This window comes from Miscanthus floridulus, chromosome 9 (genome assembly GCF_019320115.1).
Source record: "Miscanthus floridulus cultivar M001 chromosome 9, ASM1932011v1, whole genome shotgun sequence".
Taxonomy (NCBI): Eukaryota; Viridiplantae; Streptophyta; class Magnoliopsida; order Poales; family Poaceae; genus Miscanthus; species Miscanthus floridulus.
This window is the reverse complement of record NC_089588.1, coordinates 129,991,092-130,063,180: the sequence shown is the minus strand read 5'-3', so window position 1 is coordinate 130,063,180 and position 72,089 is coordinate 129,991,092. Positions and strand designations below refer to the sequence as shown.

General features: G+C 44.9%; 2 protein-coding genes across 3 annotated transcripts; one reads left to right on the top strand and one right to left on the bottom strand.

The window, feature by feature from the left end:
- Positions 1–8,006: 8,006 nt before the first annotated feature.
- Positions 8,007–10,311, top strand: LOC136484278 (probable E3 ubiquitin-protein ligase ARI7). The gene has a single exon (XM_066481518.1). It carries the CDS (start codon positions 8,096–8,098, stop codon positions 9,893–9,895), a length of 1,800 nt encoding a protein of 599 aa, XP_066337615.1. The 5' UTR covers positions 8,007–8,095; the 3' UTR covers positions 9,896–10,311.
- A 49,917-nt stretch (positions 10,312–60,228) lies between these two features.
- LOC136484276 (uncharacterized) lies at positions 60,229–71,328 on the bottom strand. Of its 2 annotated transcripts, XM_066481516.1 has the most exons (28): positions 71,147–71,328; positions 70,927–71,050; positions 70,722–70,837; positions 69,584–69,700; positions 69,340–69,480; positions 68,757–69,201; positions 68,510–68,663; positions 68,050–68,171; positions 67,480–67,571; positions 67,110–67,365; positions 66,976–67,027; positions 65,483–65,631; positions 65,327–65,397; positions 65,069–65,242; positions 64,730–64,798; positions 64,475–64,579; positions 64,311–64,400; positions 63,541–63,616; positions 63,359–63,461; positions 63,200–63,269; positions 62,937–63,116; positions 62,224–62,346; positions 62,067–62,150; positions 61,808–61,992; positions 61,306–61,444; positions 61,175–61,234; positions 60,930–61,034; positions 60,229–60,789 (listed from the first exon to the last, which is right to left on the bottom strand). In XM_066481516.1, exons 1-28 carry the CDS (start codon positions 71,243–71,245, stop codon positions 60,676–60,678), a joined length of 3,615 nt encoding a protein of 1,204 aa, XP_066337613.1. In that variant the 5' UTR covers positions 71,246–71,328; the 3' UTR covers positions 60,229–60,675. The 2 variants fall into 2 exon arrangements, with proteins under 2 accessions (XP_066337613.1, XP_066337612.1); XM_066481515.1 differs by having other exon boundaries at positions 68,510–69,201.
- Between the last annotated feature and the right edge of the window lie 761 nt (positions 71,329–72,089).

Here is a 72,089-nt window from a genome sequence, read left to right as displayed (position 1 = left end):
CTTATGACAACTTTTTATTTTCAAGGAGCTCTTTGCCAAACTGTTGGAGGACACACTTTTCCTTTTTTTTTTTCTTAAAAATCAAAATAGGGAGTTGTTTTACAAAACTCCTAGAAATGGTCTAAGTCACTATAGTTACTTTCTATTTGTATAAGTCGCATCAACAAATATTAGGTTTGGTGTGGCAATAAAAGATTATATTTTTAATTTCGCACTATCTCTATCTATAATCAATTTCTAACTATATCTAATATTAAAGAGAGAAACTACTATTTTGTCCTTTTTTAACTTTCAATAATGGGCTCACGTCCCTTGTCCCACGTGTGACTCAGACTCAAAGCACGTGCTCTTCCAACAACGTTACGAAGTTTGATTCCAAGACGCGTCAAGTGACAGTATGGAGTTTGATTTCAAAATGCACTAGAAAGCCACGGCGCGGCGTTGCCGCCCCATCTTTGAGCTGAGCTGTAGTAGTTTTGCCAGAGTTCCATTAGGTCATCTTTGTAGCACTTTAGGGAATGTGATTTTATAAAAGAAAATTAAATGCTTGTAGTCAAAGTTTTGAATTGGCTTTTCAAATGGTCATCCCGAGAGAAGTTTTTGTGCAATGCATTTATATATCTAATATTCTGCAAAGGGAAGAACAAAGTGATCTTTGAATGGATAAAATGTTATTTGGCCTGGTGATTTGACATTTTATTTAACTGTAAGTGCGTGGGTAAACAGTATGCATCTCCAATCATAAGACGAATGATGCAGTACATCAATGTGACAATGTCTAAACATGTAGATATGAAGAACACGTTTCAACCCCTGCAATATGTAAGGTGTTCTTCTAAAGAATAATTTCAATTTTTGCAAAAAGAAGTTGATCTAGGACTTTTTCTAGAATGTTATCAAAATTAAATGTAGAAACTCCATCATGCTCTAGATTTTCAAATTCCAAATAATGGTCTATCATTGTGATGACTTGTAGCTAGTTTCTTGACTCGCCTCGAGTAACTGGTAAGCTGGTAAGCTGCAGTTGGTTACATATTGCCACCTAATTGAGACATACTGAAAACCTGAACCTAGAAAAGAATTAGTTGCTCTTTTGAAGAAACATCCGATATAACAGGGACAGTACAAAACTGAAAAGGAAAGAAAAAAACATGCTTAGTGTGGAGATGATAGCGATAAGCCTGATAGTAATAAAAAGAAGGGATACATGCCTGATAATAGCATGCCATGTTATTTTCTGACAAATACACTTAACCAGCCGCAATCTTCTTGGATCTAAACTTGGATATCCAGGTCATGTGTGCGAGATAATTCAGTTGTGGTGGTGCTACTGCAAATTAGCAAACAAAGAAAAGAAGTCTGAATGTAACTTTGCCTTCAGGGATTGGGCCGTATGTGGAGGTGGCGTTCTACCATAAGTCTTCACGGACACTACTGGTGACCGATGCTGTCATCTTTGTTCCTCAACAGCCGCCGGAGTGTATCAGCAAAGAATCTCTGTTGGCATCTGCGAAGAATGGACTGGCAGTGAAGCTATTGAGCAAAGGGAAGGAGGTTCCTGACGAACCAGTAGTTGACAATAAGCTAAACCGGTTGCGTGCTAGGAGCAAATAGGCTATTAAATAGTAGTAGTAGTAGTAGTATCCAAAGTCTAAATTAGGATATGGGGGATGCAATCCATGTGGTAAAAACTAAGGTAGAATCAACCAACTGGACTCCACAGAACATCTGAATCTCCAATGCATTTTCGTGATGCCCTGTTCCTGCTACCTTGCGTAAGTAACCACAAAGGTATAAAAGGAAGATCGAAGTAAGGAAGCACCAGGGTTTAATTTAAAATCAAAATTATAACAAAATAGAGTGCATTAACATATCAAACATATAGGTGTTTAAAAGCAGAGCAGCTTATATTTGTTTTTTTTTTCAGGGGAAGGCATGGAGTGCCGTTTTGTGTTAGTAAGATAAAGATATATATTAGGTATTTTATGACTCATCACGGTAGCATAGGTGACTGTTAGCCTGTGCATGTGGCACTTCGATGGTACTATCAGATTAAATTGACTTCATTATTTTTGCTGGTTAAAAAAATGAGACATGGAAGTAAGATTAATTACCAATCACATATAAACAAAAGTTATCTATGTTTCCATGTTTTTAGACTGCACCTAGAATGATTAATTAATAGTGCTAAATTGAAGAAGAAATGTTATTAGCAGATGCCAATGTCAGTTCCACACTGCTATCACAAGTTTTTACAGATGTATTGATCAAAGCCTTGCTAACCCGTTTAAGTTCCTGTAGTTGAAGATTATAAAAAAATCAACATACCATCGGATCCCAAATTATAAAAATCCATATTAAATTTGCATGTCTACTTGAATCCAAAAACCTGTGACGAGAGGAAGTAGATATCATATATGCACAATAAACTATTTTAGACTAGTGTAAATATTGTACATTGATCAGTAACACTGAGTATTACTTTTTCATCAGAGGTTTGTCTCTGAGGTTTAAGTAAATCATTATTGGTAATTTGCATAATTACTCGGCTTATCTTTGAGGTTTAAGTAAATCAATCTTTGGTGATTTGCATAATTACTTGGCAGATATTTCCGGTGATAAGTGAACTAAATAGAACACTGCATCACAGACATAGCACAGAAATCTAATCATGGTGCTCCTAATCGTCAAAGCTGCATACATGCACATTTTATCAAACACCATGGCTGCAGTGCAGCAATTAGAAAAGAGGAGAAAAAACATACCAACAAGGATTGTAATCGTTGCTTTTGCACACCGTTGAGGAGGACGGAGTTGCCCGCTGCTTGCGCTCCCAGCCGTTTCTCGTCTCGTACCTATGCTGGTCGGTGTATGAGCTCCTCGCGGATTCAATGCCATGGGCCATCGCCGTTATTGAAGATGAGCTGCTTGGGCCGTAGCGCTGCGCGTGCTCCCGGCCTGTGCTCGGCCACTCCAGCGTGCGAGGGCCGCGGGCATGGCGGCTCCGGCCACCCGGCGTGTGCGGTAACCCGGCGGGTGACGGCCCCCTCCCACGGCAACCCCGGCGCGGGAGCGCTTGGCCATTGGTGACTACTCGCAGGGGTCGCGAAGGCAGCAAAGGGCAGAGGGAGCCAGGGAGGCAGCGTGGCCTGGCGACTGCAGCGAGGAGAGGAGTTGCTTGCGAATCACAGGCTCGAGACAAACAAGGCTCTTGTGCCATGCTCCCGGCCGGTGGTTGCTCTGCGCCGGGCTTGCGCGGCTGAGTGCTCGCGCGTGCGGGTGCGGGCGCGGGCTCCGGTGAGTGGCGCAGGGAGGCCCGCGATCTGCCTAGACAGTTCCGGGGCTGGCCGTCGCCGGAGCTGCCGGCAGTGGCTCAAGTGGCGGCGCCATGGGCAGGATTTGGGAGACCTCGATTTCGAAGTCCACGCATACGCGCAGCGGTGCGAGCGAGCGGGCGTGGGCGCAGCCGTCCGGCGACCCTGGGTCGGCGGCCCCGGCCACTCTTGCGCGGTTGGGTGTGCGAGCTGCGGGGGCTGCAGACGTGGCGCCCCCGTCCAACCCGGAGCCGCATCAGGGGCCCCTGCGCTGGCGGCACCGCGGGAGCGCACGGGCGTGGCGGCCCCGGCTGGCCTGGCGCAGACGAGGGCCCTAGCCACCCCGGCGCAGGGGGGAGGCGGGGTACCGGCGCGGCGGCTCCGGCCGCAGGCGGCGCGCGGAGGCGGCAGCGTTTTGGGCCTCCCGCTTCGCCGCCACGTCGTGAGAGAGGGAGAGAGAGGAAGGGGCGCGAGGGCGGCAACGGCGGCGGGGACAGGCGGCGCGAGGCCGTGGCGAGCTCAGGGCGAGGAAGCTGGATTTGGGCCGGAGGAAGGGGGCGATGCCGGACGAGGAGAGGCTACGCCGCTGCAGGAGGAGAAGGTTCGTAAGCTGAGAGGAGGCGTGCATGGAGGGTTGATTTCGGTAGAGTTCAAGGCTTTAAAAAAAACTGAGGAGACGTCCGGACTGCGGGTTGATTTGACTAAAGCTTTAGATTTTTTTTTTTAAAAAAAAGACCATGGCTCACCTGATCTGGCCCGTCTGCGCGCCCGATCCAACGGCTTCGAAAAGCACGTGACGTGGCACGCTGGCTGGCCAGCTTTTGGAGGCAGAATTCATATAAGAAGATTAGAACAATGCACAAGTTGTATGTTCTATTACAACGCACATACATATTTTTTAGTCTATATTTGTATATATACTTATTATTAAAATGAAAAAAAGTTATTTTTCTGATCCAACCATCTTTTTTTTTTACTTTTCACAATTCCTTTACGCTTCTCCCTATCTCGTAATAGCTAGTGGGGTTATGTAGATGTTTTTTTCTAGTGGGCTAATTAACCCTTGACATGCTAGGGGGCTTATAAGTCATGATTGGAAGTACTGTTGACTGGTTTTGTGTGAGAGAAAATTATTATTTGTTGACTGATAAGCCATGGCTTATAAGCTAAATACGACCGAACACGTACATGCATATGTATGTTGAACGATGGTGATGGTGATGTTGTGATAGCGCTATGGCCGTGTACAAGCGGCCTATATATAACTAGAAAAGGAATTCCTAGGAATCCAGTTCCCCACATATATATAGATTGGTAAAAGGGGTTTCTACGGAATCGAATTCCAAAGAGGAAACTTTTAATAACTAATATATAATCAAATATCGTCTACTATGTACTACTCCTACCTTGGTCGACAAAGGAAGATACGAGTCTCTTTTTCTGGAAGTCAGTTAAGTTATTTTAATCATATATATATATATATATATATATATATAAAATACATATTTATAGTACCAAATAAGAGGAGTACCCAAGACAGTCTCTCAATTCAGGAATTTTGCAAGATTGAAAAAAACTCACCTCCAACAACGTCCAAATCCACCTACCAATCTTTTGACACTTGGAAAAAACCACCCCGATGCGCGTAAAGTTACGCGTGCGTATCGTCGCGGCAATTTGGAGGTGGAAGGATGTGGGGAAGAAAAAAAAAGTAGAATAGGGTTCCTGATATAAATGTACAAGAGAGAAATACAGTATAAAGGTGGTTAGTGTGATTTAAAATTGTTTAGGATTCCTGATGTAAAATTACATTTTTATCTTTTTATGCGTGTGATTTTGGAAACTGTTGGAGTTTGTATCTTTTTTATGTCTCCCAATATATTTTGGAAAGGTTGGAAAACCTATTTTTGGGAGTATTTTTTTTATACCATTGGAGATGCTCCAAGTACCATTACATTTATCATAAAATAACAGTATATGGGAACGGCTCCTAGTTTAGATGGAGACGAAGTCCGGCTCCCACCCTGCTGACCTGGGTTCCAACCCCCTCGGCGGCGATCTCAGGGTCGGAGATTTAAAAAAAATCCCCTCGCCTATTCCGCGTTTCCAAAGCACAGGTAAAATGATTGGTCCACTCATTGGGTAACCAGCCCGTGTGTGCAGGCGGGACATGGGTGCTGAAGTGAGAGTCCTCTACCTCAAGCTAAAAAAAGCTCGGGGTGTGTCTGCCCCCGCAGCCTGAGTTTTTTTTTATAAATGCTAATATATTTTTCTATAATAAATTTAGTTAAACTTAAGTACGTTTCTAACCTAGAATTATTATATATATCATTTTGGGACGAAATAACAGTACTAACGTTTACGACGTTCTGGTAAATCCTATGATTCGTATAGACTCGAAGCGTGCCATGTCATGCGTAGGATATCTTGGTTTGGTCGTAGGATCTAAAGTTGGCTACGGGTAGAAAATACCTGTAAACCCACGGATATGAAACTCGATGGGCACAGATACGGGTCTAAGTATGTGCCCGCAGGCACGGGAGTGGGCATGACCCTAAACCTAACGGATATTTGCTCACGGGCGTGAAAAAATGATATCCGCACACACAAAACTGTCAGACCCGCTCCGATACCTGATATGCGGCCCCAACTGTTAATGTGTGTAGGACTGTTAATGTTATTGTGTGTAAGACTTATTTATTTGCTTGCTTAGAACTTTATCTAATGATTTTTTCTCTCTTGCCTCATGGTTCTTTAACGTGGTGAAAAACTAGAATTAAGAGTTCTATACTTGTATTTATATGTTGCCTGTATGTTGTATAATGCTATGCGGGTACATGGGTATGCCTGCGGGCATGCGCTATCTGCGGATAGCAGGCGCGGGCGCGGTTTTCTGCCCGTGGCGGATAGCGGGTGCGGGCGCGGACGTGGATTTTAGCTCGCAGATATAGATATCTAGACCTCGTATCCACACGGATTTTATCCGTTGCTATCTTTAGCTCAGCTTTGATGATAGTGACTAGTGAATCATCTTCAGCCTGTTCGCTTATTGGTTTTAGCCAGCCTAAACCAGCCAGCCAACAGTGTTTTCATCTCACAACAAACCAGCATCAGCCAGCTCAAACCAGCCCAGAAACCAACCAGCGAACAGGCCGCTTGTTTCATCCGTCAACAACAACGACCGTATCCATACAAGATACGATTGACGACTATTAGTAGAGTCAAGTGCTGATAACGGCGTCAACAGCTTTTTCTCTTCTCCATCTGTGAGATCACTATTAGTAAAAAATTGTAGAGTAGTACTTCCTTCGTAAAAAAAACCCCGCAGTTGTCACGCTTCGAGAATAAAATGCTTTTTTCATATTTGACCAAAGTTTTAAGAAAATATTAATATTTATAATATAAAATATTATTAGATGAACTATAAATATATTTTCGTAATAAATTGATTTAGAGACATAAATATGAATATTATTTATTTTAAACTTAGTCAACTTAAACTATTTTAACAGACACGGATATCATATATGTATTTTTCAGGGACGGAGGAGTACTTCCTTTATTTTTAAAAAAATTATAATGAAACATCGTAGCATTTCCAAAAGATTTTGTACTACTTCCGTTACAGTTACAGATATGATCTATAAAATTATCACTCTTTTCATATCTCGGATATCTGATTTTTTTAATTGCTATTTAAGCAACATACAATTTTATCATAGTTTAGTTTTAAAAATTATAAACTATATATATTGTACATTATTCTTTTACTTGTACTAGTTATCTATATAAATTTGTTACATAAAAATATAAATATTGAGGCTCCTCGAATATAGCATCTCTCTAAAATTAATGGGTATTAAAAAGGGATGTGAACGAACGGCTGTCTCGTGGACGCGGGCACGAACCGCAACAGCGTGTGCGGCCAGCGGCCAGCTGTTTTAATACCGTTCGTTTGAGCTTATAAGCTAAAATTAGTCATATTTTTTTAAGTCGTAGAATATTATTTTTCTCTCACGTTAAATTAGCCTTATAAATCAACCGTAACAGCAATAAATTCTGTCGAACAGAGCCCTCGATGAATGCGGCATTTTTTACTTAAGAGCTAAGTTTTGATATTTTCTTTACATACATGGAAATTCCATTTCATCGAATTGTATTGTATGCTCCCTCCATCATAGAATAAAAGTCGTCTAAAAAATCAATATTTTTAACTTTGTATAATTACATATAAAAGATATTAATATTTATAATATATAATTAAATATACTTTCGTAATAAATTTATTTTAAAATATAAATGTCGCGCGTTTTTTTACGAACCAAACGACTTTGCACGAAGACGGAGAGAGTACCTACGGGAGTAGGACAGACATCAAATCCTAGTAGCAAGTGATTGTTTAGTACTTAAAAAGTGTTAGTAGCCATTACATCAAATCTTACGATACGTGTATGGAGCATTAAATATAGACAAAAAAAAATTAATTGCACAGTTTGGTTAAAAATTACGAGACGAACGTTTTGAGCCTAATTAATCTATGATTAGACACTAATTACCAAATAAAAACGAAAGTGTTATAGTAGCCAAATTCCCAAAATTCACGAACTAAACGAGCGCTAACTCGTTAGGATATATTTTTTTTATATTATAAAACCAATTCCTAGGAAAGCCAATGCGCGTCCGAAAAAAAACCTGAGGAACTACTACGATACCGCTACATGCCAACGGAACGCGGTTAGTCCAAAAGCCCCCACCAAGAAATCTCCGCCCGGCGGCGCGGCATGGGCAGCGACCGCCACGGCGGCGGCGGCTGCAACAAGAGGTCCCGAAACGCCAGCATCTTCGCGGACGACGATGACGACGACAAGGGCGAGACGATCCGCCACGGAAAGATATTCGAAGGCGCCCCTAGCTCCGGCCGCCGCCGCGACGGAGAGAGCGGCGACGGCACCGGCGCCGCCGAGGAGGATTACATGTACGAGTACGACGACGGCCCCGGCGAGGAGGATTACATCTACAAGTACGACGACGGCGAAGAAGGAGCCGAGCAGGCACAGGACGACGCCGCGGCGGCGTGCGCCACGGAGCAGAGGTACGTCGTTCTAACCGAGGAGGACATCCGCGCGCGGCAAGAAGCGGACACGGCCAAGGTCGCCGAGGTGCTGTCCATCCCGCCGGGCTTCGCGGCCGTCCTGCTGCGCCACTTCAAGTGGCGCGTCGGGCGGGTCCAGGAGGAGTGGTTCACGGACGACACGCGCGTGCGCGGCGCCGTCGGCCTGCCCCCGGACCAGCTCGTCCCCGCGGCGCGCCGCGCGGGGCCGGGCGTCTGCGGCATCTGCTTCGACGAGCACCCCTCGGGGCGGACGGCGTCGGCGGGGTGCTCCCACTACTACTGCGACGGGTGCTGGCGCGGGTACGTCCGCGCCGCGGTGGGCGACGGCCCGCGGTGCCTGTCGCTGCGGTGCCCGGACCCGTCCTGCTCTGCTCCTGTCGTCCGGGACCTCGTCGACGACGTGCTGGCGACGGAGTCGGCGGGGAGCGCGGACGATGGGGCCCGGTACGCGCGGTTTTGGCTCCGGTCGTACGTGGAGGAGAGCGGCGGGAAGGTGCGGTGGTGCGGCGGCCCCGGGTGTGCCCGCGCCCTGGAGTTCCTCTGCGGCGACGCGGCGGCGGACGTGTTCTGCGACTGCGGGCACGGGGTCTGCTGGGCGTGCGGCGAGGAGGCACACCGGCCGGTGTCGTGCGGCACGGTGCGCGCGTGGCTAGTCAAGAACAGCTCCGACTCAGCGGAGACGTCCAACTGGGTGGTGGCGCACACCAAGGCGTGCCCCAAGTGCGCGCGGCCCATCGAGAAGAACCAGGGCTGCAACCACATGCGCTGCTCGCCGCCCTGCGGCCACCACTTCTGCTGGCTCTGCCTGCAGCCGGCGGGAGGGGAGAACCACTACGCCTGCAACGACAGCCGCCCGCGGCGCTCCGGCGCCGACGCCGACGACGACATGGCCGCGGCGGCGGCGAGCACCGCCACCGCCGAGGAGGAGCGGTTGAAGCGGCGGCGCGCCAGGGCATCGCTGGAGCGGTACCTGTACCACTACGAGCGGTGGGCGTCGAACCGGGCGGCGCTGGAGAGCGTGGCGCGGGACACGGCGGCGCTGGAGCGCGGGGAGCTGGAGCGGATGGCGAAGGCGGCGGACGTCCCGGCCACGGAGCTCGGGTTCGTGGCCGAGGCGTACCGGCAGGTGGCCGACGGGCGGCGCGTCCTGCGGTGGGCGCACGCGTACGGCTATTTCCTGGACCCGGAGCGCGACGCGGCCAAGCGCGGGCTGTTCGACGACCTGCAGAACCAGGCCAACCGGTGGCTCGAGTGCCTGCACGCCGCCGCCGAGCTCGAGAGAAAGGACCTCTTCGGCACCGGCGGCGGCAAGCAGGAGGCCGCGGCCGTTGTTGCCGCCGAGGCGTTCAGGGCGTACAGGCAGAAGGTGGCCAACCTCACCGGAGTCACCCGCAAGTTCTTGGGCAACCTCGTGAGGGCGTTCGAGACCGACCTGCCGGAAGTGGTGGTGGTCAATCCGGCGAAGTAAGTACGTAGTAGCTAGGTAGCTGGAGGATGTACGGATTCCCCATCCGTGTTCGTGTTCCTTTGCATTGATCCGAAGAACGTTGAATTGAATCGGTCGCCTATGGAGGTGCTCGCTGAACTTGCTTGTGGCATCCATGTCCATGTAACCCATGTTCCTTGCATATTGATCAGAAGAACATCGCCCTGGGCCAGCCATGAAAACGAAGGTGCTCGCTGCGCTGCTAGCGGCCGAGCGGCGACGCGCTCACAGACTGAGTCAGTCACCGCAGCGGACGGGCGCACTTTCCCGTAAGACTACGCTACGAGGTGCACGTGGCACATAGGTGGGCCCCAAATCTCCCAACAATTATGCTCCGTTTGGATTCTCTACGCCACAGCCCAATGGCCTCCACGTTGCGCAAATGACAAACGTCTCGGAGCATGCAGGTTGGTCAAAGCGAAAGCCCTCAACGGTGGCTAGTGAGCGGTGAGCCGGTGACCACTAGAGTCCAAGCATGCCAGCCTAGTCGCTGCTGATAGGATCTCTCTTTCATGGCATCTGTAAAAGTGCAGTTTTCCACAGTCCACTTAGGGGGGAGGCAGTTTTGCTGCCGTTGATGTTGGTTCTTGAGATTTGTGCGACCTGGGGGTGGGTATACTATACAGGGCCGCACTGCCGGCCGCATGCGCACACTCTCGGCCTGTTCGCTGGTTGGTTTTTAGGCTGGTTTGGGCTGGCTGGTGCTGGTTTATTGTGAGAGGAAAACACGGTTGGCTGGCTGGTTTGGGCTGGCTGAAACCAACAAGCGAACAGGCTGTCTATCTCCCTTGTCCTATTCTTCTTCCCCACCCCGCCTCCTCCCCAACCTCCGGCGCCGCCTCCCCGCCTACGGTGTGGCCTCCACCGCCGCCTGGCACCAGATTCGGCGACGTTGCCCCACGCCCTCGCCCCCGCCTCCACCATCTCCCACCGACCCGTCGCCGGCGACCTCCTTCTTTCGTCCCCCCGTGTCCCCTCCCACATGCAGCCATGGCGAACTCCACCGAAGTCTGGCCATGGCACCCCCGCCCTGACCTGGCCCGACCGCCACTGCCGCCGCCAGCTCCCCTAAACCGCTCGCCAACCATCCCCACCGTCTGGTCGGCCTACCTCCCCCGGCCGGCCCCTTCTATACTCGCCGGAGTTAGAGAAGAAGGGGCGCCGGACCTCGCCGGAACCCTTGCCGCTGGCGGAATTGGAGAAGGCACGGGCGAGGGAGAAGCAATAGCGAGCAGGCGCGGGAGAAGCAGCAGCGTATTTCTCTTGTGAAATGCAAGAATTATTTTTTTTCCTGTATTTAAGGTACAAATCTGGAAACATATCCTATGGCTGAAAAGATGGCTTCCCCCGAAGTTGCATTCGGCAAACGGTTTCCCATCTGTAAAGTGGCTAAGAAGAGAATTCATGAAAATCGAGCTCCTACCTTGACTCTTTTTTATTTACTTTTATCCCATATAAAATAAAAAATACATATCGTATTTCATAGGTTGTTGATATGTATATTTCAATCATATACATACTAAGTTTAATTTTTCAATCGTCTCCCTTCATTCCGAAATAACTATATTTCTTGTTTTTCTTTCAAAAAGACCATTTTCTAAAATTTAACTAGATTTATAACAGTACTATCAATACTTACATCTTCTAATATAATTATTTTAAAATATGTTTTATAGTTATTCTAATAATACACGTCATAAATATAAATATATTTTTAAATTTAAGAAAAGACTTCGAAAAAATAATTATTTTGAGACTGAGTGAACAGTGCACCTCAGCTGCTCTTGGATTGGAGCTGCTCACCGTGTTTTCGAGATTCGAGGCAACCGTCCCATGCTGCCAGATTTCCCACTGGTACCAGGTCTCGCCTGCACGTGGCGGATCCAACGTGCACGCGTGTCACTAGAGCTGAGGCAGTCTGGTGTGGGTCTGTGCCTCTGCGTCCCTGGGCCAAATGGAGGTACGCGCGCTGGAAGATCGACCCCTGCCACTCGGCAAAGTCCTCTATCCGGTAGTGACTGTTTCTCTCTCCGCTGAAACTGAAAAAAAAATTAAGGCCCTATTTTAGTTGCACCAAGTTTGCATCTCCAAAATTTGCACAGTATAAGATTCTCCATCACATCACATCACATCAAATTTTTAGACACATGTATGGAGTATTAAATGTTGACGAAATCAAAAACTAATTACACAGTTTGGTTGTACTTTACAATACGAACGTTTTGAGCCTAATTAGTCAACGATTGAACAATTATTACCAAATAAAAACAAAACGACACTGTTTCTCTCTTCCATGATGTTTAAAAGCAGTAGTGATCGAGAGAAAGAATGAATCGAACCATACTTTTCCATTGATCGATCTCACAATTTATACAGGTTGAAGCGACGCCACGGGAGTTGTCAGACGCCCGTTCGGGGACGCGGATACGCGGCTTCCCAACGGGTAGCGCTCCCGGTGATGTCGGTTCCGAAAGATGGAGTAGTCCGTACGAAACTACAGTGATTACAGGGAGAGATTACACTGATGGTTGGATTTAGATCTAAGGCTAAGGTTGATCCATGTCACTAATCTGGTTGGATGGGATCTCTGTAATCCTATTGGTTCTTCTTCTTGATGAACGGATTGCTTCGTAACACTCCCCCTGATCGCATCCAGTCTTGAGATCAAATAATATCTTCAGGGCCTCTAAAAACCTTGTAGGAAAAATATGAGGTGCTATATTGTTGATATGTCATTAAACTCCTCAAAAACCCAGTGGGGAAAAATCAGGAGAAATGATATGACATATTTTTAGATTATTGTCCATTGTAAACTTATACGGAAAAAAACTTTATAGGAAAAATCCATAATTTAGTTTAGAACAATATAATGGTCTATGGGCAATGTCCTCCTCCAAAACCACGTGGGAAAATATGAGGAAGAGAATGCCTTTGATATTCCCCTTAAAAACCTCTTGTGAGAAAATAGGAAATATGACATATTATATATTAGATATTGCCTCATTAAAAACCTTTTATGAGAAAGTTTTTTGTAAAAACTCATAATAGGAAAAGAGTGCAATATAATATTTAACACAAATGATTATTTTCAGAGATTATCTCCCCCTGAAACTTGCAAGTCTTTAAGTCGTCGCATACCAATACTATGAACAAAATTTTGGAACATGGGACCTGGTAATGACTTAGTGAATAAATCTGCAAGATTATCACAAGACTTTGTTTGCAAGATTTTTATTTCTCCATTCTTTTGTAATTCATGAGGATAAAATAATTTGGGAGAAATATGTTTAGTTATATTGCTTTTGATATAACCTGTTTCCATTTGTGTAATACAAGCAGCATTATCTTCATAGATAATTGTGGGTGATTCAATGGGACCAATCCCACTAGATTGCTGTATGTGATTAATCATTCTGCGGAGCCATACACACTCCCGTGATGCTTCATATAGTGCAACAATTTCACAATGATTTGTGGAAGTTGTTACTAAAGTCTGTTTAGATGACTTCCATGATATAGCTGTTCCTCCATATAGGAATACAAAGCCTGTCTGGGATAGGCCATTATAGGGATCAGATAAATAGCCAACATCAGTGTATCCAATTACAGTTGGATCTTGGTTTCTTTGGAAAAATAATCCAAGATCTTTGGTGCCATTGAGATATCGCAAGATTTGTTTGGCTCCCGTCCAATGACGTTTAGTTGGAGTAGCACTATATCTAGCCAGTAAATTTACTGCAAATGCAATGTCAGGTCTAGTTTGATTTGCAAGATACATTAGTGCTCCAATGACACTGAGATATGGGACCTCGGGCCCCAGTACCTCTTCATCTTTGTTCTTTGGTCTAAATGGATCTTTCTCCATGTCTAGAGTCCGAATAACCATGGGAGTTTTGGATGGATATGATTTATGCATATTAAATTTCTCTAGTGTTTTCTGGATATAGGCAGATTGATGCACTAATATTCCTGAGTGAAGGTGCTCGATTTGTAAACCCAAGCAAAATTTAGTTTGACCTAAATCCTTCATCTCAAATTCCGTCTTTACGAGATTGCGTGCTTCATTGATATCATGTGGGTTGCCAATGATATTTAAATCATCCACATATACGGATATAATACAGAACCCTGTTTGGGATTTCTTTATGAAGACACATGGACAATCATCGTTATTGGTGTATCCCTTTTGTAATAGGAATTCACTCAGTCGGTTGTACCACATCCGTCCTGACTGTTTTAAGCCATATAGTGACTTATTAAGTTTCACACAATATGTGGCGCGACTTGCTTTAGGATTCAGAATAGGAATTCCATCGGGAACCTTCATGTAAATGTCCGAATCAAGTGACCCATATAAATATGCTGTCACTACATCCATCAACTGCATAGATAGATGATTTTGAACTGCCAATGCTATTAAATATCGGAAAGTTATTCCACTCATAACTGGAGAGTATGTTTCATTGAAATCAATGCCAGGTCTCTGCGTGAACCCTTGTGCTACAAGTCTCGCTTTGTATCTCACCACCTCATTATTTTCATTCCGTTTTCGGACGAAAACCCATTTAAATCCCACAGGGAAGATTTGTGAAGGTGTAGGTATTGCTGATGAGAATACCTTTCTTTTTGTGAGCGAGGCTAACTCTGCTTGAATTGCTTCTTTCCATTTGTTCCAGTCCGAGCGCTTTATGCACTCTGCCATGGTCTTGGGATCTGGATCAGTTTGGATAATTTCGACAATTGTTTTGGCAAAGTATATGTCGACAATTGTAGTCTTTCGGTCATATGATTCTCCAGAATCAATGTAGTTTATGGAAATTTCTTGTACCCCTCGTGACGGTTCGTTATTTCCCAATACGATAGCGTCAGGGTGTTCCGATGTCCCAACATCAGGTATTGAGTGCACTGTTGATGTGGGATGTGAATTTTGTTTATTCACTTGGTGTCCCACAACTTGTTGTTGTGTCACATTTACTGATTTAGAATTTTTGTTATCCTGTTTCCTTTGGCGTTTAGGAGCCACATCCTGATTGATAGCCTTACTTCTCCCCCTCTTACCTAGAACCGGTTTCGAAGGTGGGAGTTGAATAGTTTTATTTGGTACCTCTATTCTTTCAGGCACATTCCTAGCAGGATGATAGGATTTAGTGACACCTTTATAATCAGTAAATGCATCTGGTAGATTATTTGCTATGTTTTGCAAATTTATGATTTTCTGAACTTGAAGTTCAGATTCTTGTGTACGTGGATCATGAGTGGAGATGTCTTGTGCATCCCAATTTATTTCCGGGCATTAATTTTGGTACTTGTAATCTCCCCCTAATGCCGGGAAATGATCCTCATTGAAGATACAGTCAGCGTATCGGGCCGTGAATAGGTCCCCTGTAAGGGGCTCTAGGTATTTAATGATCGACGGAGATTGATACCCGACATAGATCCCTAATTTCCTGTGTGGACCCATAGATGTACGCTTTGGTGGTGAAATCGGTACATATACAGCGCAACCGTATTTCCGCAGATGGGAAATACTCGGTGGATTTCCACGTACTAATTGTAGTGGGGAAGCAGTATGATATGCAGTTGATCGCAATTGTAGTAAGTCAGCAGCGTGTAAGACTGCATGACCCCAACATGAAGTCGGTAGATTACAATTCTACAATAGTGGTCTTGCTATTAGCTTAACTCTTTTGATAAGAGCTTCTGCTAAACCGTTTTGAGTATGGACATATGGAACTGAGTGCTGAATTTGAATTCCTAGAGCCATGCAATAGTCATTGAAAGCTTTTGAGGAAAATTCAGCAGCATTGTCCATTCTAATAGATTTTATCTGATGTTCAGGATGATTTGCTCTAAGTCTAATAACTTGAGCTATTATTTTGGCAAAAACATGGTTGCGTGTGGATAATAAGCACACGTGATTCCATCGTGTAGATGCATCTATTAGAACCATGAAATATTTGAATGACCCAGATGATGGAGTAATAGGACCACAAATATCTCCTTGAATTCTTTCAAGAAATTTAAGTGGTTCAGCTTTGATCTTAAGATAAGATGGTCTTAAAATCAATTTCCCAGTTGCACATGCGGTGCATGTAAAATCAGAAGATTCTGGGAACTTAGAATTAGCTAAGTTGTGACCATGGGAATTGTTTATAATTTTTCGCATCATCCCTATGCCAGGGTGACCAAGGCGATCATGCCAAGTTTGGAATGCATTAACATTCTGAAAAATTATTTTATAGGCAACATGTGGTACGGGTCTGATGTATGTATAATATATTCCAGATGGTAAAGAGGGAATTTTCTCAAGAAGTTGTTTGCCATGTTCGGTATCTTTAATTAAGAGGAGAAATTCCTCTTTATGTTCTTCATGTGTTTCCACGTGAAATCCGTTTTTATGGATATCTCTATAGCTAAGTAAGGTACGAGTTGAATCGGGATACAATAATGCATCCTCAATTGTTATTTGAGTACCCATGGGGAGCGTAATAGTAGCGCAACCAGAGCCTACTATCGTCGCATCGCGTCCAGCGATTGTTATGACATTTCCTTGTCTCTTAGTTAGAGTTAGGAAATATTTGGTGTCCCTTAGTATAGAATTTGTAGTACCACTATCTACAAGGCACATTTCCTCCTCCATTGGATTTGTCCCGTAGAAATCTATATATATGAAAGAGAATTAAAAATCTGAGAATGACATATATATATAATTATACATACTTTATTGATTTTCGATTGTGCTTGGTACATATATGTGCTATATATAGGATATAGCATACAAGCCACAAATATTTACAAGACTGCTATATTTAGCAATAATTTACAACACTTTGTCGGGACATAATGAGTACATAGTACTAATTAGGGACCATGGGAGTCTAATTGAGATCTCCAAACATGTCAGTAGAGGCAAACTCTACAAGCATCTTGTCCGTGTCCATTAAGTCGTCTTCCGCAGGTGGTGGAGTCTTGTGGTTGCTCAGTGTATCGGGGACACTTTTGGAGCAACTAGCTTCTACCATGTTAATGTCATTAGTGAAGTTGTACGGAGCAACATCTTGCATCGTAACATCATTCTGGAAGTTGAAATGAGCTTCGTACTTGCGTCCTTGATTTGGGCGATCACGACCAACGGACTTTAAGTACAAGTCAACCAAGTGACGGGGGGTACGACATTTCTTAGTGATGTGGCTGTAACAACCACATTTTTGACAAAGTTGGGATTTGTCAAAATTCTTTTTAGGAATGTCCTTACCCTTGTTAAAATCATGCGGTTTTTGCTCTCTTTTGCGCTTGTTATTGTTACCTTGTCCTTTACCTTTACCTTTGTTTTTGAATTTCCTGAATGGTTTCCTGTTGGCACCATTCTGTTTGTTTGTGTTCTGAGTGGTTGTGTGTACTTCAGGTAATGGGGCAGCACCCAATGGGCGTTTATTTGAGTTCCAAAGAAGGATCTCATTATGCCGTTCGGCCTGAAGTAGAGTATTAATTAACTCAGAATAAACTTGGAAATTTCGCTCACGGTATTGTTGGTGAAGGATTCTATCTGCAGGCATCATAGTAGACAAAGTCTTCTCTATTTTGTCCGCATCAGAAGGCTCTTTCTCACAAAATTTGAGTTTTGCACAAAGTTTGTGAATTGCATGATTGTATTCTCCAACAGTCTTAAAATCCTGTAGACGGAGATGGTTCCATTCATGCAAAGCTTCAGGTAAGACAATTGCCTTTTGCTGTTCATAGCGTTGTTTGAGAGCATTCCACAAAGTGCGTGGATCTTCTTCCATCAAATATTCAGACTTGAGGTCTGGATGTATATGAGCCCTTATGATGTATAAGGCACTATATTTAGTTTTGTCATCAGGTGCCGAAGTACCCTCTTTTGGTGGAAGAATGGCATGATAAAATCCCCGTAAAGAGAGGCTAACTTTGAGATCCATTGACCATGTTGGAAAATTATGTCCATCAAGTGCGAGTTGGTCAAATTCTTTGTCTTTTAATTTGCCAACAACTTCGGACATTTTGCCTACATTTGTATAAATGTTTTAATGTAAGGCAATTGATGTGTTGTAAGATATATGTAAAATATATTTAAGTAAAAATTTAAAACTTAAATGTGAACCGTAAAATGGCACATTAAATTTGAATCAAGAATGATTTATTTAATGTGAAATTTAAATATTGGAAACATTTTATAGGTAATGATTATGTGATGACATAATATATAGACCATATAAAAAAAATTATTTATTTGCAAAGGCAAATAAATTTAAAATATCCAATATTATTTCTTTAAGGTACACGTGAAGTGATTGTGACATTTATTTAAGTATTCAACTTTTGCATAGTTAAAGTAGACTTAAAAATTGTGTCGTATTGCAAAAAATACAAATATAAATAATTGCAATAAAATAGTAACAGGAACAAATGCTATTGGATTTATCACACGAACAAATACTTTGAACATTTAACCGAGTCCTGACACAATGTGCAGCGCTAATTACATGATAAAACCCCCGAAGGATTTGAAGTGAATGGCTGCTGATAATATTAACTGTAGTCACTAGTACTAAACTTAGTCACAAATCACAAATTAGAATATACTACAAAACAAGTCACATGCGCCACAAGCAAGAGGCAGCTTTATTAGGATGAGCACACAATGTCGACATTTTCTGTACGACACGTGAAAGCAGGACGACGCAAATAAATTATTAGCGGGGATAAGGTTGAGAACTCATCCAGCCACTCCGACTCGCTGCTCGGTCGTTCCGTCGTCTGCCATTGCTGCCTCCGCCTCCTTCCAGTCCTGCTTCGTCGCTTAGTTGGGCGAGTAGCCCCCCTCGCCGGAGGGGCCAGCCTCGCCATTGGAGCGGTTGGGGAGGACTCCATTGGAGAGCCTCTGGAAGGTCGCAGTCCAGGAGCCGCGGCGGAGGCCGGGGCTGTACTCCTCGGGTTCGGTGGTCAGGCGGCGGCGGACGCGACGCGCCCACACCGACGGAGGAGTTGCTGGAGCCAGGCCCGCCGGGGTTGCCGCCGGGACGGTTGCTGGAGCCGTGACGGCGCTGGACTGGCCGGCCTGCTGGAATGCGTACGGCGCTGGGCCATCCCTTGGTCCGGCCACCAGGGTGAAGGACCCTGGGGTCGGCGACGGCAGACGAAGAGGAGTTGCAGGCGCGGCCGGCGGTGGTGGCGGTGGAGTCGCGACCGGCGCTGGTGGTGCCGGCGCCGCTCCTGAAGCCTGGGCGCCGTTGTTGGCGATGAGGCGCTGGGCGCGGTTGCCGCGGCTACGGCGAGGGCGGCGACGGTTGTCGCGGCCACGGCGAGTGCGACGGCGGCTGCGGCGGCCGCGGCGACGGCGACGGCCGAAGACGCGACGGTGCTGGGCGCGGCTCTCCGCCAGGCGTGCGGCGTCGAGGAGCAGAGGAGCGCGGCGGGTGAGGGGAACTCCGAAGAGAATGGCGGTCATGATCGACGGTGAGGTTTCGGGATCCATCTCACCTTTCTCGACGAAACTTCTCTCGATTCTCAGAGCGTGCTGATAACGTGTTTAAAAGCAGTAGTGATCGAGAGAAAGAATGAATCGAACCATACTTTTCCATTGATCGATCTCACAATTTATACAGGTTAAAGCGACGCCACGTGAGTTGTCAGACGCCCGTTCGGGGACGCGGATACGCGGCTTCCCAACGGGTAGCGCTCCCGGTGATGTCGGTTCCGAAAGATGGAGTAGTCCGTACGAAACTACAGTGATTACAGGGAGAGATTACACTGATGGTTGGATTTAGATCTAAGGCTAAGGTTGATCCATGTCACTAATCTGGTTGGATGGGATCTCTGTAATCCTATTGGTTCTTCTTCTTGATGAACGGATTGCTTCGTAACACATGACTTTGCTCCTGCTTCAAGTTGCACTCCCATCTTCATTTACCACAACTCCCTCCTCTCCTTGTCCATCATGTTACTAATTTTCATCACCCTCTTCAATCACATCACTACTAAAAAAGTCCACTTCTAAGACGATTCACTTTTGTCATAGTAAAGGCCAATAACGTCATGGAAACATATCTGTGACGAAGTTATGATGAAATTCTCTTCGTCACCTTTGTCGCGTCACATTTGTTGCACAGTGATGATTTGGCGTATTTTGTCACAGATAAAGTTACAAACATGACGATTTTGCCCCATCACTGAACTATTTCAGCCGGCGTTCCAGCGAACACGTGTATGATGGAGAGGTCGACACGTGTATGATGGAGAGGTTTACACATGGCGTTCTCATGTGGATGGACGTGGCAGCTGTTACATAATGATGTTTGTTTTTCATCATAGAAATTTGACAAATTTGATATAATGCATAGGCAATACCATTCGTGCCCGGCCTGAGCACTCATTCCAGAAACAGAACTTAATGTTCACACATCTAGCACAAGTTCATACATCAAGCACAAACGTAGGTTCATACATCACAAACTCAATGTTCATACAGCTAAAGTTCCCAAACACACGGGAACGACAAGTTCACATACATCATAGGTTCACATCATAGGACCACAAGTTCACAAAGGTACCAAATCACAGACCAAGTTCATCGGCGACATAACTGATAGACCAAGTTCAGTAACTTATTATGAGGACCAGCAGTACCCACACTGCTTCTCAGCACAACTCCATGGCACTGCAGAGGAACCCAGCCAGCACAGGAACAAGCTAAGTAGCTCTATTACCTGAGTTGAGGTTCAAGATATGCTGAAGGAGCAGATCATTAGCTTCTTGTTTCTTCTTGAACTCCTCCATCTCTTGTTGGGTCCTGAGCACAACTTCTTGGGTCATGGCCATTGATTCTTCTGTTTCTTCAGCTTTCTTCTTCAGGATGTCAACTTCTTCTTGAAGTAGATCACCCCGTTGCTTCTCCGCCTGTAGCTGTTCCCGAAGTTGTGCTTCTCTTGCAACTGATGCAGCAGATTTGCTTCCTGGTGTTTCAATACCAGCATTCTTGAGGAACATAGAAGCTGCACTGGTCTGTGAGAGAATACCTTGGAAACAATTTCAGTACTAGATCTTGGTGTTTCTAAACCTTGAGCAGGCTAGGCCAAAATATTTTCCATGGCACTCTACAACAAATAGGTGCAAAAAGGATAAGTTAATTATACAGAATCCATTTCACAAGCAAAGATATGAAAATCATCACAAAACATATTGATGTATATATGTTTAAGTACACGAACATAGTTTACAATAACTTGCCATGTCACATCAGAGATATGGACATCCTATCCATTAAGTTTTCATTTCACAAGCACAGATAGGACCATGCACACACAACATATGATTGCATAAATAGGTGTAAACATATGAACATCTTTTCTATGTACTAGTCCCATCCAGCAAGCATATAGGAACAACTTTCCATTTCATAAGCACAGATAGAACCATCCACACACAACATTTAAGCATATGAACATCCTTTCCATGTACTAATCCCATCTTGCAACTGTATATGAGCATAAATTGACATATACACTCATCCCATCCAGCAATCATATGTAGGCACTTACAACTATTTCTTTGACCTCATCGGTCATGCCCTTCTTCTTGCTAGTATGGCATTCTTTGAACATCTCCACTGCATTCACTTCTCTGTCCTTGTTTCTCTCCCTCTGTATTTAATTTTAGCGTTAAATGCAGGAAAATTAGCTTTTGTATCTACACTAATTTATAGGAAATGTATGTTTTCATAAGATACAATATGCACATGGATTCAAATATGGTAACAGACAACAATGTATTGTACAAGAGTTGTAGCACTTACATATGCGTACAAGTGTGAGATGTAGCTGCGAGATCCCATCGCTTAATGGTGACTGACCTTAGCATGGCTGCGCTTGTTCTTCTCAGATACTTCCTATAAGGCAAACATGTAAGTTGCAGACAACATAGATAGATCAGAAAAGTTGTTGTCTTTTAGAACATCATCATACCTTCCCTTTTGCACTAGACCACTTCAGCACGAGTTCAAGCCACTACTCGTTAGTAAGACTCGAAACAGGGGAAGTTGTTCTAACTTCATTAGTCGGTATACCATTGAAGTAGTTCTTCAACAAATATCTACTCTAGCGTACACCAGTTTGGAGTAGATTATTGTAGACTTCCACTGTTGGCTTATGCTTGTCATCCACTGCCAACCTAGTCTACAAAAGTCAATCACCCATCAGATTTAGCTCTTAGCATTTGATACAATGACTTATTGAAGGTACCAAATAGATATGGAAGGTATCAATTTACTTACAGATAACTTGTCCATGAATTCTTCCAATTGCGTTTTATCATTCTTGTAATGTTTCTAGTGAGTTAGGATAGGCATGTTCTTCCTAATGATAAGTCCAGCCTCTGAAGGCAGCTTAGCAGCTTGTACAGGCTTCTCTGGCCTTCTCTTCCCTGCAGCAATTTCAATTGGCAACCTTCTTCCTATAGCTTTTGTCATATTGTCTAGCAGTGTGCCTTTTGTTGGCGGTCTTGGTTTTCTTGGAGCGCGTTGTTTACCTACAAATGTGGCACTTATAGTGTTAGAGCAGCCCAAGTAAAGCAAAGAATGTGAGGAAGCATGGTCTGTTACTTGCCTTCAGGAACAACCTCTAACTGTTCTGAGACCTCATCTTCATTTGCATTACTTGGGTCATCAAAAACAGACCAATCCAGAACAGGGCTTGGGGGATGTTCTTCTTCACCTTGTCCCACAGTGGTTGTGCCATTGTTCTCTGGTTGCGGATTTAACTATTCCTCAGCCCTATCTTCTTGGTGGTTGGTGGTGTACTTTTTTCTAGACCTTGTTGAAACTCCAGGAGCTGTCTCGCTCTCTAGAGTTGCCCTCACTCTTTTTGTTCCACCTAGAGGCATTTTGATCTTCTTCTTCTGATGCTCTAGCCCGCTAATATGTTATTAGAACTTGCATGAAAATAAGTCATAGAATATATATCGGACAATGTAATGTAAAGACCCCAACCAAGATTGAGAAGTGACCTTTCCTAAGCTAGTATTAACACATTCATGTTTGTCTTCCTAGCCCTCTTCAGCTCCAAGAAGATATTTGAATGAATCTGACCCCTCACCATGATCATTCTTGTTTGTTTGCTTGTTTGCCTTCTGAGAACTTGCATTTGGCCATGGTACTACGAAGAGAAGAGGCCTAAGGTAGGGATATCCAAGGCTACCATCTTTCTGTTGTTCTCCTCAATTTGAAAGTCCCGCATAGTCTTTCATAGTACCCGATTTGTAAACAAATTTTAGTCCAATTAAACCCTAAACCCTATCTAGTAGAAGACCTACCTAGACAACTAGAAGTACGTTTTAGCGCTACATAGGGGAAGCAATTATGAAGAACAAAACCCTAAACCCTAAAAGGGGAAGCATTCAGCAGAACCTGGGCTTGGGGGGTAGAGGCAGTGTTGCGGGCTTGTTTAGGCATCGTCGATGGGTTGTGTCTCCGGTGGGGTGGACGTTATGGTCGTCATCGTGTCTATGGTGGGTTGGACCAAGCTCAACATAGTGGTGCCCTCCTCTAGTCTCCGGGTCATAGGTCATGGCTCCTTCGTCTTCGTCTCCATTGACTGTCGCGCTTCTAGTGTTATGGGGAGTGGATCTGGGTGGTGGTAGAGTGGATCTAGGCGGCGGCGCAGTGGCTGTATGATGGTGGTGGCGGAGTGGCTCTAGGAGGGCAGCGACATAGTGGATCTAGGAGGATAGCGATGGAGTGGATCTAGGAGGACGGCAGCGGAGTGGGTCTAGAGCGGGCGGAGTGAAATGAGAGGCTACGACAAGGTTTCGGCCCGATGGGAGTGGATTCATGAATATATAGTTTGTAGTGAAGTTACTATTTTGTCCCTGGTCTAGTGGATGAGGAGCCGTCATGCTTGAGGGCAGTAGGGGGTTTTCGCAGCTACCAAATTTTAGGCGGGGGGTGCGGGCGAGATGCGCGCCAACGGCCAGAGTGTTAGGCGGGAGCTAGAAAAGTATTTTCTTTTTTTTCTTAGAATAAAATAAAATGGTTTTTTCTTTTTTTTGGTACTACTATTGTTGATGTAAAATGATATTTGTTTCTATGAATTTGACATCAATTTCCATATGTTTGGGATTCAAATTATTTATGTTTATAATGATGTTTTATAATGCTATAGTAATCCACAATGATGTTTTATAGTACTTGTAACCTTCTTTGATACATCACAAGTACAAATTATATACTCATTATATGTGAAAGATGAAAACCTTCTTTGATTTACACAGTAAATGTGAAAGATGATAATATGTGAGCTCTCAAATTGTAGGGAGATATACATGTGCCCTTATTTGTTGTTATACACTATATGTGTGCACTATACATTATACTTATATAATGTGTGCATTAATGAATTTAAACACTTAATAAGATCATAACAACACACATATACAACAACTTAGTATATATAATGTGTGCATGAATGAATTTAAGCACTTCATAAGATCATATACATCCATGTATGTGTGCTTGGTTAACTTCATAAGATCTTATGCATGCATGCTTTGTTATAACAACACACATAGGTAGGCACTACATAACATCATATACAAGCTTGGTTACATCAACACACATAGCTATGCACTTCATTCATAAAACATCGTATGCACTTCATATACATGCTTTGTATACTTATACACTTGATATGCACTGTATGATGACCATTAGAGTATGAGTTCTATAATTATTGTACTTTAATGTAGCACTTTAACATTGAATTGAAAATTCGGTTGAAATTTGATTCGAAATGAACTGAAATCATGGATTTGACCACCATTTGACCATCATGGACCCACCTGTCAGCCTCACCCCAAGCTGAATCGAGTCCATCCAATTGAAGAGCTGACCGGGTGGGCCTACCCCGTCAGCCTCAGAAGGCAACGGTCTCAAACACTCCCCCCCCCCCCCCCCCCCCGCATCCCCAATCCCCCAAATCAACCAGGCTCCACCGCTATTCTTCGACGTGCCGCCTCCATGCATTGGCTACTGTTGACATTTCATAGCATCACTACTAGAATTATAGTTCTTAGCAATGACACTAGAAATGCTTGATGGTATATAATAGTGAAAATAAGAAAATAAGAGTTCTGCAAGCGCAAAGATATACCATTGTAGCACTTCACCGGAAGTATTCCAGGTATCGTTATTTATATTTTACCACTGGGAGGAATGATGGCTAGAAGGAGATTGATAAACTTATACTTATGATGATATCAATGAACAAAACACTTACATCTAGACTAGGGGTGAACCAAAAGATATGTATAAATATGATAAGCATAACACTCAGGAGAGACTCCAAATAGCAATAGTAAGTCAAGTAGAATAAAATAAAGATAAATTCCTAAGTTGTCTTAATCACAAGTCAAAGCATACAAGTCATTGTATATACTAGCAATAGCTAAAGATTAACTCTACACTTATGCAAAGGGGACATCATTCTAAGGAGGAGTATAGTAATACTTTCTCCATTAGACGACACATGTCCTGCTAGTCCTACAAAGGGGGTATGGAATATAGAGGATCTAAAAGGCTGTCACCCAAATAGATCTACCACACCTAGGAATGCTGGGGTGCATCCACAGGCAAAACAATGTATAAGCACCACGCTTACACAAGGTTCGGCTACTCAACCAGTTCGAACACTTAATCAAGCGCTCTGTGATCCTATGCATAGATATAGTGATAACTCCAACTATACTAAGCATATACTCAAAGTAAACTAACAACATGATAACCAAGAACATGATATAGATGAAGATTGAAGTCATAATAAGTAAATAAATATAAAGGATACAAGGGCTATACCAAGCCTCCAGATGACTAGATCCAAAATCCGAGGAGCAGCCTGACTCTACTTTGATCTAACTCAACTAAACTATGCTATGAATCTATATTTGTGGAGCTTTTCTCTCTTGAGGTGGTTCTCTGATCTGGATGAGCTTTTCTCTCAACCCGATTCCCTTTCTAGAGAGGGCATGGAGGTCCTTTTATAGGGGGATTGAGTAGGGGGCAAGCAATCACCGCATCATCGATCCACGCCATGCCTTCAATCTTGTCCTTCTACGCAAATCAACTTGAATTTGTGGTGGGAGATTCATCCCATAAGTCGGTGGAGCAATCCCGCGCTGGCATGTGGGACCCACCAGGGTCGGTCGACCTATAGGTGGGGTTGATCGACCCCACCCTGGCCCACCTGCCAGCAGGGATCTGGCCCCCCGATAGGTGTGAAGGTTTGTGGCCCATTTGAGTTGGTTTCGTGATGAGTGGACCTGATTCTTTGACAATAGTTGGCCCGCTTTGTCCTATTTTCTGATAAAATCCTCCTGCACTTATAAAATCACCAAAACATGTGGAAATAGTTATTTTAAACCTCTAAACCTATGTTGGTGATTGATTTAAATGATGAAAGTATATCATATTGATGGTTTATAGTTGACGTTATCGACCGTCAACAGCCACCATGCGTCGGCGCCGCGCACCCACGCCAACGGCCAACATGCCACGTAGCCGCGCACCCACTCCACCGGCAAGCACCCGCCACTGTCATGCAACCACTCCATTGGCCCCTACGCACTGCCGCACCTCGTTCCCCGGTTAGGGTTAGAGCTCCATGGCAACCACCGCTGGCTCAAGCTCGTCGCGGAGCTCCATGGAGCAGGTCCAGGGGAGCAGTCCCCGAACTCCTCTCCAATTCCCTATCACGTGCCCCGCTACGCGTACACACCGAATGTCAACTGCTACTGCAAGTCAGAAGGCTCCTAGGTGGATCTCATGGAGTAATGGGAATCTAGGATGGAGGTACCATTCATGCTACAAATATCGGGTGAGTTCAATTTACATTGAGTTCGATTGTTGTGATGGCATGATTTGAATCCTAGGAAATAGTCTGTCTGACAAATTGTTAATTTGTTGTGGATGCAAGGATGGTGGATGCAGTTTTTGGGTGTGGTTGGATCTCAAGCCAATAGATCATTAGATCGAAATCCTTGTTGATTTGTGAGATGCAGTTAAGGCCCTGCATAACAAGAACCAATCTCTAGAGGTGGAGAAGAATGAACTAAGTTTTTTGCTGCATGAAGCACAAGTGAAGCATACCGAACTGGTGAAGGAGAAGGAGGAGGCCAGGGCACTTGTCAAGGAGCTTGAGGCTAAGGCACTTGATAAGGAGCAGGAGGCTAAGGCACTTGCCAAGGAGCTATAGACCAAACCACTTCTAACTGCAGTGACTAGGTGTTGTGGTTCATTGATCCTTGTTGCTGTGTTTTTGGCACTCCTGGTGGCCAAGTTCCTGTAAAGGTGCCGAGCCCCTGAAGCTATAGCTGCAGTGAATGAGTCTGAATTATCTTAGTAATCTGAATTAGGTTAGTGAATTAGCGTAGTGAATTAGCATAGTATGAATTATTAGTTGTTGAATGTATGAATTAACTGTATGAACTGAGTTAGCTCCTGGTATCAATGTATGAAATCCTTGTATGAATGAGTTAGCTCCTAGTATGAATCTATGAATGAGTTGTTGAAATAAGAAAATGTTGGTCCATCATCCCAAAAAAAGACAGTGAACTGCCAAAAAAGATAGTTAAAATACTCTATCATTCAGCATTATTTTGCTCCATCAACATCCAAAAAAACAGTTACAAATGATAGTTAACCTAATTCATCATCATCACATTCCATGGGATCCCTATCATTCTCACTAAAATACTTCTAAGGACAGTGTCATCTTCAGAACCTTCAGAGTCACTATTATTAGCCATGTCTTCTTCCCTTCTATTGATAAGAACTTGTAAGTTACCTGGCAACTGTAGATTTTTCACCATCTACACGTCGGTACACTGGTGCAGGCTCATGTAAGCCATCATCATCTTCATCTTGCACCCCAAGTTCATTATCAGAACCAGCCTCATCTTGGTGCACAGTGCGCAATTCTGTTTCATTAACATCGTACATGCTCCTATGCTCAAATTTTTGGACAACATGCCAATTTTGGCTAAACAGTGTGTCCTCCACGTAGAAGACATTTCTTTGATTGAGTTGCTAATATAAATGGATCTGACTTGTACCAAAACCTCTCAATATTGATGGATCTAAAATGGCCATCATCTCTAATGGTTCTAGCTTTGCCATCTTGGCTGAACCACTCACACAGAAAAAAGTACCATAGTTCGATGGAATTCCAATTTGGAGTTGTAGTTCAACTGAACTATCTCTTTGAGCTGACCATAAAATTCAGTCGACACTGCATTATGATGATCCATCCACTAGCACACCACTATTTTGTGTCTGCCTTTGTCTTTCACGGTCGATAGTGTTGTACCAAACACCATCAACACTGCATGATGCCCATAATTTCACTCTAAGGCCAGGGCTGACATGATAATGCATATAGCCCTTCACTAACCTCATCACAGATTATCGTTCCACAGCATCTTGATCTAATAAGACAACAAAATAAGTGAAAAATTGAAATATATGAAAAGAATAATTCAGGATGACATGTGATATCTGATATCACATGAGGAGATGTCCTGGTTTGTAAGCATCGTACGTGATAACGTGCACCAAACCTTCTCAAATTTTTATCACATCCTCCACATACGATATCATGACATCTCAACAAGATTCATGATTTTTGGACTTTGTTTGCATTTTACAGAATTTAAAAACAATTCGTCCGCAAGTTCGTGATCATGTTTCGTGAACAAGATGTTCAAAATTTCGGGTCCGTTCCTGGATACGGCCTCACACTACACTCAATACCATGAATATAATTTTTTGAATCATTAAATTCCATTATTCGATGCATGTGCAGTTCAAATTTGCATTTTCCCAAAAAATTCAATTAAATAAAATAAATTAACTAAATATAGCAAACAGTTCGAGAAATGTACCAAATTTTGACATGGAGTACCAAGTATTGTAAGAGGACTACAGAAAAAGTTTAGAGGTCAAAATACAAAAAAAAATTGGTTTGCCGAGTGTCATCTTTTGACACTCGGCAAACATGCTCTTTGCCGAGTGCCAGATGCCAGGCACTCGGCAAAGTGTTCCCTTTGCCGAGTGTCCGTGGGGACACTCGGCAAAGAGCGTGCCATTTTTTTTTAAAAATGTTTGTCGAGTGCCTCTCCGCCCGGCACTCGGCAAAGTGGTATTTTTTTAAAAAAATACGATGCAGTGCGGTTTAGGGTTTAGATTTCAAAAAAAAGGAAACATGTTTGTCGAGTGCCCCGATATGGCACTCGGCAAACCGGTAGCCCTAGTCCTTTGCTGAGTGCCAGATCGAGGCACTCGGCAAACATCCCATCCACACTCAAACCGGCCAACCGTTACCTCCCTCCCTCCCACACACGCGCGCCGCCGTCCCACCCCGCCCCGCGCCGGCCGGCCCACCGTCCTGCCCCGCCCCGCGCCGCGCCGCGCCGGCCGGCCCGCCATCTCGCCCTACCCCGCGCATGCCCCACCCGCGCACGGTAGCACGCCCTCGCCGGCGTGCCCCCACCGCCTTTGCCTGCCCCGCCCGCCGACGCGCCCCCGACCGCCCACCCCGCCGATGTGCCCCCACCGCCTTCGCCCGCCGGCCCACCCACACCGACGCGCCTCCGTTGGCCACCCTAGACACCGTGGCCCATCGGCGCCCGCCACCCCACGCCCACCGCTCCAACCCCACGGCCCACGGTAGCACCACCCCGGCCCTCTCGGCGTGACCCCGGCCATCCTCGGCGCGCCCCTGACCATCGCGGTCATCCTCTCCCCATCCCCGGCGTGCCTCGGCCGACCCCGACGCCCCGACGCCCTCCCAGCCCCCGACACCATAGGTGAGTAGTAGAGTAGCAGTGGTAGTATGTTTTAGTAGAAGTAGAGTTCGGTAGAGTAGTAGTAGTAGGTGGTTGTGGTGGTGGTAGTAGTAGTACAGTAGGTGGTTGTGGTGGTAGTAGTAGTAATAGGTGGTGGTGGTTGTAGTAGTAGAAGAGTAGAGTGGTGGCGGCGGCGGCGGTGGTGGTGGATGAATGTGACTTGGCAATGATATGTTGAATTGAATGCATATGTATATGTGGTTGTCGGCCATCGTGCCGTATGTTTTTTTGCAGGTTTTGGATACCTCACCGTGTAGGGGAGGTTCTTCCAAAATTTTGAACTGAGATAGTATTTTGTTCTTTTTTTGCAGAGAAGAGCCGTCGTAGCCGTGGTGATTGAACAAAGATGGCGGGCGACTGTCATAGGTCCGTGAACTCGATTTACCAAAGACCACGCCGGCTGTAGGAGGAGGCGGAGGGGGCGGCGGAGGGATCAGCCAGGAGGAGGAGGAGGACCGCCAACCGTAGGAGGGGGTCGTCTCCTCCCACGCCACGTGAGGAGGAGCTGGAGGAGGAGGTGGCGCCCGTGGACGAGTCGGATGAGGAGCTGGTTCGGCAGACGGATGAGGAGGAGGGCCCGCACGAGGACGAGTCTCCTCCCACTCCGTGGACGCGGCAGGCACGGGTTCCGCTTCCTCCGACTCCTCTTCAAGTGTCTACTTGCAAGGTCCCATGAGCCTCCCACAGGTTTCGCTTCCTCACCAACACCTAGTGATTCGCCCCGAAGGGCAAAAGTAAGTAACTTTATGTGTTATCACCACTACTTCATATGATATGATGAAAAAACTAATATTTTTTTCTTAATCACTTGTGCAGGAATTGGGTGGTTGTGTCGGGTGGTAGCGCACGGCTAGTCAACGGCATCCTGGGTCTTCTGTGCTGGCAACACTTCCCCGGCATTGTCATGTACGCATCGAAGATGGAGCCAGCCTACTCGTTTGATCACTACGCCGTCGCCCCGGTGCGGAGTACCCCAATAAGGCGGCGCGGGTGAAGGCAGAGTTTTGGGTTAGTCTCCCTCGCACAACATTGCTCAATACGTCGCATTCATTGGACTTTTCTTGAAATAATGAATGGATACATCGCTTTTGTATGCAGACTTATTACAAATGAGAGGAGGGATTTGAGGCCAGGGCAGAATAGGTGACTACCAAAGCCTGTAAAAAACTCATCACCGACATGCATCATGAGGTGCGCATCCAGGCCATCGTAACCTACTACGAGTCGAAGCTTGGAGAGAGGAAAACTAAGAAAGACGCAAGAGAGATGTAGCGGACCTGGGAGCAGTACCTTGAGGTAAATGCAGAATATCAATATTGATTCGTTTTGAGATTAAGTTGGTTTAATTTGATCTTCTTATATGTCCAATACTTGATGACGTGTAGATGATTCCCTGGTGGTGCCAAGCGTATCCCGAGTGTTGGGCGATGATGGTGGAGAGGTGGTTCATGGAGGAGTACCTCAAGATGCACATGGATGCCTAGGACCGTTGTTTGCAGATGCAAGGTCCAGCACACCATCAAGGCAGCCGCAGCCTCACCGGATGCAAACAAGCATGGGTACGTTAATTCATTTATCTATTGTGACGCTCAGTTCTGCCTGATTTCTAATCATCGTGCTGTCTTTCTCGCAGTCGGCGTCACATAGTGGCCAGGCTTGCTCGGACTTCCAGGCATGGTGTATGGCCCACAAGGGCAAGGCAACGTCCGATGTCTCCTTCAACCTGGAGGACCCACCCGAGGCATACACGAACCTGAGCGTCCACTCCCACATCAGTGAGTACACTGAGGTGGCGAGGTCGCTCCATGGGCCAGACCATGATCCGAGCACCCAGGACTTCGATGGAGAGGCTGTCATGAGGTCGGGGCAAGGCAAGAAGCATGGGCGGTTCTGGCTTGGTGACGGCATCATCGACACGGCCTCTACTCCCTCTCTCTCCTAGATCCGAGCATGGAGCACGAGCGAGAGCCCGGCCATTCGCACACGGCCGACCGCTGCATAGCACCGGGTCGACGCACTCGAGGTTATTCCTGTTTTACTCGTCATACATTGATCTTTACACACCTTAATTAGCTTTGCATTATTGAAACATTGGAGTGAAATATTGCAGGCCCGGCTAGAACAAGAAATGAGGCAACGTCAGGAGCTGGAGGCCGGGCAGCAGAGGATGGCGGCCCAACTGGAGGCCGAGCGGGCCGAGCGGTAGGCCCAGGCGCAGAAGCTGACGGACATTACGGAGTTCCTACAAGGGCTTGGGCAACGTGTGGGCTTCTCTCTGCTAGCTGGGCTGTTGGTTCCACCTCCGCCTCGTCGTCCTACAGCTGCAGCTACTCCTGTGAGTATGAAAGTTTTTTACTTTCGCTTGTGCTTTGCTTGTATGGCATCTACCTTCCTAGATTAGCTATCCAAATAATCTTGTCTCACATGCAATCTTTTCTCCTTTGTGCAGTCTCCATCTGACGGTAGTTCGAATAATCCACCTCATGCACCTCCGAATGATGGAGCTGGGCCTTCACCACAGTTGCAGTGGCCGAGATGAGTGCACGTTGTATTTTTTTCATTTGTTGTTCACTTGGTGATGGACTTGTGATATACTTGTGATGCACTTGTGGACTTTGATGGACTTGTGAATTTATTTGGATGGACTTGAGCACTTATTATTATATATGTGATATATATTGTGATGGATGTGATATGTGCGGATGGATGTGTCGATGGATGAGATATATATGTGATGAATGAGATATATATGTGATATATGTTTGTATGAATTTATTTGTCATGATGGAATGTAAAAAAAATTGTCGTTTTGGGTCACTTTGCCGAGTGTTGCACTCGGCAAAGGACCCCGTTGCCGAGTGCCATGGTCACAGCACTCGGCAAAGCTGGAAAAATGGGCGCCTGAAAAACCATTTTTCTAGCTTTGCCGAGTGCCATGACCATGGTACTCGACAAAGAATTTTTTTAAAAAAAAAATTAAACTTTGCCGAGTGCCGGCCAGAGGACACTCGGCAAAGAATTTTTTAAAAAAAAATCAAACTTTGCCGAGCGCCGGCCAGGGGGCACTCGGCAAATAATTTTTAGAAAAAAAAATAAAACATCTTTGCCAAGGGCCGGATAGAGGGCACTCGGCAAAGAAATTTAAAAATAAAAATAAAAAATATTTGCCGAGTGCCTGCAGGGTTGGCACTCGGCAAAGCGATCATCAACGGGGCCGGCGCGGTGACGGTCGCTTTTCTTTGCCGAGTGCCCCCGAGGCTCTCGGCAAAGCCTTTGTCGAGTGCCCGATGAAAGACACTCGGCAAAGAGGGCTTTGCCGATCAATTTTTTGTTGTGTGTTTTTGCCGAGTGCCGCACTCAACAAAGGCTTTACCGAGTGCAATTTGGCCTTTGCCGAGTGCCTCAGGCACTCGACAAAGAACCTGAATCCAGTAGTGAGCCAGCCCAGCTAGCCTAGCTGCTAACACCAGAAGCAAGGAGAAGCTATAGCTGGAGTGAACAACAAGTGAGGTGACTCCATATCATTTGATGTGGTATTGTATTCTGCTATTGTGATGCAGAACACCTATTCTTTTGGACTGCTATGTGTTATGTGTACATTTTGGATGGCATGACCAGTACTGTTGTGGTCTATTATGTAATGTAATGCACTTGTGGCCTGTATGGCTAGTACTTGTGGTTTCCAGGACAAGTAAGTTAGTCTGTAATGGATAAATGTTGCTGAAATGTAACTGAAATGTTGCTTGAAACTTTGATATAGTTGTGGTTTGCAATCATGCATTCATTCATTATTGGGACTCTTCATTCATTCATTGATTCTGGATAAGCCTACATACATACCCACACATACCTAGCTGTTGCATAACCCTACTTCTTGAAGATAGCATACAAAGCAAGGAAAATGCATACAAATACCAGCTTCTCAATCCACCTTAAATGTTGGATAACCCCATCTTCCACTACTCTATTGCCTTGCATTGCTCCACTAGCCTGGGAAACTTCCTGTATGGCCTCAAAAGGAGTTGAAGTAGGGATAGTTGCAGGTGCTGGCACTACCTGAAGAGGAGCTGCAGGTGCTAGCACTGCCTGAAGAGGAACCGGCGACATAGGCGGTGCCTACACACTGCTTTCACCCATTTCATCCCCCCACTGATAGTACTGGCAACCTCCAACCTGAGAACCAAAATGTCAACAGATTATCATCAAACAAAACATGACAAAGTGTAATCAATATTCAAATAAAAAGGTCCAAAGAAGCAACACAAACTGAAAAAATGGGCACTTGTGGAAGGCACGACGGTAGTTGCCTCTGGTCATCGCCACAAAGCGATTGGCCAGCACACCACAGTTGGGACAAAAGACCCGCCTTACCGGCCCCCCAATGTTGCTTGAAGCTTGAGACATGGCAGTTGAGAGGTTGAAGGAGGAAAGAGTGAAATGAGGAGGGGAGAGTGAAATGAGTGGTGAGGGAGGGCTGAGTGCTGATATGGGCAACAGTCAGGGGGTGCCTTTGGTGCCAACCACGGCCACTTTTGGCGCCATCACCACCTCACTTGGCGCCAAATTGACGTGTTAGGGAGTGGCACTGAAGGAAAGGACAAACTTCAGAACACAGCCTACTAGCCTGAGGGCAAGTCTGTCTTTTGGGACCTCCTTTAGCCACCGTTTGCTCTCAAAGTGGACGGAATGGCGTGAGGAGCAAATAAGTTTAGAGCAGTGGCACCTGTGACCGCTCGAACTTTTTAATGGCTTGTAGATAATTGTAATCTTTTAAATGGCACACAGGTAAAAGTCTCATCTTTGTTTACCAGCGTGCTGAATACACTCGCGGTGTCATGAGTGCACTCATGCAACAGGTTTTTTATATTTTTGTATTTTTTTATTTATCGGTTTGTAAGGTGCGGGGTCGATGCTCTCGCCGCTGAACAATCCACGTCCTAACCGTCTCTAAAATTTAATTTATGAATACATTTGCATATCTGTCTCTAAAAATCAAAGGATTTCTAGAGACAAATGGATAAACCCCGCTACACAATAATTTTGACTGCCTCTAGAGAACGCCTCTATAATGATTAATCTTTTATTGCAACTAACATTTATTATGATCCAGATAATAAAAAATTAATAAAATAACGTTGAACCCCACACAATTAAATTGAACAAGATAGAACAACTTGTTATACATCCCGTTACAACACGCGGGTACGTTTGCTTGTAAATAACTAAATACTAAGCGAAAATGGATTGTTCTCATCTGTATTGTTTAGTTGGAGACAGTGCACTGAGTAGTTATCTCTTTCCTATTATATGGAGTTGGGCTCCTTGACGTTATTAGCTCGGGCTCAACAAAGCCGCCCCGAACAAGAATCCATGGAGGCCGGCGCAGTGGTCCCAAATCTACCCGACGACGATGTGCTCGCGGCGGATGAGCTTCGGCTCCTTCTATGGATCCGGCGCCTTCTGCTATAGATCCATTTGTAGTGGTTGACCACCAAGTATATACACTTGTATAGAAAGTCTAGCGTCATTACATGAAATATACTGCAAGTGGAAAATTTAAAATTAAAGAAAATATAGGTACGCATATATTCTTTATGTATAATAAGTAAATATTAAGTTAACTTTGACCATGAAATCGGATAGGATTCACCGGTTATGTACACCCAAATGATGAATACTAGACTGGTACAGTTTTTCTAAATTTATAAGATCCCTTCTCTTGAATGTGGCTATGTTCATCACCATGACGCTGGAGAAAATATCAGTTCTTCTTGACAAAATACTCCAGGACACCGCAGTAATTCAGTATTAAAAACAAATTAAAGAGTAGTGTTCCAATCGTTGACCAATTACATTGAAGGACTCACAGATAAATAGACTAGATTGATATCACCAAGAGTGACATTCAAAAGAACAAAAGGTTCATCAGTACTCACACACATGACTGCTGCTAATCTTCAATTAAGCAGGGCGTATACACAAATGATTCGAGAATGCAGTGACCGCAGGTGTCTCCTTGGTTTACTGTTCCTAAATATTGAACCTTTGGGCTGTTCAGATGAAAAGCCACCACGCTATCGATGGAACACAAGAAGACAACCTCCTTGTAGGAATGAAATCCAAGGATTCTGACATATGGTTGAACCTCCTGTCGGTCATCTGAAACATCGACAATGTCGTCATCGTCGGAGTTCCAGCAAACATTTGGTTCTAGTGATGCATCTTGGGTCTTCCTTCCATATCACCCCAATGGAACATCCAATATTCCGGTTCGAGATCTAAAGCAGTCCAATATTTCGGTTCATCGAATTTATTGTTTTCCAAGCACCATGAGTATGTATTGACCTTGAGGTTGCTTTGATCCTTGGGCACCCACTCCATTTGGTTATTACTGGATTCGCAGAGAGTCCAAACTTGAAGTTTGGTCAAAGCATCAGTAGTAATAGCTGCAAAGTACACTCCCTTCTCCGATCTACCTAGAAAAGACGGTACTGTGATCTTCCAGTCGTCGGCAAGTTTTATTGGCGATTTGATTACTCTGTACTTATCATCCAGCACCGACAGAGAGAGAGAGAGAGAGAGAGAGAGAGAGAGAGAGAGAGAGAGAGAGAGAGAGAGAGAGAGAGAGAGAGAGAGAGATAAAAAGTTACCATATCGATCCATATCCATGTCTGGAAGAGTGGATTGAGATTTATTTGTTTATCTAGATACAAATTCACCAGGGCAGTGTATGTAGAGTGCACCCTTCCAGTACGCAGCATAGCGGTATGGGGGCTCGGTACCACATTGGTCCAGCAGCAAGTCCCCTGCTGTCCCTGCCGCCTCGCCTTCCCGGACGAACACCTTCTCCTCCCACCTCCCGGTGCTTGATGAAAACTCATGCCATGTCGCCCTTGCCGACGGCGGCCACACCATCAGGCGGCATGCGTCGTCGTTTTGCATCAGCTCCCTCTCTGGCGACAACAGCACCTTGTACTCCGGTGACACGTACAAAAGGGTCGAACACGAGGAACGCACGGCCACTCCAGTTCCAGGCACTGTAGTGGCAGTCGATGCGACCAAGCCACGGTGGCAGGCGCGCCGACCACCGCGTGGTGGGATTGCAACACGTGCAGCGCCTCCTCGCCGCTCTCCCGGACGAGGACGAGGCCATTGCAGTGGTCCACGACTTCGTACCAGCCACGGGGGCATTCTAGCTGGATGAAATTAAACTTGCCGTCGAACCGGCGGGGGGCGTCGTCCTACGGCGACGACGTCGACGCCGGACGGGACAAGAACTAGGACAGTTCAGGTAGCTGAGGAAGAGGCCGCGCACCGAGTGCGGGAGGAGGCGTCGGAACCGGACCAGCAGCTGGAGATCGTCAACGAGGTCGCGCCACGCCTTGCAGACCCCACGCGACTCCGCGAGGGTGCGCGCCGGGAGACGGCCGAGGACGACAGCGAGCAAGTCGTCGGGTAGAGCCGACGCCGCCACCGTCTCCGTCTCCATGGACGCGGACTGCGTGCAACAGATCAGGCGCAACGACGACGTCCCAAAATATTGGGGGCAAATAAATAAACTATATGTTACATGCATCGATGTAGAGGTTGGATCCGGAATCCGAATTAGGTCGGGCTTTGTTGCAAAACGTGACTACATCTTCTTTTGCGTAGTAAATAAAATGCATTGTAGGCCTTCAACTTTTTATAACTCTCATCTGGGTCCTCCAACAAGAATGGTGATATTTGGGTCGTCCATCTTTATGTCTCACACTCAAACGGATCTCCAAAATCCACTATTGTCATCTTTAAATGCCTACGTGGTCAAGCCAATGTGGATAAAAATTACAAAAGACCCCTCCATCCCCTATCTCTCTGTATACTCCATCTTCCTCCTTCGGCCTTCTCCCTCTTCCTCTGCCCACTTTCACTAGCACAAGAATAATTTTCATACATGGGCAAAAACAATTTCCGGTGACGGGTTTCACCTCTGCCTCTAACCTGACGCCTCTGTTCACTACCGGACTCAGTGACTTTGCCGAGTGCTAGGGGCACTCGGCAAAGCCCAATTTGCACTCGGCAAAGGCTTTGCGAGTGCTGCACTCGGTAAAAAATGGGTAGGCAAAGACGTCTTTGCCGAGTGTCTTTTGTCAGGCACTCGGCAAAGCCTTTGCCGAGTGCCCAATACTTGGCAAAGTTGGAACAAAAAAAAACCCGAAAAAATAGGAATTTTTTTTAATCGGTGGAGGCCGCCACCGGCCAGCGCCCGCCCATCTCCGGCATTTTTCGCGTAAAATTCGCGGCTATGAGGCCGGCGACCTCTCCCTCACGTGTCCCATCCTCTAACCACTGCACCACACTGCCACTTATGTTTAGATTCCATTTTGGTTCCCCACATATTATACTAAACTGAGTGTAAATTGCTTGTTTGATGCCCTAAACGAATTCAAATAAAAACGTTGTAAACAATAAAGTTTCATAACTTTTCGAGATCTACACTTTTAGTTTAGGAAGTTTTTCCATCCGAGGTCGTTTACAAAATTTGAATTTCAAAATTTTGAAATTCAAACGCAGTTTTGCATGACAAGATGATTTCAAATCAAAAAGTTGCCAACTACAATGTTTCATAACTTTTCGAGATCTACAGAGTTTATTTTGGTTGTTTTTCCATCCGAGGTCGTTTGAAAAGTTCGAATTTTAAATTTTTGAAATTCAAACACAGTTTTGCATGACAAGATGATTTCAAATCAAAAAGTTGCCAATTACATAGTTTCATAACTTTTTGAGATCTACAAAGTTTATTTTGGTTGTTTGGTCATCTATTCATCCGACAAGGTTGTTCTAACATTGTTCACAAATCTTATATATCTCTCTTGTAGTTTCATAAACTACAAGAGAGATATGTTATATTTATGAACAAATTTACTTTCACTTTGTCATATGAAGAAAAGACCAAAACAAACATTGTACATCTTGATGAGTTATACAACTTTGTAGCTGAAAACTTTTTCATTTGAATTAATTTACTGCTTCAAAATGTGCTTTGAAATTTTCTTTGCCTAGTGTCAAAAAAAACACTCAGCAAAGAGCTTCTTTGCCGAGTGTCAAAAAAACACTCGGCAAAGAAGCTTCTTTGCCGAGTGTCAAAAAAAACACTCGGCAAAGAGCTTCTTTGCCAAGTGTCAAAAAAAACACTCGGCAAAGAGCTCTTTGCCGAGTGCCCGAAAAAAACACTCGGCAATCCACTTGGCACTCGGCAAAGAGCCGGTCTCCGGTAGTGGTTAATCGAGACTAACAAAGGTGGTAAAAAATGCTCGTCTCCATAAATAATTTCAGAATCAGAAATTCAAAAAAAGGCCCAGCAAGTCCAATAAGCCAGTCCGCCAAGGACCCAGCCCACAATAGCGCCGCCACCTCCACCGCGTCAATCGCCGGGAGGATGGGTGCACGCCGCTGCCTTGAGGAGCTCGTGCCGCCGGATATGGAGCCCATGCAGCCGCCGCCAGAGCGCAGACCCCAACTGCCGTGAGGAGCGCGGATCTAGAGCCACTGCCGCCAAAGAGGGCCCTCCACGCCACGAGGAACGTGGATTTGGAGCCGCCGCCGCTGAGGAGGGACCTACGTGCCATGAGGAGTGTGGATCACTACTATACAAATGATTTCGCGAGGAACTACCCTTTTATTAACACAGGCGGGCACATTGGGCGGCCGCCTCCATTAATCAGTGGCAGGGCCCGTAGCCGAGCACCCACCTGGGCATGCCCCCTTCCCCACCACTCATCTTCCATCTTTCGGTCCATAGTGTCTCACACATTTACCCTTCTCGCTTAGAATTCAGACTTGCAAAACCACTCATGTCATGGTTTGGCCACATGCTACGTCGCGGCTGTGTGTGCGGGTTCACCTTCCAAGTTTCCACCTTTCTTAGACTCACAACAGGTAAACGTAATAGCCATCTATTTAAGTTGAAGTCAATCTATTAATTTTCCATACGGGATTAGTTCTTTATTGCACTAGGATTTAAAGTGAGCTTTGGATTTTTTCTTATTTATTTAAGGCTAGGCTAAATGCCTAAACTTAATTAAATCCCAGAAAAATTGCTTGTCCATTGCAACACATAGGTTTGCAACAAGTAATAAATAACTAAATATTGATCGTAGACAGATGATTTTCACCAGTTTTGTTTAAAGTAGGAAATAGTGGATCTTTTTCCTATTGTATGTATGGAGTTGGGCTCCTTGGAGGCTACGTTAGCTTGGGCTCAACAAAGCCGCCACGAACAAGGAACAAATATCTCGGCGTTCGTCGTCCCGGATCTTTAGTCCCGACGAAACAAGCGGCGTTGCGCACGCGGCACGCCTCGGCATGCAGTCAGGGTCCATGGACACCGACGTGTTGGTGCCGGCTCTACCCGACGACGTGCTCGCGGCCATCCTCGGCCGTCTCCTGGCGCGCAGCCTCGCGGCGTACGTCGCGGTGCGTCTGCAAGGCGTGGCGCGACCTCGTCGACGAGCGCCGGCTCCTGGAACGGATCCGGCACCTCCTCCCGCACACAGTGTCCAGCATGTTCGTCAACTACGTCGATCACGGGAAGCCGCACTTCTTCGCCCGCCCTACGTCGGCAGCGGCGGTGGTGACCGGCCCCACGGTCGACGGCAACTTCAGCTCCCTCTTGCCGGAGAGGCGCCGCTACGGCCGGCACAAGGTCGCGGACCACTGCAACGGCCTGGTCCTGTACCGGGGCGAGGAGATGTATGTGTGCAACCCCACGACGCGGCGGTGGGTGCGCCTGCCCCAGCTCGCCGTACACGCGGTGTCACGGCGCCGCGCGTTCCTCGCGTTCAGCCCCGCCGTGTCGCGGCACTACCAGCTTCTCGTGACTCCCCTCGAACTAATGCCGGAGGAGGAGCAGCGGCTGGACCATCCGTTGCAGGAGCAGGACGCGCCGCCCGCCGGCTACACGGAGTGGCCTCCGTCCCGGTGGACGTGGCACGTGTTCTCGTCGAGGAGCGGGCGGTGGCGAGAAAAAAAGGGTGTTTGTCCGCGAAGGCGAGCCGGCAGGGATCGTCGCCGATTTGCGGATGGATTCTTTGTGCTGCTACTCTCTCAATCCTCAGTGGCGCTATATGCCGTCTATAGGCAAGGAGCACTGTACGTTCATTGCCGTGGTGAATAATATATGTCTCGAGGTAAATCAGTCCATCGACGATAACCCAATATTCAATATTTTTATTATTATTGGTACGTAGTGCTTGTTCAGTTCATTATTGTAGGTGCTGTATGTATTTGTTACCCGCTTCGTTCTAAATTTTAAATCTTTCTTGGTTCTATGTACTTAGAAAAGGTCAAAGAATTATAATTTCGAAACGACGGAGTACTATATGTCAGCTGAATAATCTGATTATTTTTTGTATTAGTTACTGCCAAGGTTCCAAATTGTAAGTCATTATGATTTTTCTAGATGCATATAGCTCGAAAAAGTCCATAACGACTTGAAGTTTGGAACGGAGAGAGTACTTATTAGAGGTTTTTCATGCATGAAATAAAACATGGGTGCTCAAATTGTAAGTTGAAGAGAGTACTTACTAAAGGTTTCATTCATGCATAAACTTGACGTGGGTGGTAAATAATTTTTGCAGGCTATCCTTGTCAACTGGGGATTACTCCTACCGTGTAATAAAATCGCCAATAGACCGTTCCGGATACTACATACATCGCTCCGTGTACTACAAGAATGTGCGCTCTTATCTGGGAAGATCAAAAGGTGAGGTATACTTTGTGGCTATTAACATGCGCCGATCTTGAAGCATGATCGCGTACTTAGGCCCGATGCCTGGTGGGACCTGGTCCTTGGATCTTGGATGATTATTACAACCGGAGAAGGCAGAGGATGAAACTTGGTCCTCGGGTCTTTGATGATTATCACAACCGGAGAAAGGAGAGGTGGAAACGTGGTCCTCGGGTCTTTGATGATGCTCGCAGGCGCCCCAAACTCAGGGGTAACAGGAGGACGCACCATGCTCTTGGCGGGAGCCATCCTCGGCCAGGGAGTCCGCAACGTAGTCGACGCTAGCGCCACTCATAACGTCATCGATGTTAGTATTTCTTATGTTTATTGGATAACTCCGCAAGCACATAGAATATATTGTTGTAGCACTTCACCCAGGAGCAGCGACGAAGCCAGGAATCGACGAAGCCAGGGCTGGCTTCCTCTTCTTCTTCCTCCAGCCCCTCCTTGCCTTCTTCTTCCTCCTCATGGCGGTAGCCCGGGCTGAGCCCGGGCTCCATGTAAATCATGGCCGTAGGGGGGGCTGGAGCACGGGTAGCCCCTCCACTGGCTTCGTCGCTGCCCAGGAGTATTTCAAGGTATCGTTATTTATTTTATCCTAAGGGAAAGCGGTAGGTAGGAAGGGAAAGTGGTAGGTAGGAATGATAACAAAAGAGAGATTCTTATATACCACAACTTAGTATCAACTAGTGTAAGGGGGTAAACGAAATATGGTAGGAAAGGATGATGATGAAACAAGCCAAGATAAAGAAAAATAAGATAACTAGTAAGTATAGCTAGCTGGGAGGACAACGAGAGAGTAAAGGACTCCTATGTTTCTAACTCTACTCCTGTAACTTAACCAAATCACAAAATTGAGACACACAGATTGATACCTCACAACAAGTATGCTAGGCGATAGGCGAACAATAGGGGATGAAACCCTATCCGAAGCGGCTACCTTTTTACGGGGCCTTACCTTTTAAGAACTTGCCTACAACATGTACTGGACTACAAAGGCTAGATATGGCATTCACCACCAGCTAGCTACCACAATCTATCCGTGCAACAAGCGGTAACCAAAGGCAAGATAATTTATAAGCGCCACGCTTACACCTTTTCTCATTACTCTAGCCGTAATTACTCAGGCCAACTAGAGCCCCCTAGCTATGACAGGCGATGATCGCAATACAGATGTGTTTCCAGGATCACAATCTAGTATATAACAATTACATGACAAGATAAGCCACAACAATACTATAACTAGTATAATATTGCACAAAGTAAGGACTAAGTAAAGTAGAGAAAGAGTAATATATTGAATAAAGTAAAGTCTTACAAAAGAAAGCAAAGGTACAAGAGCTATACCAGACTCTCCAGAAGATAACTCCGGAAGACCCGAACAAAGCTCACTACTCAACTCTAACTCCCACACTAGAGTACAGTACTAAGATATAGTGGACTAACTACTCTTCACTTGAGCTTGTAGGCTTCTTCACCATGAATGCATAGAGGGGTGACCCTCTATTTATAGGTGGAGGTGGAGCCTGGCGCCACGTCAGTGATCCGTGTGACCTCCATCAAGCACCATTGGATCAAACTACCATTAAATCAAGGGTTGAGATTATTGGAGTGCATGGAGGCATGCACTAAGGCAGTGGGTGAAACATGGACGTCGGTTGACACCAGAGGGGCGTCGGCCAACCCCCCTATAACAAGTAGGACCTGTCACCCCCTTCTAGAATGATGGCCCACTGTCATAGTGTGTGGTTGGCCACTTTTGTCACGTTGGATGCTTTGTTGTGAGTCCATGAATCCGTGTGACTTCATCTTCCACCCTTGAGAGAAAACACAAGTGTGATCCAAGGGTGGGGATTGTCTCTAGGATGCTTCTCATGGATCCTTCCACCTTGGTAGGGCCTGGTGGGCCCATAGGGGGGGTCGGGCGACCCCCATATGGTGGGTCCACAGGCTCATTTGCCTCTATTTGTCATCTTAAGGCACAAGTGGAATTTGTTATTGGTAAAATATGTTCATGTCATGTTACTCTTTGTAAGGTCGAGATGTCGGACTAGAGGGGGATGAATAATCCTTTCTAAAATTAATCGCGTCGACTAACCAACACAAGTGTGGAATTAAAACTATCGGTCTAGCCAAGACTACACCTCTCTATTTATGTTCTCTAGCACCTTCCAAAGATACTAATTAAGCAACAAAGGTGCCGGGCCAGATAGAGCTCACCTAACCAATTCTAGAAGTAAGGTCACACAAACCTATGCCACTAGTACTTTAAGCAAAAAGGGAGCTCCTACACATGCTAGTAAGCAAAAGCACAAAACCACCTAAGCTCACTAGCAATGCTCAATAACAAGGCAACCAATGCCAAATTAGAGAGCGCAAATACTTAACTATACAAACTAAGCAATATGACTAACAAGTACTGGTGCAACAAGGCTTTTTGCTCCTGGTTGGGAAACCCCTTTAGTCCCGGTTTCTTAACCGGGAGCACCAATCCAGGACTAAAGGTACCCTCCTTTAGTCCCGGCTTGACGCCCGGGACTAAAGGGGGACCTTTAGTCCCGGTTGGAAACACCAACCGGGAGTAAAGGGGGCCTCCAGGCCTAGCCAGGGACCGCCACGGGGCAGGACCTTTAGTCCCGGTTGGAAACACCAAGCGGGACTAAATTTCCCTCTTTTTTTCCTTTTTCTGGTTTCTTTTTTTGGTTTCTTTTTTCATTTAATGATTAGTTTTGATATTAAAATATATTTTTGAATACACTGCTAATAGTAATATATATGTGTACTTCGCACGCGTAAGTTTTTGTTCGAACTTTGTACATAAATAACAAACGAATATACGCGTACATGCATACATATATGATGATCATATATATACACGTTATTTTATGTACATATAATATGTGCATACACACACACACATATATATTACAAAGGTTTGATATATAAATTGTTTATGTCCTTAGCAATTCACTCCTCCAGATTTGGCATCCACGTTTCGTTCGGGTCATTGTAGAACTCGCCGTTGAGGTTGATGACTTGGTCATTTAGAAATCCTGCTATAGTCTCTCGAATTGCTTTAAGTTGGTCAAGTCGTATGACTCTTCCTCAACCATTCAGTCTTCAATAAAAGTTAAAGGAAAAAGTATTGATATATATATATATATATATATGTGTGTATTGCTCATGTAATTACTTATACAAAATGAGAGCAATAAAGAAATTGTAAATATACGATCGAAATAATATAAAGGAAAAAAGTATTTATATACGTACTTTGAGTTGCTCTTTTGGAGTTCTCTTTGAGTACGCCATGATGAACTCGCAAACATAGTATCCGCAGTAGTTGTTACCCTGCTCCTGCCTTAGAACCCACTTTTACGACAAAAAAATCAATTAGGGTGAATTGAAATCATCATATGGTGTTAATTGAATATAAATGTGTAGTTATAGTACTTACTTTGTGTGCGATTACACCCAGTGGCGCTTTGCAATGTTTCATTTTTTGTTCCTCAATGAACCTTTTCCAAACCCTGCTCCCAATAAAATAAAAAAATAATTTAACCTTTAATAATTATTGAGAGATCGGCGCCATTATATATATATGTTGTTATAGAGAAACTAAATTAATTACCCTTGTATAATATCTATCATGTCTTGATACTCCGTTTGCGGTTTTCTCAACGAGTCTAAGATTTTCAATCTATTATTGGCCATATCTAGCTAGTAAGGAGAGATCGGCGCCATTATATATATATATATATGTGTGTGTGTGTGTGTGTGTGTGTGTGTGTGTGTGTGTGTGTGTGTGTGTGTGTGAGAGAGAGAGAGAGAGAGAGAGAGGTAACTAGCTAGTAAGGAAATATTGATGTCCCATATATATGATCGTCATTAATTACTTATAATAACACTCACTTGAAGTTGTAGGGGAAAAGTATCTCCTTCTTGTCGCGTTGGTTCACTAAGAAATTCATGAGATTTCTCTCAGGTTGAGGCTTATAATCCTTCGGGGGGTTAGGGTGTTTATATACGATATATGGATCAACGAACCCAACATCATTATCCTTTCTCTTTCTAAGTTCTGTCATCTCATATCTGCATACATGAAAATTGTGAATATATATATTGTGAATATATAATAAAGAAATTGTGAATATAGTAGAAAACAATCACACTTACAGACAATAGCAGCTAATGAGACTTTTGTCGAGAGAGTCCAGGTGGCATAGTTGGTGTAATTCTGCAAGCTCGACATAGATAATGTCATTGCCATAGAAGTAATAGTTGTTTCTAATTCCGACAGAAAGATAGATTTGTCCCGCATCAGATGCCGACATGTACCACCTGTTTAGCAGGTACATTTGCATACCCAGTTCACCTAATTTCTCTGGGTTGTATAGACTCTGGCCTGGTACAAATTTCTTGTAAGGATCCACTTCTGGAGCAGATGGTCCTTCAGCGAGCACTTCGGCAAGGTTCAAACCAGTATCCTTATAAAACCGAAGAAATGACTCATAGCCGCCTACCTCCGCCACTAAGTTTAAGTTTGAACCATATTCGTTAGAAACGATAAGGGGGGATTGATTGTTGTGATTGTTGTCCGAGTTGTGCAACACCCTTTTCTACTCTCTTCTTTTTTTGCGCCGCCTCAAATGACTTGGTGAGAGAGCGGTCATAGTCCGATATCAGTTGTTTCGCGGCGCTCTTAAGAGAATCCCGTTTTTTTGTTCCAACTTCTTTCTTAGCTAATCTAGAGGTAGGAAGAAGTATGATGGCTCCGGGTTCTCCCTCGCTCGTCGTGCCTGTTTTGCACCTTCAAAGAAATCTGTCACTTCTTTTTGTACTGCATCCTTTAATTCCTGTTCACTTTTCTCATAATATAGTTTTTGGGGAATAACTGGATGAGTATTTGTTTTCTGCTTCTTTGCCGACGGGTAGGGCAATGGCTTCGTTTGCGGGGTAGACCTCTTAGGGGCTGGCTTCCTTGGAGGCGGGGGAGGCATTGGAGACCGCCTTGGAGGCAGTGCAGACTTTGGAGGTGGCGGAGGCGTTGGAGACCTCGGTGGAGGAGTTGTGGACTTCCTTGGAGGCGGCGGAGGAGTTGGAGATGGTGGGGATGCAGCAGTGCCTTCGAAGGCATCATCATTGCCCTGAGCACTATGATGGTCAGGAGAAGCAACAACTAGACTTTGGTTGGCGGAGGCCCTGTTTTGTGAGTACAAAAAATAATGAGATATAAGTAAATGCTTATTATTAGTCATGCCCATAGAAAATTATCAAAAAATTATTTTGTTAACTTTTGTCCACGCCTAATGTCTGCTGGCGGTGGAGCACACACCCCAGGGATAATGATGTAGCACTTGCGCCATAGTATATATGCCTTCTCTGCTTCTCCTAGAGTCTTCTCTCCATCACCTCCAAGAATGTCAAGAGCTAGATCCTCATAACCTTTGCTCACTTTATCCACTGCGACCCTAGCATATCTAGGTTGTATTGGTGCCCCATGGATTCTTGGTGTCTTAGTAGGGTCTGGAGGAGCAAAAACACCGACAACGACCTTGATTGTGTCATTCCCCCTTGGAACATGTAGCTCAATTGATGTCATTGGAGTAGTGACATCATCCACGGGGAAGCGCAGCGCTGCGTCATCTTGCTTTGGCAGCTCAGTGGAAGCGTAGCTACTTTTCAACTAACCAGGGGGGCTAATATTAACATTCATTCCTGGCTCTGATGCCTGCCTCTGGGCACTCATTGATATCTGCACTTGCTTTCTGATTTCTTCCTGCATTCTTGCTTCCATTGCTTTTTCTCGCTCCTTTGCTTCAAGCACCATTTCCTCCAACATTGTCACCCGCGCTGCTTGCTCCTCCTTGCTTCTCTAGCAGCTTCGGTAGGTTTCCCTGTCATTAGGGAAACCATGAACCCATGGAGTGTTGCGTCCTAAGCCTCTAGTTCGGCCAGTGTGTTCAGCAGTCCCGATGGCATACGTCAGCTCATCCTTCTCTCTATTGGGCTTGAACACACCAATCTCTTTAGCTTCTATAGCAAAAGCCAATCGACGTGCTGCTGTTTCGAGTTTTTGCCCATACACTGCCAGACCGGTCTATGGGTCGAGTCTTCCCCCATGACCGAAAAACCAATTCTTCGAGCGTGGGGGGCCACTTGGCTGATTTTGGTTCGATCCCCTTGGCAATAATGTCCGCTTCCATTTTTTGCCACTTCGGAATGGCAGTATCGTAGCCACCTGATCCCATGTCATGGTGGTATACCTTTTTTTGGGCATTCTCTTGGTTCCTTCTCACCCGTGCCTCACCCTCTGCTGATGTCTTGTACTCTATGAAATCATTCCAATAGGGCCTCTGTTTCGAGATCGGGCCCGTAGCAGTATTGAAATTCGGTGTTTCGTTCTTCTTGATGTATGTGTTGTATAGGTGTTTCTTCCAAGTCTAGAATTGTGTGGCCATCTTCTTCATAGCCCACGATCGAACTAGCTCCTTCAATTCATCATTGTTGATATCATCATAATCATCCGCTTGCAACGTGAAATGGGCAAGGATATCATTCCAGAGCAAATTATTGTCAACATTAGAGACAAAACTAACATCATGCTCGTTGATCTTTTCCTTCCATTCACGGATACTGATCGGAATTCTGTCCCTTACAAGGTACCCACAGTGTTCCACGAATTTCCTTTTATGTGGACCAAGTGGTTCGCCTGTCTCGATGTTGAATTTCGATATTATGTACCGGCCCTCCAGTGGTTTCTTCGGTCCTCGAACATTTTTGCTCTTCGCCGTTGTGGTCGCCGATCCAGAGGGCTACATATAAAAAAATAATAAATAAATATCTTTTGTACATAGAAATATATACAATATTCACATATAATATATATTTAGTACATACACCTTGCCTGTATTTTCTTGCAAAACATTTTCTTGCTCATTTTCAAGAGCTAGGTATTGACTTTCGTCATCAACATCCTGCTCACCAGCATTGGCAATAATATTCATCATTTCTTCCTCCATGTTGCCTCCCGGGGCAGCCATATCTAACAAATTTAACAAAATTTAAGTCACATATATAAACAAGTCATATATATACAATAAGTCATATACAAATTTATCTAAGTCACATATATATAAACAAGTCATATATGTACAATAAGTCATAAACAAAATAAATCTAAGTCACATATATAAACAAGTCATATATATAAACAATTCATATATGTAAACAATCATATATGTCAACAAGTCATATATGTAAACAAGTCATATATGTAAACAAGTCATATATATAAACAAGTCATATATGTAAACAAGTCATATAAACGACGAATTTGCCATAGCGAGAACGACAGGGCGAATTCGTCGTTCTCGCTAGGGCGAATTCGTCGTTCTCGCTAGGGCGAATCGTCGTTCTCGCTAGGGTATACAACAACGGGGCGGCGTTGCTCCGCATATACAACAACGGGGCGGCATTGCTCCACATATACAACAACGGGGCGACGTTGCTCTTCATACAACACAACGAGGCAGCGTTACTCCGCATACAAAACAACGAGGTGGCGTTGCTCCGCATACAACACAACGAGGTGGCGTTGCTCCGCATACAACACAACGAAGCGGCGTTGCTCCGCATACAACACAACGACGGTGTTGCACCGCATACAACACAACGAGGCGTTCCTCTGCATATATCACATACAAACACATATCGACGTACGTAGGGGTCGGCGGTGACGATCGACGTACGTAGGGGTCGGCGGTGATGGGCGTCCAGAGGCGGTGATGACGAGGCGGCGAGGGGCATGGCCGGCGGCCGAGGCTCCTCCTCCTCCCTTCTCCTTCCTCCTCCCTTCTCCTTCTTCCTTCTCCCTTCTCCTTCTCCTCCCTTCTCCTTCTTCCTTCTCCCTTCTCTCCTCCACCTCCCTCTCTCCTCTACTGCCCTGCTCCTCCTCTCCTCCAATCCAGCGGTTAGGGGGCAGGGCACTAGTCCGGCGGCGGGGACGGCCATGGCGGAGCGGGGTTGGGCCGGGGACAGCCGCGGCGGAGCGGGGCCGACCACGGCGGAGCGAGGCCACGGCGGAGCGGGGACAGGCCAGGGTGGTCGGGGGGCGGCGCATCGTCGAGGAGGAGGAAGAAGAGGGGCCGGGGCGTGCGACGTCGGGGAGGAGGAAGAAGAGGGACCGGGGTGGGCGCAGAGCCTATATAAGGGAGAGGACCTTTAGTCCCAGGCACCACCACCAGCCGGGACTAAAGGCCCTTTAGTCCCGGTCCCTGTTAACGCCCAGGACTAAAGGTCACACCTTTAGTCCCGGCTGGTGGTGGCGCCCGGGACTAAAGGTTTTTGGCGGGCGGCAAAACTGTAGTTTTGCTACCCGCCAATTCATTAGGATTTTAATATATTTATTTTTACACAAATGATAAAAGGATAGTTAATTGCATAAAAATTAAATAAAAGACATAAAAATATTTTTAAAAAATATAGATTCTATTTTGCTTTATTGCACACAGAAAAATTATGTGACCTAAAGTTTTAATTTTTTTAACAAATTTTAAAACACAATATAGTGTTTAAATTACTATTTCGATAATGCAAAAATATAGTGTTTAATTAAATTCAGAAAAACTCTTGTGTTTCGACTGGAAATTTGTTTTCACATCATTTGAACATGACATAATCCCACCATCAAACATAAATTTGTTTTCACATCATTTCAACGTGACATAATCCCAACATCAAACATAAATTTGTTTTCACGTCATTTCAACGTGACATAATTCAACATCAAACATAAATTCACAATTATTACATAATATCTCTAATACACACTATTGAACATCAATATATATATCAAGCGGGCACAGTAATGAACTTTTTCTTGATGTATGTCCCTTGGTTATGATCGTGCTGTAACCATGGAGTGTCCTCATCGTTTAGCTGGATGCTAGGGTCTTTGTTTACTGTGAAGGGTGAAATTCGGTCATCCTTTTCATATTCTTCTGACATATCTGACTTGTCTTCGATTCCGACGATGTTTCTTTTTCCTGAAAGAACTATGTGGCGCTTTGGCTCATCATTGATTGGGTGGTTGTCATTTTTCCCTCTCTTCGGTTTTGTAGACATGTCCTTGACATAGAACACTTGAGTCACATCCTTCGCAAGGACAAACGGTTCGCCTTTGTACCCAATATTGTTGAGGTCCACTGTTGTCATTTCATACTGGTTGTCGACTGCTACGCCGCCTCCAGTCGTCTTTACCCACTGGCACTTGAACAAAGGTACCTTAAAATGAGATGCATAGTCTAGTTCCCATATCTCCTCTATGCGGCCATAGTATGTTTGCTTGTTTTCACTAGGGTCGGTGGCATCTATGCGGACACCACTGTTCTGGTTGGTGCTCCTTTTATCTTGTGCTACTGTATAAAATGTATTTCCATTTATCTCGTACCCTTTGTATGTGAGGATATGCCATGATGGCTGCCTAGCCAACAAATATAGCTCCTCATCAATACTCTCATCACCCTGACATTCTTTTCGCTTGTTTGATTGTCCTAAAAGATTACTTAGAGCTGGCCAATCATTGATTGTTATGAACAACAATGCTCGCAGGTCAAAGTGCTCCTGCTTATGCTCATCCCACACGCATACACCTGGCTTGTTCCACAAAAGTAGAAGTTCTTCAACTAGTGGCCTCAGGTACACATCGATGTCGTTGCTAGGTTGCTTTAGGCCATGGATGAGCACCGGCATCATAATAAACTTACGCTTCATGCATAACCAGGGAGGAAGGTTGTAGATACATAGAGTAACAGGCCAAGTGCTGTGACTACTGCTCTACTCCGCGAAAGGATTCATACCATCCGTACTTAAAGCAAACCTTAAGTTTCTTGCGTCACTTGCAAACTCGGGGAATTCTCTATCGATTGCTCTCCACTGGGACCCATCAGCAAGGTGTCTCAACATATTGTCTACCTTACGATCTTCTTTGTGCCATCACAACAACTTTGCATGGTCTCTGTTTCTAAAAAGACGTTTCAAGCGTGGTATTATAGGAGCATACCACATAACCTTGGCAGGGATTTTCTTCTTGGGACGTTCGCCCTCAATATCACCAGGGTCATCTCGCCTGATCTTATACCGCGATGCGTGACATACAGGGCTTGCATCTAACTTCTCATACTCCGTGCCACGGTAGAGGATACAGTCATTAGGACATGCATGTATCTTCTGGATTTCTAATCCTAAAGGGCAGACTACCTGTTTTGCTTCGTATGTAGTGCTGGGCAATTCGTTATCCTTCGGAAGCATCTTCTTTTGGATTTTTAGTAACTCCGCGAATCCCTTGTCAGATACACCATTCTTTGTCTTCCATTGCAGCAATTCCAATGTGGTACCTAACTTTTTCTGCCCCGCATCACAAGTTGGGTATAGCAATTTCTTGTGATCCTCTAGCATGCGGTCGAACTTGATCTTCTCCTTTTCACTTTCGCATTCTCTTTGTGCGTCACGAATGGCCTGACTAAGATCGTCAGCGGGCTCCTCCTCTACCCCTACCTCTTCTTCAGCGGGTTTCTCCTCTGCCCCCACCTCTTCTTCAGCTTCCCCCATTACAGTATCATTGAAGGCACCATATTCAGCAAAAATATCATCATCGCCCCATTGTTCTTCTTCACCTTCTTCCATTACAACTCCGGTTTCTCCGTGCTTCGTCCAACAAATATAGTTTGGCATGAAACCCGACTTGAACAAGTGTGAATGAAGAGTCTTTGAGTTAGCATATTCCATCGTATTCTTACATACGGCACATGGGCAGCACATGAAACCATCGTGTTTGTTTGCCTCGGCCGCACGTAACAAAGAATGCACGCCGTCCATGAACTCTTGGGAGCGACGATCAACATTATACATCCAATGCCGACTCATCTGCATTACATGACATAAATACCGTATTAAAACCTAGAACATAATTAGTTAATTATACAACATGCATACCACCACAAAAGCTATAAATTTAAGAAAGCCTCGCTATAATGTAGACAATCCCAACTACCACTAAAAACACTAAAGCTAAAATGCACTTCAGCAGCACAAGGATTTCGCGACCAATCCTAACTAAAACAGACAGATCCCCCATTTGTTCAACATCTTTGGGCTTCTTCGGCTGGATCACTGCCTCATTAGCCGCCATATCTGCATGTTGTGCAAGATATTTTTGCACGAGTTCAACATACTCTTTCTCCCAGTAGAAGCATGAACATCCAGTGCCATCCCACTAAAATTAAAACAGAAAATTAGAACTTTAATCACAACCATCATGAAAATAGGTATAAACTAACCATAGTCATTAAATACGATAAAATAACTCGCATTGCGATCCGGGCACTTGTAGAAAATGCGACCCTTGTTGGGACCCTCCTTCTTCACTCGGTACTCCATCACAATCTTCGTCTCATCACAACACTTGCCGCATGCAATGAGTGGGAGGCCCAGCCTAAGTCGCTTTGGAAACCCATGAGAGGCCGAGGACCCGGAAGCAGTTGCCATCTACTCTCTATACTCATTTTTTAATACACTATAAATTTCTCATTTTATAAACAAATAAAATTAAAAAACTCTAAAATTCTCTATATCTCTAAACAATGAAGTGTGCTATGCATGCTACAAATGAACGGTGAATACTAGTTTTTAATAGCTACTTTAACCTTCCTTCATGTAAATATGCAAGCTTGAAGTGATTTTGAGCTCAAATTGCTTACAAATGAAAAAAACCACAATAAAGAACCATATATATATATAGTGAACAAAATGAGATAAGACAATGGTGAAACATGAGAGTATGAAGTTGGTAACCTTTAGAACCAAAGAATCAATGGAGGAATTGAAGAAATCGATGGAGGAATCGAAGAATGGATGGAGAAAGAGCAAGAACACTGCTTAAATTTGAACTTAAGCTCTCGGGCGGGCTCGGGGAGGAAGAAGATGGCCAGCAAGATTTATAGCTCAAAAACATGTTTCAATAAATAACCATCCGTACTAGTTGACCTTGCTTACGTGATCATCTCGGTGAGCATTTCTCCACCGGACGGCACCGTACTTGGTCAAGGAAGAGCTCCGATTCTACAAGGAAGGGAACACAGTCTTCCATGACCGTTGCCACTCTCCCTCGTAGAATCAAAGCTCCTCCTTGATGTCTGTTACCGCTCGGCAGAGAACATGCTCGCCAAGCTGAACACGGTCCGCAAGTTCAACTAGTACGGATTTTCTATAATTTTCTAACTATTTTCTATGTTTTTCATTTCATAAAAAGTTAAAATAAAATGTTTAGTCGCAGAGTCCATAGAAATGACCATATTTTGACCTAGCAACGCATTGTCAATTGTCATTGCGTTGCATTGCACCCCGGACCGGACTCCGGACAATAAAATACTATGATCGATCGATGCCGTTCTTTGTCGTACAGTCACACGACGACAGCCGACGGACCCGTTCAACCACCAAATCTGTCAGGCCTGGCTGTTCAGGCGTATCGTCAAAAGAGAACGGATTTGCTTCCTATTGCACGGCCTTGCATTGCATCTGTCATACCAGTCGGAGGCACTAGTCCCCGGTGTGCTTCAAACCTCTACTAGTATACCGAGACGCAGCAGGTTGACGGTGGAAGAAAGAAATGAGGAAGACGAGCGAAGTGCACAGAGACAGCAACGCAACCGCAAAACCATGACACTTGCCGCATGCAATGAGTGGGAGGCCCGACCTAAGTCGCTTTGGAAACCCATGAGAGGCCGAGGACCCGGAAGTAGTTGCCATCTACTCTCTATACTCATTTTTTAATACACTATAAATTTCTCATTTTATAAACAAATAAAATTAAAAAAAACTCTAAAATTCTCTATATCTCTAAACAATGAAGTGTGCTATGCATGCTACAAATGAACGGTGAATACTAGTTTTTAATAGCTACTTTAACCTTCTTTCATGTAAATATGCAAGCTTGAAGTGATTTTGAGCTCAAATTGCTTACAAATGAAAAAAACCACAATAAAGAACCATATATATATAGTGAACAAAATGAGATAAGACAATGGTGAAACATGAGAGTATGAAGTTGGTAACCTTTAGAACCGAAGAATCGACGGAGGAATCGAAGAAATCGATGGAGGAATCAAAGAATGGATGGAGAAAGAGCAAGAACACTGCTTAAATTTGAACCGAAGCTCTCAGGCGGGCTCAGGGAGGGAGAAGACGGCCAGCAGGATTTATAGGGGGCCTTTAATCCTGGTTGGTGGATCCAACCGGGATTAAAGGTCACTTTCTAGTCCCGGGCCACGCCACTAGCCGGGACAAGAGCTTTACTCCCGGTTGGAGCCACCAACCGGGAGTAAAGGTCGACCTTTAGTTCCGGTTGGTGGCTCCAACCGGGACTAAAGGTCCCCTGCCACAATGGCCTAGAGCAGGAGCCGTTGGGCAGGGACCTTTAGTCCCGGTTGGAGCCAACAACCGGGACTAAAGGTCTCTCTAGTCCCGGGCGCAATATTTCCCGGGACTAGAGCCTAGTTTGGCCCTTGGATCAAAGGTCTGTTCTCTACTAGTGAAGGTTACACAAACCAAATTAGCCACTCAAGAGAGCCACTTCTATGCTACACAAGCAAGAAGGTAACTAGTGAGCTGCACAAGCTTAACTAAATACAAGAGCAACTACACAAGCACAATGTATATGAAAGTAATTACAAGCTTGTGTAATGATGATGCAAACCAACGGGAAGAACAAGGTTGACACGGTGATTTTTCTCCCGAGGTTCACGTGCTTGCCAACACGCTAGTCCCCGTTGTGTCGACCACTCACTTGGTGGTTCAGCGGCTAATTGACATCACCCGCCAAGCCCGCACATCGGGCACCGCAAGAACCTACCCCAAAAGTAAGGGTAGCTCAATAACACGCTTTACTAAAGTTGCTCTTCACGGCTCCCGCGGGGCGAGCACAATGCCCCTCATAAAGCTCTTCTCCGGAGCACAGCACAAGCTTCTTGCGGGCTTCAACGGAGACCACCACCAAGCCGTCTAGGAGGTGGCAACCTCCAAGAGTAACAAGCACCACCGGCTTGCAACTTGATCACCTAGTACCACTCGATGCAACCTCACGATGCAATCGCACTAGAATCGCTCTCTCACACAATCAGATGATCACTATCAAGCATATGTGAGATGGAGGGCTCCCAAGCACTACTACACAAGCCACCAAGGCTCTAGTGTGCTCCACTACAGGGCCCAAGGCTGAGACCCCTTCTATTTATAGCCCCACGGGCTAAAATAGCCGTTACCCCTTCACTAGGCATTTTTCGGGTTGACCGGACGCACCGGTCGTATCGACCGGACGCAGGACCTCAGCGTCCGGTCAACGGATGCTCGCCACATGTTGCCTTCATTCAACCTCAGTCACTTGATCTCAACAGTCAAGTGATGACCGCACGCAGCTGCTCAAACTGACCAGACACAACAACCCCAGCGTCCGGTCGTTTCCAGTAAGGTACCAATCGCGACCGGACGCGTCCGATCAGTCACGATCGGACGCAGCGTCAGCGTCCAGTCCTTCTCTAACTTTTTGGTGTCACCTACGTCACCATACATTAGCCTGACCGGATGCACCCTGTCAGCGTCTGGTCACTTCCAGCGCCAGCGTCCGGTCGAAGACTGACCCCTACACGCTCTCTGCAGCCACTGACCAAACGAAGGACCCCAGCATCCGGTCACCACGTGACCAGCGTCCGATCCACTCTGTGAGACCCTGTCTTTTATGTATAGGGCGCCGGTGGCACCGTCGGACTGTCCGCACTCTACGGGTAGACACTCCACCGATGGAGTTCGAACCCTTGCCTCCGTTCCTTCGCCAAGTTGATCCACATCAACTCCAACTTTATCTCCTTTGTAAATGTGCCAACACCACCAAGTGTACACCACCATGTGTATATGTGTTAGCATTTTCACAAACCTTTTCCAAAGGATTAGCCACTCAACTTGCCACGCCACTCAATCCTAGCAATGATGCAAAGTTAGATCACTCGAGTGGCACTTAGATGACCGATATGCAAACAAGTTTGCCCCTCTTGATAGTACGGCCATCTATCCTAAACCCAGTCATCAACTTCTCTACACACCTATGACCAGTGAAATGAAATGCCCTAGGTTATACCTTTGCCTTGCGCATTCCATTCCATCTCCTCCAATGTCGATGTAACACATGCACCAACATGATCAACAATGATATGATCCACTTCATATCGTCACGTGATCATATTGGTTCATCGATCTTGACTTCACTTGCTTTTCACCGTTGCCTTCGTCCATCGGCGCCAAGTCTTGCTCAAGCTTCACCGCCACTCGGTCCATCGCTCCAAAGCCTCTGACTTGCCCTTCATGCTTGCAACCGGTCCATCAAGCCAAGTCTTGTCTTGATCTTCTCCACCTTGATCACATGACTCAATGTCATGTCTCATGTGCAATGAGCTCCTTCATCATCACATGTGTGAGCTTTGCAACATCGCCTAGCCATTTTCACCTTCATGGCATATGTTGCTCACACATATGTACTTGTGGACTAATCACCTATGTATCTCACATAAACACAATTAGTCCACCTAGGTTGTCACTCAATTACCAAAACCACACAAGAACCTTTCACTCTTCCTTTGAAACCAAGGTTGTTGATAGTGTTTTCAGTGTGTGATTTTGTGACACTTTCACCATCAACAATCGACACCAACACCGCCTGCATCATCGACATCACCGAGTGTCGCATCAACACCACCGTGCTCGTTGGGAGAGGCATGAAACTCACCTGCAGAGGAGCCTGCTTCATCGTCCCACTATGCATCAATGGCGAGACATTCCAGATTGATGCCTTTCTCCTCCCACTGATCGGTGATGACATAGATGTCATCTTGGGAGCGCCATGGATGATGGACGTCGGCAACACCCTATGGGATTTCACATCCCTGCAGATGCAATTCCAGTACAACAACAAGATGGTCACCTTCACCAGCATTCCACACCATCAAGCGGCGCACCACCACCTCGCCTTACCAGCACCACCACCAGCGACAGCACCATCACCGGCACCAGCAGCGGCCCGTGGACAACGACCTCCACATCGATCTTGTGAGCACCACCCACGGTGCTGACCCCATGGGGCGCATGGGCAGCGCCACCAGCAGTAACCACATGGGTGGCAACACCGCGCCAACATGGGCGCCAACACCAGAGGCGCCGCAATGGATAGCGGCGCCTAAGCCAGCCGCTTGGGGTGGTGCAGCACCAGGGCTCCCCTCGTCCAATGCTAGCAACGACGACACCAGCGAGACTGGCTACTCTGATAGTGGGTTGTCCCTCCACCACCACCACCACTGGCATCGGCACACTCAAACTCAGTGGCAACATGACCACAATACCCAATTGCCTCACCCGCATCAACATGGAGGCACTGGTCTCTGCTGTCTCTATCAACTCGTGGCAGTGCCACCTCCATCATCAACAAGCAGGCGCCCCGAGCATGGTCAGCTAGATGCTTGACTACATCTTCTTGACAAGCGTCCTCTACATGCCAGCCTGCTTCACCACTACTTTCGGCCCTCATCGACGCACTCATCAGCGGTAGCCACGTCCACAACCTCAACCACCTAGCTTGGGATTCCATAGCCTCCCAATGTCAGCAACACAGCATATACCACACCATCAAGTATGTTGCTCACTCCCCATGGAAGAGGTGCACCCCATTGACAGCATCAGTAACCTTCTTCGACAACATGGGGTGTCATTGGATGACCGTCAACGTCGTCGCCATCACCGTCAACTCCAACACTCGCTTGCACTCCATCTCGCCAAATGAACTCAATGGCGTTGACTTCATGTTCGATGAGATGTTGTACTTGACAACTTTACAAGCAAATCATGTACCTTCCGCCATCTACCAGCAAGATTCCTAGCTAAATCATGCCCAAGGTGACCAACAAAGTACAAGGATGTGAGGGGCCCCCACTCAACATGGAGCATGTCCACTTCGACACCAGCATCTCTAGGATGTCACTCGTACAAGCCCAGCAATAGCTGCACCCTAAGGAAAGCCATAGACGTTGCTCACTACTAGCTCCATGGCTACAACGGCACCCTCCAGTACTGCTTTGAGTTCAGCGTCAATAACGACCACCACAACCTCACATCCACAGGAGTCCTCCAAGGTGACCTACGCACCCATATTGAGTGAGTCAAGAGATCAGCGCCACCACCAAAAGGGCTCGATGACTGGCTAATGATTCGGCTCGAGGATGGCCGAGTGGAGAAGGCGGGATATGTCATGGTCCTAAGGGGCGTGCCCCAGAGCGGACCAAATGGGCCGACGGGAGCCCGCAACCAAGCGAAAGTCGAGGCCGCAGGGCACGCATGCCGCTAGGAGGAGGTGGGCAAGGGGGCTATGCCACCTCCACCTCCACCTCCCCATTATCCCAAGATTTAGGTAGTTTAGGAAAATAAAGATATTTGGACAAAAACATATAGATAATTGTTTAGGAAAATAGAGTCAAGATTTTTTAGGAAAGGATAAAATTTGTTTTGGGAAAGGTGAATCCAAACCTATAAGGACGCTCCGCTAGATTGTTTGGTGTGCAAGTCCTCTAGGGACTATAAATATAGGGGCAACGTAACTATTCCAATCAAGAAGGAAATAGAGCTTTGGTCTTAAAACAAATCTCCTCATGCTCTCTCGCTCCCAGCGCCATCGCCCTTGCCCCTAGCACACCGCGGCGCACGCTGCCACCCTCGCCTATGCCGCGCTGCTGCCCTAGCACCGCCGCCGCCATCCCCTAGCCGGCCTTTATGAGCACCACCACCACCAGTACCGGTCTTGGCTCGGCGGCAACGGTGGGGGATGGGGGCCGAGGAGCGCCATGGCCGCCGGGGTGACGGGGAGCTCGGTCACCGGGGCGAGAGAGGGCGTTGCGTCGCAGTGGAGGAGAGATGGCCACTCCCCTACAGCACCGCCGTGCCACCTATATGGATCTTGTTGGAGGCGAGTGGATCTCGCTAGGGTGGGGGAGAGGGCCGCCGGATATGCAGGTGTTGGGGGGCTCCCGATGGGGGGGGGGGGGGACGATGCGGCAGGGGACGAGGAGCGCGGAAGGCGGGCAGGAGCGGAGTGAGCCGCGCAGGAGTTGATTATGTTTTTTTAGATGAGCGGCGCATGCGACAGTGAGTGAAGTGAGGCATCCTGCCTTCCGGACACCTTAGTGGTAGCATTACTGAAAACAATATTACCAATGAAATAGTCGCAACTCTTGCATTATGAGTGCAACAAAAAAGAGGTGCATCATTCAAGAGAACCACAAGTTCACGGAAAATTCAGCTCTGCCTGTATTTTGTTCAAATAAAGTAAATCGGTAAATAGACAAAATGACTAAGTTCATTATACTGGTCTCCCTTGCATTTCGCAATTAGAGGACAAGAGACGCATAAAAATTCATGTGCTGTCATGCCATTCATCTCACAATACCAAATCCACTCGACATACACACAAATTTCAGCAGCAGGGAAGGCACCTTCTATAATTCTTATGTTGGCACCGATCCAATTCATCGCCAGTCAACTATGAAAAAAATTCTGTACCATACTGTCAACGACAGGATGAAGATGTTCTTATTTCATTTCCCTTCATTTCTCATGTACAAGGGTACACAAAGACCTATAGCCAGAGTCCAAGGACCATGGCCGCAACAAAGTTAACTTAGGGGAGGAAGAAAGGGAGGTTGGAGGAGGGCAATGGCGCCATTTTAATTTAAAACTTAACTCTGGAACCTCAAACAACTGGTAAACGAACTCGACTCAGGTACACAGTTTTAATTACACCAGGCGGAGGGGATGACAGCCGGCCAGCCACGGCTACTGAGGGGGGAGGAGGAAAAACCCGACTGGATTTGGGGCCGGCCAAGTCACGCAGCCGCACATGCCATGGGGGTGTACTATGGCGGCTGTACAATATGGCGCAACTGTGATCCTTCTGATTTTATGGCACGGTTTTGATCCTTCAGATTTTATGCTCTCGCCATCACATGAAGTAGCTCAACGCTTTCTTCTTCCTTGACCCGCCTTCACCATACAGGTCATTCCATTGAAGAAGCTCGTTCATGTTTGCTGAATCAGACGAAACGCTCGCACAAACCTGCAGTGAGTAAAAAGAGGTTAGGATGCTGCTCTAGAAACAAGAATGTAGGTTGTAGTAGGTTGCAGCTCTAGAAACAAGAATGTAGGTTGTAGAGAGAGTCAGGAGATATGAAATGGAGGCAAATTTGGTGTTCTCACCTGCTCATGGGCAGATTTGAAGTCATCTATGCTAAGAGGACGGATGTCCTCGCTTCCATACAATGCAGGCTCTGGCCTACCTTCTGTTTTAGCCAAATTCTTCTCCTGCACACAATGGAATTGAACCCAATATTCATGATTTAACAGTAAATGCATAATTCACACATCACTGCTCCCTGCTGCAAAGGATAATCGTACTGCCATGTGCAAACAGCGCAACCAAAAGCAGAGACAACATTGTGTACCTTCTTTTCCTTCTCCAGAATTTCTCGAATGGGATAATGCGCTGCGGTCACACACAGATTCTGAAAGCACAAACTCAATGAAAACCATGCAAAGGGTTTCTAGCAATTGCATGCATAAAAAGCAAACACACCTTAAGGTCGCTTCCTGAATAACCATCAGTCATATTGGCAAGTGAGTCCAGATCAACATCCAATCCCAGCTCTTCTTTTGCCAAAATTACTTTTAGAATTTTCTCTCTATTTGATGCATCGGGTAAGTTTACCATTAACCTGAAACAATTGAGTAAAATGCTGATAAATATGGAACCAACAGCAATTTGATAATCCCACCTAAGCAAACAAAACTATTGCTACCCAACGGCAACAATTAGATAATCATGGCCCACTGAACAAAACTACAGTTACCCAATTGGGTAATCCCACCCATTGAAAAAAAGGGCGTACCCAGTGCAGAGAGCTCCCGCTCTGTGCGGGGTCTGGGGAAGGGTGTTAGTGGCAAGCCTTACCCTCACCTGTGCAATGCGAGGAGACCGCGACTCGAACCCGGGACATTCCAATCACAGGCAGTAAGACTCTACCGCTTGCACCAGGCCCGCCCTTCTAATCCCACCCATTGAATGGAACAATATTCACCTGCGGGGGAACCTCCTAATCACAGCCTCGTCCAGATCAAACGGTCTATTTGTAGCACCAAGAACAAGCACACGCTCCTTATCTTTAGTGCGCAACCCATCCCAATTTACCATAAATTCATTCTTCATCTTGCGCATCGCTTCATGCTCCCCTGGATTTTCTCTCCTTCCTAGCATACTATCGACCTGCAGAAAGTCAAAACAGTTAGTATACACTGTACCGATAGTGGTTACTAATGTAAACTTGTGCACTTGCATACCTCATCAATAAATATAACACTGGGGGCTATTTTACTTGCTAGTGAGAAAACAGCCTTTACATACTTCTCTCCTTCACCAAACCACTGAAAGTAAATGAACCACTGGTTAGCCTTGAGACACTAGACCTCATCAGTTGCTCATTAGGTGAAATAATACCTTCGATGTAATGCTCGACATTGATATATTGATGAAATTAGCACCTGCTTCAGTTGCTACTGCTTTGGCAAGCATAGTTTTCCCAGTGCCAGGAGGTCCGAAAAGCAATATTCCCTTGCAAGGCTGCAATGAATGAATTGAGGAGGCAGTTATAAGATCATGACCATAGTAAATCAAGATAATCTACAAATGAAGTTTTAAAACTAACATATCTATGATTAACTAATATACTAAGTAATAACACATTATTAAATAAGGAATCACTGGAAGCCAAGAGTTCATGTAAAGAGTCAGCTCGTGACATTTCCATCAGGCTAGACACCAACTAATCCATAAGCCTCAATCTTAGTGTCCCCAAGTATTTTCCCGCTCTTTAGAAAGATGAAAAACCTTATAGAAACAATACTGCCAAATTAACTAGAGGACAAGTGTATTCAGATAACTCTGGAAGACCAAAGAAAACTGATGCTCCTTGGAGATTTTATCTTGGCATTCATGCAAATTATTTCACAAATATCCAAGCAATACTATGAAATGGCAAAATGGCATGACTGTATCTTAGCTCAGTTCAAAGCAAAATGTATTAAAATGGTTCTTAGATCGTGGATTCAACGCTTGAAAAAATATCAACCACATGGGCAACCCTACAGTTGGAAAGAACACTGACACCCCAGGTAAGCGATTTCAAGCATAATTAGGCATTATGATGCTACCTTTGTTAACTGCCCTTTGCAGAACAATTCAGGTCTTTGTAAAGGGAGCATCACCAGCTCCTTTAACGTGTCCTTTACATTCTCCAAGGCTCCAATATCATCAAAGGTAACTCCAATGTCATTAGGTGGTATAACATCTGCCAAAAGCCTTTTCTCAAACTCATTCTCTGTGACAACATCCTGAGAAAAAGGATTTATATGTATAGTGTTCAGCAACTAAGTTGAGAAATCACGAAAGCATGGCAATAAGTGGGAGGGTGTACCTTCAGTGATTTTTTGGAGCTCTTGTTGTCACTTTGCATGCTTTGCAGCATGTTGAGCCCAAGCTTAAGGCTGTCAAGTAAATGATTCAAAAATCCACTGAGAATTGATTTGAAAGGAAACATAGGACAAATAGTTTTCAATAAGAAAAACTTTTTTACCTTTCACTTGTGAGTACAAGTTTAGCATCCTTGGAGTTGGAAGTTTCAATTTTATTGTGCTTAAGGTGATAACTCACTGCGTACCCAACAATCTTGTCCACATCTAAGAAAGGTTGGAGGAGCAAAGTTTAAATTGAAATTCTTTAGATGAAATGTGAATAGACCAAAACAAAAGTACTTACTTTCATTACTCAGTGATTGGTCTTTGATGAATAATTCTTCAAGATCATTGCATTCAATTCCATTGCGGCTCAGAAACTGCATTACAGAGAAAGTGAAGAATCATATAATGGTCTGATTCGCTAATCATAAGTAACCACGGAAAGTAGAAGCTTAAAGTAACCATGAAAGGCCCAATGCCAGACATTTTGGTTAAATGGCTACTCCCTCCGTCCCAGAAAGAAAGTCGTTATGGGATGCGTGCAAGTCAAACTTTCTCAACTTTGACTAGGTTTGTAGAAAATACGTGCAACATTTATATCTCCAAATAAGTTTATTATAAAAGTATAATCAACGATCTTTCTAATGATACCAATTATATATTATAAATATTAATATTCTTTTATATATAATTGGTCAAAGTTAAAAAATGTTGACTTCTGGGGAAGTGAGAAGACTTCTATTTAGGGATAGAGGGAGTACATCCAAAAGTTACTTCTATGAGGATATTTGATGCTTTCAACCATATTAACAGCAAAAGCATATATAGACATAGAATAATTGCATAATCATGCAAATGGTGAAAATATGCGTTCATACAGAAACAGGCAACAAAGTATCAAACAGAAGAAATACTATCAAACACATGTAAATGGTCATTTGAGAATAATACACCCAGGCCATATTAGACAGGCATCACAGGCCCTTCAGTTTAAAGAAAGATACAGTTGACAGTGGGAAATATTAAGTTCCATGGGACAAGTATAATGTTGACTTCTATTCTGCAGCTTACCGTGCGAATGCTACCAATATTTGATTTGGCTTTAAGTGTTTCAACATCACGATCCAACTGCTGCTTCCAATCTGTAAGCAGAGCTTCATCCTGCAAATTTAATTCTTCAGATCAGAAAATATACTTAATAACAACTAAATGAGTGTAGCAAGAGATACAATCACCTGCGGAAGCTGGATCAAAATTTTGTTTGGGAAAAGTTTATTTAGATGTTTCATTGCCTTTGGACTTTCCTTGCTTCTTTCATGCAACCTGCTACCAAAGCTATCCTGTATTTTTAATAAAAATCATATTAATTAAAACAATGCAAATCAGGGAGATAAAATCAATATCATGGTTCATCAGACTACCAAATTTAGTCATGTAAGTACATATAAAAAACTTCAAGAAGAATAAAGAGTAAGACAAAGAAAATTTACCGGGAAAAGGTCAAAAAGTGTCTGGCTGCTACTGGCAAACTTTGTGAAAAGAAAACCTCCAGGATGCGCCTGCAAGAAAGATCACTTCACCATCTTAGCAAACTTTTGCTAGAATTGAAGAGAGGTAACTGATAAAAATTAAAGAAGGATTAACAGGATATGCCAACAAAGAACCCCTGGTGTGGGGATGTGAAAAATCACAGCAATGCAAGGTAGAAAAAATAACTCAGCCTTGTTCATTTACAAAATGAATGCAGGAACCAATATGCCAAAATAGCATCAGAACTTGAAACCTCCACAATCCAAATTTGTCTAGTTTATCAGGAATAATGCATGTACCTTCTCTTTGCGGCTGTCCATCTGGGTGTGGGATCCTATAACAAGAACACCAGATGGAAGCGATTCAAGTTTGCTCCTCAAAGATGAAAGTGACTCTGTAACTCCAGTGAATGATTTCTCTACATCCTTAAGTAACACTATCAGAGGTCCAACTTTGTTCTCTTCTGAAATGACCTGACAGGAAATGAAAATCATACTATTATACAGAGTGCTAACTTCATATTCAACAGGATTCCTTGTCCTAAAAAGCAGCAGTACCTCTATTAACTCGGTCATAGCTAGCCTCTCAACTTCTTCACCAGCAGAAAAGTCTGGGCGCAGTAATTCAGCTGTGGAAATAATGCGTCCTCAGCAACAAATAAAGAGTTCAAATAACTGCCAAAGAAGTAGAGGAATTCGGAAGTTTGAGCTAACCAGAGCAGAAGAAGCCATGATCTTCCTCGCACAAACCGCCAAGATCATTACCATCGGTGATCTGCTTGTCAAATCGGACTCCAATTTTTGAGGATCCATTATCTTCGAAGGCAAGCATCACTCTGCCTCGATAACCATAACTTGGTCCCCTGGAGATCAATCAAACAATTTATAAGAATAAATGTATGTATTGAATGAACATGGTTGCTAGAAAAAAAAATGTCATCAGGAGAAAGAATATCTCAATTTCCAGGATTGTAAGTACAAAAGCAAGCTCATAAGTGGGTTCCCTATGAGAAGTCTCATATTCCAGTTATTCCTCTTCCTGTTTAAGAGGCCTACTGAGTACAGACACGAATTTCATGGGAAAAATGTTTCATCCAACCATAGTAAACTATAGTTTGTAAAGACTATCTGACGGATGGACACCATATAAAATGTTTCTTTCAAAAATGATGAAGTGTCAGGTGCACAAGCATAATTGGTGGATATGTTATCCCAAACAGTGAACAGTCAGTCACTTGTCATTTAAACTAGAAAAAACGGCTGTTAAATGGGCAAAACAGCCAATTAAATGGAAACGGTGTACCACCATATATCGTTTAAACGGCTTGTAAACGGTATAAACGATTGTTTGGGCGAACAGTATTTCACAAACTCAATCTTAGTCTGTCAATATATGGCAGCGCCCAAGCAACAGGTGGTCCCACTTTGAATGGCTTTTTGCCGAGTTCAGCTTGATAAAAGGAAAAGTTATAGTGGGATGGGCGAAAACCCACCTCCAACTTGTAACACCAAGATTGAATCCAGCGGACAAGATAAGATTTTGTGCAAATGTTAATTGATATCAGTTGGTAGCGCATTAGTTCATACTACAAAGACTATATAAGACCATAAAATATCTCTCGTCAGAACTCATACCAATAGAATGACAAAGGTCATTAAATATCCATTTTATACAAAATTTAAGGCACAGATTATCTGTCCCTGAAACTCTAATACCACTAATGATAAACTTCCTTGCAGTACTAAAGCATGCATTGCCTACAACAACAACAACAAAGCCTTTAAGTCCCAAACAAGTTGGGGTAGGCCAGACTTGAAACCCAACAGAAGCAATCAAGGTTCAGGCACGTGAATAGCTGTCTTCCAAGCACTCCTATCTAAGGCTAAGTCTTTGGGTATATTCCATCCTTTCAAGTCTCCTTTTATTGCCTCTACCCAAGTCAACTTCGGTCTTCCTCTGCCTCTCTTCACGTTACTATCCTGACTTAGGATTCCACTACACACCGGTGCATATGGAGGTCTCCGTTGCACATGTCCAAACCATCTCAACCGGTGTTGGACAAGCTTTTCTTCAATTGGCGCTACACCTAAAGCATGCATTGCCTACTGGAACAAAATTCTGATGATAATAATGTAGAAGCCTAAGGAAGTAAGGAACAAGCATTGGATACATCTGAAGACAGGAATAATATTTACAATCAATGTACCTTTGTGACAAAGAGGATGGCTGAGCTGGACCCACATAACGCACCCTATCACCTACAGAAGATGTGGAGGAAAAATCATGTTTTGAGAAAAATAAAATTCAATACATTAAGTAATAAAGAATAGCTAACAAAACCTTCTCTGAAAGTATAGCTCTTGGATGTAGCTGTTGACGATTCCTGTTTCGGTAGAGATGCAGAATGCAGAGTGGATGTTCCCACAATATCAGCATTCACACTGGAAGTTGGTGCAGCTGGCCTCCTGAAGTGAACAGTGTCTGCCAACGAAGAACGATGCTTCTGATATATTGCAAACTTCTCGGCAGTTGCCTTATCCCCTGATTTATCAGCCTTCCCAACATCTTTCTGGGATTCTGGATCCTTGGAAGGTGCCTACATGGATTTCTTGTTCAGAATAGGAAAATGGTAATGGAACATGCAATGATTCAAGGTTTCTTAGCTTCTGAATATTCTTTAGCAGTAAATAAATATACATGATGAGCTTACCCCAGGCAGCAAAAGTGAATCCACGACAAGGAGTCTAGCACCAAAATGTTTGGCAAGTGCCTTTACCAATGTTTCCTGATAAATCTCGGAACCTAAATGCATCGCCACAGAAAAATCAGAGGAATACAAGAGCACAAGCACTGGGATAATTATCAAACAAGTATGGTCACTAGCATTATTCGAGAAAAGTATGGCAACTGCCATAACTCAAGGCCCAGTGAAAAAAAAAGGGCGTACCCAGTGCAAAGAGCTCCCGCTCTGTGCGGGGTCTGGGGAAGGGTGTCAGTGGCAAGCCTTACTCTCGCCTGTGCAATGCGAGAAGACCGCGACTCGAACACGGGACCTTCCGGTCACAGGCGGTAAGACTCTACCGCTTGCACCAGGCCCGCCCTTCAACTCAAGGCCTAGTGACTCCAGTTTAAATCACTTGGAAAAGGTAAACAACAAAGGAAGTACAGGTCTCCAATATGGCAACTGCCATAACTCAAGCCCTAGTGACTCCAGGTTAAATCAATTGGAAAAGGTAAACAACAAAGGAAGTACAGGTCTCCAAACAGAGAAAGTAAGTACCTGCTGGACCAGATAACAAAATTCGCTGATTTATTGATGAAATCTCAGCAAACTGCTTGATGAATTCCTTCTTTTCCAAGTGTATGAATGCACATGATAAGAGCACATTCTTTGTATTCTCACTGCATGAGATGAGAACCGATAAATACAAAGATATGGACATGTGACGACTAAAAAGAAATATCATGCTGCATCCCAAGGTTGGTCTGCAGACAGCCCTTACAAGGCTTTAAGAAAAACTCAACCAACCAATTTCTATAATCTAAGAACTAAGCATACACCATTGTTGGCAACCTCAAAACTAACCAAAGAAGAATAGACAAGTTGCCTTAGATTTTTATAATGTAGCATATAAATAACACATGCATATGCAAAACTTCAAATAGACAGCATGATAAGAATCTTGCATAAACAGAATAATGTCAAAGCAGCAAAGGAACACAAATTCAAAGCATATCACCTGAGATAATAAGGAAAATTCTCAAAGGTAACATCAATATCACTTGGATTAATAATTCCTTGTTTCATCCCATCCTTAAAGGCTTGACATCTACTTGGAGGCACACTGGTCGAAGCGTTAAGATCCCTGATGAGATCCCTCTGATCTTCAAGAGCTTTAAAAAGATCACCAGTCAAATCGAACTCGGATATAGTTGATCCTGTAATCATCCTCAGAACTGGCCTTATCTTATAGGTTGCAATCTTACCGATTTCCGTACCAAGATGAGTATCAGGCCCAAAGCCATTTTGTTGACAGGTATCGTTCGCAGCAGCATCAGGAGATATGGGGGCTGCAGCGACATCCATTGGAGAGTCTTCAATGTTAGAATTTACCTCATTAGCATTTTCCCCATTCTCAAATTCCTTATCAAGGCTTACAGCACGCCCTTTTGATTTATCAGAAGCAGATGATGCCATTGGCCACACTACTCTCTGGCTGTTCTCTCCGGCTGCCGCGGGAGGTACTGCTGCTACATCCTTCGGCTGATTAGATGTAGATGCCAACATCTCTGTACCAGCTACAGCTGAAGCGTCTCCTGTTCTCTTATCTGTACGGATGCGCTTTACGCTAGCAACGGGAGGTTCTAGAAGGTTAACAGCAGATGATGGCACCGTTTTAGGAACTTTGTCATTCAAAGGATGCTGAAAAATCTATGAGCCAGTAAAGGAAAAACAGGTAACATATATGACATTTCTCCATTCTCAAAGTGCATACTACAGTCATGAAGAAAGAGATGTAACTGAAGAAAAAATGTATGACTGAATGAACCGGAAATGATAAAAGGATACATAAGCATGCTTTCCGCATGAACTGAATATGACTTCATCCCCTCCTGTAAGGGGAACTTTTGTGCCTGGACTTATGGGCTTTCCATTTAATTGGACCATACCCTTCTTCCCTAGAACTTCTAACTCACATGGACCTCCTTGCTGAAAATTAAACATCAAAGCCAATGAAATACTTGCAGACTAACACTTGAGAATGTTCATGCACTCCGCGGAATGAATATGAACCATAAAAACAAGAACATACCTCAAGGCGCCGCAGCTTGCAAAGCACTTTGCTAACAGGTTGGTCTTTCAGCCACAAATTACAGCTTTTGCTTTGACCAACAGAAAACTGAGCCACACTGATGGGATGGTGAGGAGTCTGTAGTATAAATATGTTTTCTATCAGTATTTACAAATAGAATAATGTTTCATGCATTGTTCTACAATCATTATGAACTGAAATCATAAACATCTACAGAAAAATATACATGCTAACAAAAACAACCAACAAAGATTGACCTACAAGCTACTTTAAATGTGAGGCCTTGACCAACTACTAAGTAGTTAAAGTAGCAACAATAGATCCAGTGGTGATTGCAAAGGAATTCAAAAGATGCATCCCGTCAAGTAGATACTGATTTCTATAAGTTCAGGATATCAACATTACAGAAAGACATGTCAACAAAGACAAACAACAATGACTTCAAACAGATCAGATTTAGCCTACTAGGTACCCTTAAATATACATATCTACAATACATGTGACTATTTATTAACTGATGACAAAACCTTGAACATATGAATGTGTAGTGAAAACAGGTAGCGGCTATGTTGGACAAGTTCCCTACAAGCTACAGAACAGAAAAAAGAAATATCAATGTATCCCAAATCAGATGCCCGTTGAACAGCTAAAAGTAGGCCCTAACTGGAGCTAAGCATCAACCAGGCAATCTGGTACCATGAATTGCAAATTCCCACAATAAAAAGCCTAGGCATAACAAATACTACCAGGAACTAGTATTGCTTGCCCCTGTTTCTAACGAGAGAATATGCTGACTGAAAGAGCACAAGTAAACAGTATATACGGTAGTTAATATCCCAACCTAGTAAGCCGACTGGTACCCCCTTTTCCCTCCTCCCAAAAGCACCTTTTAGAACGCTGCCTAGCTGTACTCAGAACCAAGCTCTAAACAGCAAGACTAGTAATATTCCATGCTAAATAATCTAGCCAAACAGCAAGATGCTATCCGAAGACCAAAATTTCACCCCTAACACCTTAAAAATTGAATCTTTACAAAGCCCAGCATAAAAATTGCCATCTTTAACTTCGATAACTACAGCATATACACCAAGATTATCCAATAATCAGCTGCTGGCAGGTTGCCGTCAGGTCACCGCACCTGTGAGCACTGCGAGAGCAGCTTCGCCCATGGCGCTGCGGGTTGCTGTTGCTCCGGCTCCTTCCTCCTCTTCGAACTCTCGGCCACGGCGGAAGAAGGCTTATCCGCTCCTTGATCTGCACCAAAGCATCAAAACCCCATGAACTCGATTCCAAACCCGCCCCCACCAAACCCTAGGATCCCAAAACGCCCGAAAGCCGCCCACCTTTCTGTGCCACCGCCGCCACGTCCTCGGCCGAGCCGGTGCTCCTCGCGGGTGCCGCTCCCGCCACGGAATCCTCCTCGGCCCTCCCGGGCGCGGACGCCGTCAGTGACCCTGGGGACTCCGCCTGGTCAGGGCCACGGTTCAGATCGGTTAGCCGACAGGTCAAATCGGGAGGCGGCGACGCGAGATTCTTCGATCCGCGTGGGGGTGGCGCTCTCACCTTGGGCCGCTTCGGGAGAGGTACGGACGAAGAGGACGGCGACGGGGACGGGCGCTTCCCAGCGGCCGCGGCGGCGGAGCTCCGGCGAGTCTCCACCATGGCGTGTGCCGGAGGCGAGGGTTTCCTCTCGTCTCGTCACCCCTTCCGCTTCTTTTCCACCCCTCGAGCGAGAGTTCTTTCGGCTTTTGGGGGGTGTTTTTTTTTCGTCCTACGGAAATGGTCTTATAAGATTTTTCAGATTTCTTTTTCTTGATGACGCCGTGATGATATATGAGACTGTGCCGTTGTTACTATAATAATTTGTTATTATGGAATAAATAACTACGATGCATATTTTGTTGCTGTCTCCATTCAAAATTATAAAACATTTTGGCTTCTCTGGGTAAATTTTGTTACGTACTTAGATATACAATATGTCTATATACATAGTAAAAATAATATATCCAGATAATTTAGAACGGAGTGAGTACGTAAGTTTGTGTATAAATTTGAATAGCTTAGTGATTAAGTCTCGTAGTTAAGATGTGATCATATCTTTGGGATTTTAGAAACGTCTTCCATTAGATTTTAACTTTTTAATTGAATCCAGTTGTCACGAATCTATCTCTAGGCTTTCAAAATCACCTATCTTTTGATTTCAATTTTTAATTGGATACCGCTGTAAAAGGGTATCTACAATGAATCAACCGCTAAAGTGTTGTATTGCACATATTGGTAACCAATAGACCTGTAGCCATGCATGCCTACCAAATGCATGATCTCTATGTGGCACTTATCAAACCACGAATGTTTAACACGGCGCTACACGTAGAGTGAAAATCCATGCACCACCTACAATAGAATGATGATCTCGACAAGGCACTTGTTAATAGATAGCTAGATCTTACTAATCGAACAAACTCTATATGTTACTCACCAATAGGACAAATCATTGCATGACACC

Coding starts and splice junctions, on each gene's coding strand:
- LOC136484278 (XM_066481518.1), top strand. CDS start 8,096: ATGGGCAGCGACCGCCACGGCGGCGGCGGCTGCAACAAGAGGTCCCGA.
- LOC136484276 (XM_066481515.1), bottom strand. CDS start 71,245: ATGGTGGAGACTCGCCGGAGCTCCGCCGCCGCGGCCGCTGGGAAGCGC. Junction 63,270..63,358: donor CTTGTACTCACAAGTGAAAG/GTAAAAAAGTTT, acceptor TTTACTTGACAG/CCTTAAGCTTGGGCTCAACA. Junction 61,035..61,174: donor TTCTGGAGAAGGAAAAGAAG/GTACACAATGTT, acceptor CATTGTGTGCAG/GAGAAGAATTTGGCTAAAAC.